The sequence below is a fragment of the Scyliorhinus torazame genome, chromosome 22, assembly GCF_047496885.1.
Source record: "Scyliorhinus torazame isolate Kashiwa2021f chromosome 22, sScyTor2.1, whole genome shotgun sequence".
NCBI classification, from domain to species: domain Eukaryota; kingdom Metazoa; phylum Chordata; class Chondrichthyes; order Carcharhiniformes; family Scyliorhinidae; genus Scyliorhinus; species Scyliorhinus torazame.
Window position 1 is genome coordinate 37,230,452 of NC_092728.1, and position 50,982 is coordinate 37,281,433.

General features: G+C 55.1%; 1 protein-coding gene across 1 annotated transcript; it reads right to left on the minus strand.

Annotated features, from left to right (window-relative positions):
• Positions 1 to 9,798: 9,798 nt before the first annotated feature.
• On the minus strand, positions 9,799 to 39,736 carry LOC140399014 (microphthalmia-associated transcription factor-like). Its single transcript, XM_072488063.1, has 4 exons — positions 39,682 to 39,736; positions 36,981 to 37,056; positions 12,769 to 12,916; positions 9,799 to 12,132 (listed from the first exon to the last, which is right to left on the minus strand). The coding sequence occupies exons 2-4, from the start codon at positions 37,001 to 37,003 to the stop codon at positions 11,737 to 11,739; spliced, it is 567 nt and encodes a 188-aa protein (XP_072344164.1). The 5' UTR covers positions 37,004 to 37,056; positions 39,682 to 39,736; the 3' UTR covers positions 9,799 to 11,736.
• Positions 39,737 to 50,982: the final 11,246 nt, after the last annotated feature.

Sequence of the window (50,982 nt, forward strand, 5' to 3'; positions counted from 1 at the left end):
TGAGCTGTGGAAAGGAGTTTTGTGTAAATTGTGGGGCTTATTGGGTGGGTGGATTGGGGCAGGTTACAACGGGGGAGGGGAGATGGTGAGGGTGCCTTCAGTTTCTCTTTGCTGTCGGTTTGTAGGGGTAGATTGGGGGATAAGGGATAGTCAGGGTGGGGCCACCATGATAGCTGGGTCGGAGAGAAGTGGGGGGGTTGGCAGGAGGAAGGAATAGAGGAGGGGGGCGTGGGCTAGTTCTTTGGGAGTGGAGGAGAGGGAGGGTGTGGTTGGTGTGGCGTACTGGGGAGAGATGGCGGCGGCCATCTTAGGGCGGGTCTGGAAGAGTGTGTGATGTGGGCCGGGGTGCTGGTTAAAAGAGGGGTATGGCTCATCAGCAGGCGAGGGGGCAGGCAGCCCGGACCAGGCTGGTTACCTGGCATTCAATAGGCCGGTTAAGTGGCCGCGTGTTTTCGTGCACTTGAGGAGTTTGAAGGTGGACGTTGTGTTTTTGCAGGAGACGCACCTAAAGGTGAGGGATCAGGCAAGGCCAAGGAAGGGATGGATGGGGCACGTGTTCCACTCAGAGTTGGACAGGATGGAAGGGAGGTGGTGATAATGGTCAATAAGAATGTTGCTTTCGAGGAAGGTGGTATTGTGGGTGATCCGGGGGGTGAGGAGGGGGGGGGGGGGGGGTATGTGATGGTCGGTAGGAAGCTGGAGGGGACGCCAGTGGTCCTGGCAAATTTTTATGCCCCAAACTGGGACTATATGGACTTTATGAAGTGGGTGTTAGGGAAGATCCCGGTCCCAGACAAGCACCGGCTTATGATGGGAGGCAATTTTAATCTGGATCCGAGGATGGACCAATCGAGTCCCAAGTCATCGAAGGTGGCGGCAGAGGTGAGAGAGTGGAGGAGTTTATGAATCGTATGGGGACTGGAGGTTTGAGAGACTGAGGATGAAGGAGTTCTTGTACTTCTCACATGTGCACCGGATATACTCCCGGATCATAGAACATAGAACATAGAACAATACAGCGCAGTACAGGCCCTTCGGCCCACGATGTTGCACCGAAACAAAAGCCATCTAACCTACACTATGCCATTATCATCCATATGTTTATCCAATAAACTTTTAAATGCCCTCAATGTTGGCGAGTTCACTACTGTAGCAGGTAGGGCATTCCACGGCCTCACTACTCTTTGCGTAAAGAACCTACCTCTGACCTCTGTCCTATATCTATTACCCCTCAGTTTAAAGTTATGTCCCCTCGTGCCAGCCATATCCATCCGCGGGAGAAGGCTCTCACTGTCCACCCTATCCAACCCCCTGATCATTTTGTATGCCTCTATTAAGTCTCCTCTTAACCTTCTTCTCTCCAACGAAAACAACCTCAAGTCCATCAGCCTTTCCTCATAAGATTTTCCCTCCATACCAGGCAACATCCTGATAAATCTCCTCTGCACCCGCTCCAAAGCCTCCACGTCCTTCCTATAATGCGGTGACCAGAACTGTACGCAATACTCCAAATGCGGCCGTACCAGAGTTCTGTACAGCTGCAACATGACCTCCCGACTCCGGAACTCAATCCCTCTACCAATAAAGGCCAACACTCCATAGGCCTTCTTCACAACCCTAACAACCTGGGTGGCAACTTTCAGGGATGTATGTACATGGACACCTAGATCCTTCTGCTCATCCACACTTTCAAGAACTTTACCATTAGCCAAATATTCCGCATTCCTGTTATTCCTTCCAAAGTGAATCGCCTCACACTTCTCTACATTAAACTCCATTTGCCACCTCTCAGCCCAGCTCTGCAGCTTATCTATATCCCTCTGTAACCTGCTACATCCTTCCACACTATCGACAACACCACCGACTTTAGTATCGTCTGCAAATTTACTCACCCACCCTTCTGCGCCTTCCTCTAGGTCATTGATAAAAATGACAAACAGCAACTGCCCCAGAACAGATCCTTGTGGTACTCCACTTGTGACTGTACTCCATTCTGAACATTTCCCATCAACCACCACCCTCTGTCTTCTTTCAGCTAGCCAATTTCTGATCCACATCTCTAAATCACCCTCAATCCCCAGCCTCCGTATTTTTTGCAATAGCCTACCGTGGGGAACCTTATCAAACGCTTTGCTGAAATCCATATACACCACATCAACTGCTCTACCCTCGTCTACCTGTTCAGTCACCTTCTCAAAGAACTCAATAAGGTTTGTGAGGCATGACCTACCCTTCACAAAGCCATGCTGACTATCCCTGATCATATTATTCCTATCTAGATGATTATAAATCTTGTCTCTTATAATCCCCTCCAAGACTTTACCCACTACAGACGTGAGGCTCACCTGTCTATAGTTGCCGGGGTAGTCTCTGCTCCCCTTTTTGAACAAAGGGACCACATTTGCTGTCCTCCAGTCCTCTGGCACTATTCCTGTAGCCAATGATGACATAAAAATCAAAGCCAAAGGTCCAGCAATCTCTTCCCTGGCCTCCCAGAGGATCCTAGGATAAATCCCATCAGGTCCCGGGGACTTATCTATTTTCAGCCTGTCCAGAATTGCCAACACCTCTTCCCTACGTACCTCAATGCCATCTATTCTATTAGCCTGGGGCTCAGCATTCTCCTCCACAACATTATCTTTTTCCTGAGTGAATACTGACGAAAAATATTCATTTAGTATCTCGCCTATCTCTTCAGACTCCACACACAATTTCCCATCCCTGTCCTTGACTGGTCTTACTCTTTCCCTAGTCATTCGCTTATTCCTGACATACCTATAGAAAGCTTTTGGGTTTTCCTTGATCCTTCCTGCCAAATACTTCTCATGTCCTCTCCTTGCTCGTCTTAGCTGTCTCTTTAGATCCTTCCTCGCTACCTTGTAACTATCCATCGCCCCAACCGAAACTTCATACTTCATCTTCACATAGGCCTCAAAGAACAAAGAAATGTACAGCACAGGAACCTTCGGCCCTCCAAGCCCGTGCCGACCATACTGCCCGACTAAACTACAATCTTCTACACTTCCTGGGTCCGTATCCTTCTATTCCCATCCTATTCATATATTTGTCAAGATGCCCCTTAAATGTCCCTATCGTCCCTGCTTCCACTACCTCCTCCGGTAGCGAGTTCCAGGTACCCACTACCCTCTGCGTAAAAAACTTGCCTCGTACATCTACTCTAAACCTTGCCCCTCTCACCTTAAACCTATGCCCCCTAGTAATTGACCCCTCTACCCTGGGGAAAAGCCTCTGACTATCCACTCTATCTATGCCCCTCATAATTTTGTATACCTCTATCAGGTCGCCCCTCAACCTCCTTCGTTCCAGTGAGAACAAACCGAGTTTATTCAATCGCTCCTCATAGCTTATGCCCTCCATACCAGGCAACATTCTGGTAAATCTCTTCTGCACCCTCTCTAAAGCCTCCACATCCTTCTGGTAGTGTGGCGACCAGAATTGAACACTATACTCCAAGTGTGGCCTAACTAAGGTTCTATACAGCTGCAACATGACTTGCCAATTCTTATACTCAATGCCCCGGCCAATGAAGGCAAGCATGCCGTATGCCTTCTTGACTACCTTCTCCACCTGTGTTGCCCCTTTCAATGACCTGTGGACCTGTACTCCTAGATCTCTTTGACTTTCAATACTCTTGAGGGTTCTACCATTCACTGTATATTCCCTACCTGCATTAGACCTTCCAAAATGCATTACCTCACATTTGTCCGAATTAAACTCCATCTGCCATCTCTCCGCCCAAGTCTCCAGACAATCTAAATCCTGCTGTATCCTCAGACAGTCCTCATCGCTATCCGCAATTCCACCAACCTTTGTGTCGTCTGCAAACTTACTAATCAGACCAGTTACATTTTCCTCCAAATCATTTATATATACTACAAAGAGCAAAGGTCCCAGCACTGATCCCTGTGGAACACCACTGGTCACAGCCCTCCAATTAGAAAAGCATCCCTCCATTGCTACCCTCTGCCTTCTATGGCCTCGCCAGTTCTGTATCCACCTTGCCAGTTCACCCCTGATCCCGTGTGACTTCACCTTTTGTACTAGTCTACCATGAGGGACCTTGTCAAAGGCCTTACTGAAGTCCATATAGACAACATCTACTGCCCTACCTGCATCAATCATCTTAGTGACCTCCTCGAAAAACTCTATCAAGTTAGTGAGACACGACCTCCCCTTCACAAAACCGTGCTGCCTCTCACTAACTGCCTCCTTCTTCCTCTTAACAAGAGATTCCACTTCCTTGGTAAACCACGGTTTCCTCGCTCGACGCCTTCCTCCCTGTCTGACCGGTACATACTTATCAAGAACACGCAGTAGCTGATCCTTGAACAAGCCCCACTTATCCAGTGTGCCCAACACTTGCAGCCTACGTCTCCACCTTATCCCCCCCAAGTCACATCTAATGGCATCATAATTGCCCTTCCCCCAGCTATAACTCTTGCCCTGCGGTGTATACTTATCCCTTTCCATCATTAACGTAAACGTCACCGAATTGTGGTCACTGTCCCCAAAGTGCTCTCCTACCTCCAAATCCAACACCTGGCCTGGTTCATTACCCAAAACCAAATCTCTTGTTGGCCTGTCAACATATTGTTTCAGGAAACCCTCCTGCACACACTGTACAAAAAACGACCCATCTATTGTACTCGAACTATATCTTTTCCAGTCAATATTTGGAAAGTTAAAGTCTCCCATAATAACTACCCTGTTACTTTCGCTCATATCCAGAATCATCTTCGCCATCCTTTCCTCTACATCCCTAGAACTATTAGGAGGCCTATAAAAAACTCCCAACAGGGTGACCTCTCCTTTCCTGTTTCTAACTTCAGCCCAGACTACCTCGGAAGAAGAGTCCCCATCTAGCATCCTCTCCGCCACCGTAATACTGCTCTTGACTAGCAGCGCCACACCTCCCCCTCTTTTGCCTCCTTCTCTGAGCTTACTAAAACACCTAAACCCCGGAACCTGCAACATCCATTCCTGTCCCTGCTCTATCCATGTCTCCGAAATGGCCACAACATCGAAGTCCCAGGTACCAACCCATGCTGCCAGTTCCCCTACCTTGTTTCGTATACTCCTGGCATTGAAGTAGACAAACCACCTACCTGAACACTGGCCCCCTCCTGCGACGTCAAATCTGTGCTCCTGACCTCTATACTCTCATTCTCCCTTACCCTAAAACTACAATCCAGGTTCCCATGCCCCTGCTGCATTAGTTTAAACCCCCCCAAAGAGCACTAACAAATCTCCCCCCCAGGATATTTGTGCCCCTCAGGTTCAGATGTAGACCATCCTGTCTGTAGAGGTCCCACCTTCCCCAGAAAGAGCCCCAGTTATCCAAAAATCTGAATCCCTCCCGCCTGCACCATCCCTGTAGCCACGTGTTTAAATGCTCTCTCTCCCTATTCCTCATCTCACTATCACGTGGCACGGGCAACAACCCAGAGATAACAACTCTGTTTGTTCTAGTTCTGAGCTTCCATCCTAGCTCCCTGAAAGCCTGCCTGACATCCTTGTCCCCTTTCCTACCTATGTCATTAGTGCCAATGTGGACCACGACTTGGGGCTGCTCCCCCTCCCCCCTAAGGACCCGGAAAACACGATCCGAGACATCACGTACCCTTGCACCTGGGAGGCAACATACCAAACGTGAGTCTCTCACGCTCCCACAAAATCTCCTATCTGTGCCCTTGACTATCGAGTCCCCAATTACTAATGCTCTGCTCCTCTCCCCCCTTCCCTTCTGAGCAACAGGGACAGACTCCGTGCCAGAGGCCCGTACCCCATGGCTTACCCCTGGTAAGTCCCCCCCCCCACAAGTATCCAAAGCGGTATACTTGTTTCTCAGTGGAACGACCGCAAGGGATCCCTGCACTGACTGCTTTTTCCCAGTTCCTGTTACAGTTACCCACCTATCTCCAATCTTTGGTGTAACTAATTCCCTGAAGCTGCTATCTATGACCCCTTCTGCCTCCCGAATGATCCGAAGTTCTTCCAACTCCAGCTCCAGTTCCCTAACTCGGTCTTGGAGGAGCTGGAGATGGCAGCACTTCCTGCAGGTAAAATCAGCAGGGACACTAACTGCATCCCTCACCTCAAACATCCTGCAGGAGGAACATTGCACTCCCTTCCCTGCCATCCCTCTAACTTTCTACCAAGATCTAGAAACAACTAAATTAAATTTTTATAAAAAATAATAATAATATAATAAAATATGGTACTTACCTCACTCAGACCAATGGGTTTTATTATTAGGTTAGAGGAGGAGGGCGGGTGGGAGACACTACACGTGTAGTGTCTCGGGTTTCCTCTCCACCAGAATTTATTGGTGCGGGTCTTCCCAGATGTCCGCGGGTCGACTTCCTGTTCCCGCCTAAAAAACTAATTTAAAAAAAAAAGAAAAATTCTCTGCTCCTGCTGAAATTGACTAACCAGCCAGCTCCACTCCCGCCGAAATCGACTTGCCTGCCCCTGCAAAGGCAAGTGCTTTTAAAGGTTGACTTACCTCCCAGCAACCTCCTTCCGCAATGCTCCCGCTGAAACTGACTCACCAGCTGTTCTCCCGCCGAAATCGACTGGCCTGCCCCTGCAAAGACAAGTGCTTTTAAAGGTTGACTTACCTCCCCGCAACCTCCTTCCGCAATGCTCCCGCTGAAACTGACTCACCAGCTGTTCTCACGCCGAAATCGACTGGCCTGCCCCTGCAAAGGCAAGTGCTTTTAAAGGTTGACTTACCTCCCAGCAACCTCCTTCCGCAATGCTCCCGCTGAAACTGACTCACCAGCTGTTCTCCCGCCGAAATCGACTGGCCTGCCCCTGCAAAGACAAGTGCTTTTAAAGGTTGACTTACCTCCCCGCAACCTCCTTCCGCAATGCTCCCGCTGAAACTGACTCACCAGCTGTTCTCACGCCGAAATCGACTGGCCTGCCCCTGCAAAGACAAGTGCTATTAAAGGTTGACTTACCTCCCAGCAACCTCCTTCCGCAATGCTCCCGCTGAAACGGACTCACCAGCTGTTCTCACGCCGAAATCGACTTCTTTCTGATGGATAAGGTGCTGAAGGCGGGGTGGATGACTTGGCGAATGTGACGATCGTGGCTTCTGACCACGCGTCACACCAGATGGAGTTGCGGGTGGCATGGGGAGATCCAACTGCTGCAGTGGATGTTGGATTGTTGGCAGATAAGTGGGTGTGTGAGAGGGTGAGGGCCGTTATTCGAGGTTACGTGGAATGGAATAACACGAGGAAGGTCAAGGCCTCCAGGTTGTGAGAGGCACTTAAGGCGGTAGTTAGGAGCAAATTTATTTTGATCCAGGCGCATAGGGAGAGGGTAGGAGAGGAGAGAGCAAGGCTGGTGGAGGAGATTTTAAGCGCAGATCGGAGGTACTCGGTGGCGCCAGAGGAAGGGTTGTTGAAGGAGACAGATGGAGTTTGGGTTAGTGTCCACGCGGAAGGTGGTGGGGAAATTGCAGAGGGCCAATGTCTGAGTACTTGGAAAAGGCGAGTAGGATGTGAGCCCACCAGTTGAGGAAGCTGGCAGCAGCAAGGAAGATTGGTAAGGATTCGGAGCCGCAGTCTGGGGGTGAGGATGAGGTGGGTCCTGGTTGGAAAAGGAGGGGGCAGGAATTTGGGGCCCCGATCGGGCTGAGGGAAGTGATTGAAGGCGTTGTGGCAATACAAGGCAGGGAAGGCCCCAGAGCAGGACAGGTACCCAGTGGAGTTTTACCCCGTTACTGGGGATATACAATGAGGTGAGGAGTACGGGGGAGCTCCCCCCACCGCGACACACCCTCCCCCCCCACATTGTCACAGGTGGCCATTTTGCTGCTTTTGAAGTGAATAAGGACCTGGAGCAGTGTGGGTCGCACCGCCTAATAGCGTTGCTCAATGTTGATGCAAAGCTGTTAGCGAAGTGTAGGCATCGCGGATAGAGGATTGCGTTCCAGGGCGATAGGGGAGGATCAGACGGGATTTGTGAATGGATGGCAGTTGTCAAAGAATGTGCGCAGGCTGCTTAATATTATGATGCCCTCGGAGAGGCAGGAGGTAGCAATAGTGGTGGAAATGTATGCGGAGAAGCCCTTTGATTGGGTAGAGTGTGTATTTGTTGGAGGTGCTGGGGGGTCGGTTCAGATTTGGCCAGGATTTTGTGGATTGGGTTTGGCTGATGTGCAGGGTGCCAATGATGAGTGTCCAAACGAACAGGGCGAGCTTGGGGTACTTTGGGCTGCATTGGGGGATGAGGCAGTGGTGCCCAATCTCCCTGTTGCTTTTCGCCTTAGCAATAGCGGTGCTGAAAATGGCACTTTGGGCATCGAGGGGTTGGAGAGGGATCGAGCGGGATGGGGGGGGTGCCCAGTCTAACTATATGTAGACGATCTTTTGTTACATATCTCGGACCAGGTGAGCAGCTTTGAAAGTATCATGGTGATCCTGAGGGAATTTAGCCTGTCTTCAGGATATAAATTGAACATGGGGAAGAGTGAGGAGTTCCCAGTTAATGCTGGAGGGCAGGGGAGGAGATAAATGGAAATTCTGGTCCGGGTTTTGTGGGCAAGTCTTCGGCATCGAGGAATCCAGGTGGCGAGGACTTGGGCACGGCTGCATAATTTGTACTTGGCACAGCTGGTGGAGGGAATGAAGGTGGATTTTAAGAGGTGTTGCCGCTGTCACTTGCTGGGCGCGTGCAGACGGTTAAAATGACATTGCCACCCAGGTTATTGATCGTGTTCCAGAGCTTCCGCATCTCCCCCCCCCCCCAAAGTCCTTTTTCAGAAAGGTGAACACGATAATTTGGGGGTTTGTCTGGGTGGGGAAGATCCTGTGGGGGAGGAGGGTGTTTTTGGAGAGGGGGGAGGTGGGTTGCTGGCATTGCCAATTTTAATGAATTATTATTGGGTGAAGAACATAGCAATGATGACGAAATGGGCAGTGGAGGAAGGGTTGCTGCAGGGGCGGTTGGGGGTGGTATCATGTAGGGGAAGAGTTTGAGGGCATTGTTCCTGTACTCTGTGAGCCCAGTGGTGGTTTCAGCAGTGCGGGTGTGGAGCCAATGCAGGTAGCATTCCGGGTTAAAGGGCATGTGGCTGGTTTAGCTCAGTGGGCTAGACAGCTGGTTTGTGACGCGGAACAAGGCCAGCAGCACTGGTTCAATTCCCGTACCAGCTGAGAATTCAGAATTCTCCCTCTGTGTACCCGAACAGACGCCGGAATGTGGCGACTAGGGGCTTTTCACAGTAACTTAATTGCAGTGTTAATGTAAACCTACTTGTGACAATAAAGATTATTATGTCAGTGACTGTGGCGGTGATATTTGACAATCACAGGTGCTGGATGCGAACTTCCAGGGTTGGTGACAGGTGGGGAGTACTTTAGGAACTTGTTTATAGGAGGGAGGTTTGCAGGTCTGGAGGAGTTGGAGCAAACGTATGAACTGCCCAAAGGGAATGGTTTCAGATACTTGCGGGTGAGGGACTTCGTGAGGAGGTGTCGTCCTTCATGGGGCTGCCGTCTCCGGTGTTGCAAGACAAGCTGTTGTCGGAGGATGATATTGGGGGGTGAAGGGTGTCGGACATCTCCAGTGAGTTGATGGAAGGGAGGGTGCTCCTGTGGAGGAGAGCAAGCGTAAATGGGAGGAGTTGGGTGGGGAGGTGAGGGCCGGGACACGGAAAGAGGTCCTGTGGTGGGTGAACACGTCCTCGTGGTGTGCGAGCACCACCTTGAAGAGCGGGTAAAATGAGGACCAGGAGGCACAAAGGATGAGCAAGACTACAGGTTACATTCAGAGTATAAAAGTTTATTGTACAGATCTCTTGCCGGAGTAACTGTTGTATTCAGACGTTAACATGATTCTTTGCTTAAAAAAGTAGCATTATTTTATTTCGCTCTGTCACTGCCTAATCCTACATCCCCCACACTGGAATAGCTGCAGTCCATTGGCCCTTTTTATTTCCTGAACACTGGAATGTGGATAGGGAGAGGGTCGCCCAGTTTCCCCTCTGCTCCTTCTCAAAGGTGCCAATCCCAATTTTAATCTTCCTTCCTTTTAATTAGAAGCAGCTCGGACAGGGGTCATTCAGATGACCCCCTGCATGAAGGGTTGGTCTGAGGAATAGCTTGAGCCTCCACCCATTGGAATATAGAATGGGAGATGATCTTATTGAATCATATGACATTCTCTGGGGGGGGGGGGGCTTGACAGGTTAGATGCTGATAGGATGTTTCCCTTTGTGGAGAAATATGGAACCGGCCTCAGTTTCACATCTCCAATCAAAACGCAGAAGAGGAATTCCATCTCTCAGAGGGTCAGTTAGTGTTTAGAATGCTCTCCCCCAGTGAGCAGTGGGAGCTTCGAAGTTGAATACATTCAAGGTGGACTTTGACATATTTCTGATCAACAAAGGAGTCAAAGGTTATGGAGGCAGAGGCAACAGGAAAGTAGGGTTGGGACCACAGGCCACGTCCTTACTGAATGGTGGTGTAGACTCGAAGGGCTGAATGGCCTAATCCTTACATTCTAATTAATGACTTTAAGAGAAAGCACAGCCCCGGATAAGGAGCAAGGGTCAGCTACGTCAAGGAGCAGCTACGTCAAGGAGCTTGGGGTGGGTGGGGGTTAGAAGAGGTCAGCTAACATCGCACCCTCGGCCTTTCTGCTTCAGGATGGGTGATGAGGGATGTGGGCAGCTGGCAAGTTGCAGGGTCGAGAGAGAGCCAGGCAGCCATCAGCGTGGAAACAGTGAGAGTGACCGTAGCAATGGCATCAGTACAGAATCACCCTTCCACCATCACTCTACCCTCCCCTAACACCTTAAAATTATATTAATAATCAAAGAAGCCTTCCCTTTGACACACACTGGGGATCCTCTTAACGAGATCCTCGGTTTGTTTAATTTCGGGTACGGCTGACCGCCTGTCCACACATTCAAGTCCATTCAAATAAAAATTAAGAAAAAAAACCTAAAAAAATTAGAACTTAAAAAACAAAATAAAAACATTGATTTTTTTTTTTAATTGAACGGTCAATGGCTCGATAAGTTTCCAGAGGGTTGCTGACGTGTCTGGAAGTTTCCAGAGGGTTGCTGACGTGTCTGGAAGTTTCCAGAGGGTTACTGGTGTGTCTGGAAGTTTCCAGAGGGTTGCTGACGTGTCTGGAAGTTTCCAGAGGGTTGCTGACGTGTCTGGAAGTTTCCAGAGGGTTACTGGTGTGTCTGGAAGTTTCCAGAGGGTTGCTGACGTGTCTGGAAGTTTCCAGAGGGTTGCTGACGTGTCTGGAAGTTTCCAGAGGGTTACTGGTGTGTCTGGAAGTTTCCAGAGGGTTGCTGACGTGTCTGGAAGTTTCCAGAGGGTTGCTGACGTGTCTGGAAGTTTCCAGAGGGTTGCTGACGTGTCTGGAAGTTTCCAGAGGGTTACTGACGTGTCTGGAAGTTTCCAGAGGGTTGCTGACGTGTCTGGAAGTTTCCAGAGGGTTGCTGACGTGTCTGGAAGTTTCCAGAGGGTTACTGACGTGTCTGGAAGTTTCCAGAGGGTTGCTGACGTGTCTGGAAGTTTCCAGAGGGTTACTGGTGTGTCTGGAAGTTTCCAGAGGGTTACTGGTGTGTCTTGAAGTTTCTCGATGTTTTTTGACATGTCTGGAAGTTTCTAGGTTATTCACGCGTCCGGATGTTTCTCAAGGGTTCTGCACCATGTTCTGTAAGGCCAGTGGGAGATCTCGTTAACATCCCAGCTCCTCCTCCATGCTAAAACTGCTGCGACGGCTGCTGCCCTTTGACGCACCAGGTGAGACTGAGGAGAGTAATGGGTCAGCGGCTGCCACAGGAGACAGCGAGTCGTCCATCAGGACGTCCCCGAGGCCAGAATCCAGCTTCAAGGGGAAGGGGAAGTCGCTCAAGGAGTCAAAGGCGAGTGGCTGGTCAAGCAACCCCAGGTCAAGGCCGAGGCCAAAGCTGGGACCTGCTGCTTGGGTGAGGCTGGGAAGCTGCAAGCATTCACCGCCATGCTGGCTGGGTTGGGACTCCTGTTTGATGACCTGGGCAGCGAGCTGGGCAGTGTTGAGGCCCGAGGGAGAGCTCAGCGACAGACCGTGAACCCGGGCCTGGATCTCCAATTCCTGCCAAGAAGGTGAAAAAGGAAATGATTACTACCTGTGCCACAACTGCAGAGAAATAGACAGAGCACTTCCTGAGACAGCGAGGTGTGGAGGGCACACAAACAGTTTCTCTATTGGCCAATCAAGCAGATAATGAAAGAACAGTTTCAGGTCATGTGCTGAAAACGTCTAAATTATTTCCTTCTCTCAGGAGATGTGGGCATTACTGAGTCGGCCAGCATTTAATGCCCATTCCTAATTGCCCCCGAGAGGATTCTGACCCTGTGACAGCGAAGAAACAGCAATATACGGGAACTTCCAGGTGGTGGAGTTCCCAGGTGTCTGCTGCCCTTGTCCATCTAGATGGCAGTGGTTGTGGGTTTGGAAGGTGCTGCCTGAGCAGCCTTGGTGAGTTCCTGCACTGCACCTTGGGACACACGGCCGCCACTGCAGTGGAGCGAGTTAACACTTTTGGCGCTGAATGGGGTGCCAATCAAGAGGACTTTGCCTTGGGTGTCTTTGGGTTTCTGACACTCATCGAGGCAAGTGGAAGAGTAAACGCAGGCACAGAGAAAGTTGCCAGTCCCCCCAGCCAGAGGCAGTAATGTGAAGGGGGCACTCTGCACGGATCCTGGAATCGGGACTACGGGTTCACACCTGTATCCGCAGCAGCAAGTTCTGGTTCGCATGCTCCAATTTCTTCTGCCGGACTTCAAGCTCCTTCGAACGGTTGCTCTCCTTCTGCAGCTTCCGAATATAGTCCACAGATGCCTTTAATATTGTGCCCTTATTCCAGCGAGCTTCACTGGGAAAGGAAGAAACAGCAGGTCAGCAAGAAGCTCACATCCGGTGGCGAGATCAGACTCCACAAAAATACCCAGACAGAGTGGAAGTGTTGAGGGAAGTCCAGTCCCCAGTCGTGACAACATGAATGAGGCTCTTTCAGCCCAACTTGGATAGAGCAGTACCTGTCCCAGAAGTGCAAGAGGTAAGTGTAAGGGGAGGACCCTGGGACAGACAGTCAGCAACATCTAGAGGAGTGTGTGAGGGGAGCACCCTGCGAAAGGCAGTCAGCAGCATCTAGATAGTGCAAGGGGAGGACCCTGGGATAGAAGTCAGCAGCAACTACAGGAGAGTGCGAGGGGAGGACCCCAGGAAAGGTAGACAGCAGCATCTATTGGAGAGTGCGAGGGTCGGGCCCTAGGATTCGCAATCAGCAACATCTACAGGAGAACGCGAGGAGTGGACGATGGGAAAGGCAGTCGGCAGCATCTAGTGGAGAGTGTGAGGGGAGGACCCTGGGACAGATGGTTAGCAGCACCGAGGTGAGAGTGCGAGGGGAGAGTGCGAGGGGAGAGTGCAAGGGAACATCCTAGGACAGGCAGTCAGCAGGAGCTACAGGAGTGTGCAAGGGGAGGACCAGGGGACAGGCACAGCAGCACGTACAGGAGAGTGCATGGGAAGGACCCAAGGACAGGCAGTCAGCATCTAGAGGGGCATGCGATGGGAGGATACTGGCAATCAGCAGCATCAAGAGGAGGACACTATGACAGGGAGTCAGCAACATCAAGTGGAGAGTGCAAGAGGGTCCTGAGACAGGCAGAAGGCAGCCGAGAAGAGAGTTTGAGAGGAGGTTGCAGTGACAGGCAGTGATAAGCACCCAGAGTAGAGTACGAAAGCAGGAATGTGGGGAAAGCAGTCAGCAGCACCGAGAGGAAAGTGAGAGAGGAGGATCCCGGCTCAGGCAGACAGCAGCACTGAGAGGAGAGTGAGAGAGGAGGACGCGGGCTCAGGGAGGCAACTGTATCGAGAGGAGAGGGAGAGAGGAGGACCCTGGCTCAGACAGACAGCAGCACCGAGAGGAGAGTGAGAGAGGAGGATCCCGGCTCAGGCAGACAGCAGCACCGAGAGGAGAGTGAGAGAGGAGGATCCCGGTTAAGGCAGACAGCAGCACCGAGAGGAGAGTGAGAGAGGAGGACCCCGGTTAAGGCAGACAGCAGCACAGAGAGGAGAGTGAGAGAGGAGGACCCCGGCTCAGACAGACAGCAGCACCGAGAGGAGAGTGAGAGAGGAGGATCCCGGCTCAGACAGACAGCAGCACCGAGAGGAGAGTGAGAGAGGAGGATCCCGGCTCAGACAGACAGCAGCACCGAGAGGAGAGTGAGAGAGGAGGATCCCGGCTCAGGCAGACAGCAGCACCGAGAGGAGAGTGAGAGAGGAGGATCCCGGCTCAGGCAGACAGCAGCACCGAGAGGAGAGTGAGAGAGGAGGACCCCGGCTCAGACAGACAGCAGCACCGAGAGGAGAGTGAGAGAGGAGGATCCCGGCTCAGGCAGACAACAACACCGAGTGGAGAGTGAGAGAGGAGGACGCGGGCTCAGGGAGGCAACTGTATCGAGAGGAGAGGGAGAGAGGAGGACCCTGGCTCAGACAGACAGCAGCACCGAGAGGAGAGTGAGAGAGGAGGATCCCGGTTAAGGCAGACAGCAGCACCGAGAGGAGAGTGAGAGAGGAGGACCCCGGTTAAGGCAGACAGCAGCACAGAGAGGAGAGTGAGAGAGGAGGACCCCGGCTCAGACAGACAGCAGCACCGAGAAGAGAGTGAGAGAGGAGGATCCCGGCTCAGACAGACAGCAGCATCGAGAGGAGAGTGAGAGAGGAGGACCCCGGCTCAGACAGACAGCAGCACCGAGTGGAGAGTGAGAGAGGAGGATCCCGGCTCAGACAGACAGCAGCACCGAGAGGAGAGTGAGAGAGGAGGACCCCGGCTCAGACAGACAGCAGCATCGAGAGGACAGTGCGAGAGGAGGACCCTGGCTCAGACAGACAGCAGCACCGAGAGGAGAGTGAGAGAGGAGGACCCCGGCTCAGACAGACAGCAGCACCGAGAGGAGAGTGAGAGAGGAGGACCCCGGCTCAGACAGACAGCAGCACCGAGAGGAGAGTGAGAGAGGAGGATCCCGGCTCAGACAGACAGCAGCACCGAGAGGAGAGTGAGAGAGGAGGACCCCGGCTCAGACAGACAGCAGCACCGAGAGGAGAGTGAGAGAGGAGGATCCCGGCTCAGGGAGACAGCAGCACTGAGAGGAGAGTGAGAGAGGAGGATCCCGGCTCAGACAGACAGCAGCACCGAGAGGAGAGTGAGAGAGGAGGATCCTGGCTCAGACAGACAGCAGCACCGAGAGGAGAGTGAGAGAGGAGGATCCTGGCTCAGACAGACAGCAGCACCGAGTGGAGAGTGAGAGAGGAGGATCCCGGCTCAGACAGACAGCAGCACCGAGAGGAGAGTGAGAGAGGAGGATCCCGGCTCAGACAGACAGCAGCACCGAGAGGAGAGTGAGAGAGGAGGATCCCGGCTCAGGCAGACAGCAGCACCGAGAGGAGAGTGAGAGAGGAGGACCCCGGCTCAGACAGACAGCAGCACCGAGAGGAGAGTGAGAGAGGAGGATCCCGGCTCAGGCAGACAACAGCACCGAGTGGAGAGTGAGAGAGGAGGATCCCGGCTCAGGGAGGCAACTGCATCGAGAGGAGAGTGAGAGAGGAGGACCCCGGCTCAGGCAGACAACAGCACCGAGTGGAGAGTGAGAGAGGAGGATCCTGGCTCAGACAGACAGCAGCACCGAGAGGAGAGTGAGAGAGGGGGACCCCGGCTCAGACAGACAGCAGCACCGAGAGGAGAGTGAGAGAGGAGGACCCCGGCTCAGACAGACAGCAGCACCGAGAGGAGAGTGAGAGAGGAGGACCCCGGCTCAGACAGACAGCAGCACCGAGTGGAGAGTGAGAGAGGAGGATCCCGGCTCAGACAGACAGCAGCACCGAGAGGAGAGTGAGAGAGGAGGATCCCGGCTCAGGCAGACAGCAGCACCGAGAGGAGAGTGAGAGAGGAGGACCCCGGCTCAGACAGACAGCAGCACCGAGAGGAGAGTGAGAGAGGAGGATCCCGGCTCAGGCAGACAACAGCACCGAGTGGAGAGTGAGAGAGGAGGATCCCGGCTCAGACAGACAGCAGCACCGAGAGGAGAGTGAGAGAGGAGGATCCCGGCTCAGGCAGACAGCAGCACCGAGAGGAGAGTGAGAGAGGAGGACGCGGGCTCAGGGAGGCAACTGCATCGAGAGGAGAGTGAGAGAGGAGGACCCCGGCTCAGACAGACAGCAGCACCGAGAGGAGAGTGAGAGAGGAGGATCCTGGCTCAGACAGACAGCAGCACCGAGAGGAGAGTGAGAGAGGAGGATCCTGGCTCAGACAGACAGCAGCACCGAGAGGAGAGTGAGAGAGGAGGACCCCGGCTCAGACAGACAGCAGCACCGAGAGGAGAGTGAGAGAGGAGGATCCTGGCTCAGACAGACAGCAGCACCGAGAGGAGAGTGAGAGAGGAGGATCCCGGCTCAGACAGACAGCAGCACCGAGAGGAGAGTGAGAGAGGAGGATCCTGGCTCAGACAGACAGCAGCACCGAGAGGAGAGTGAGAGAGGAGGATCCTGGCTCAGACAGACAGCAGCACCGAGAGGAGAGTGAGAGAGGAGGACCCCGGCTCAGACAGCAGCACCGAGAGGAGAGTGAGGGAGGAGGATCCCGGCTCAGACAGGCAGCAGCACCGAGAGGAGAGTGAGAGAGGAGGATCCTGGCTCAGACAGACAGCAGCACCGAGAGGAGAGTGAGAGAGGAGGACCCCGGCTCAGACAGACAGCAGCACCGAGAGGAGAGTGAGAGAGGAGGATCCCGGCTCAGACAGGCAGCAGCACCGAGAGGAGAGTGAGAGAGGGGGATCCTGGCTCAGACAGGCAGCAGCACCGAGAGGAGAGTGAGAGAGAGGGACCCCGGCTCAGACAGACAGCAGCACCGAGAGGAGAGTGAGAGAGGAGGATCCTGGCTCAGACAGACAGCAGCACCGAGAGGAGAGTGAGAGAGGAGGACCCCGGCTCAGACAGCAGCACCGAGAGGAGAGTGCGAGAGGAGGACCCCGGCTCAGACAGACAGCAGCACCGAGAGGAGAGTGAGAGAGGAGGACCCCAGCTCAGACAGACAGCAGCATCGAGAGGACAGTGCGAGAGGAGGATCCTGGCTCAGACAGACAGCAGCACCGAGAGGAGAGTGAGAGAGGAGGATCCTGGCTCAGACAGACAGCAGCATCGAGAGGAGAGTGAGAGAGGGGGACCCCGGCTCAGACAGACAGCAGCACCGAGAGGAGAGTGAGAGAGGAGGACCCCGGCTCAGGGAGACAGCAGCACCGAGAGGAGAGTGAGAGAGGAGGACCCCGGCTCAGACAGACAGCAGCGCCGAGAGGAGAGTGAGAGAGGAGGACGCAGGCTCAGACAGACAGCAGCATCGAGAGGAGAGTGAGAGAGGAGGACCCCGGTTCAGACAGACAGCAGCACCGAGAGGAGAGTGAGAGAGGAGGACCCCGGTTCAGACAGACAGCAGCATCGAGAGGAGAGTGAGAGAGGAGGACCCTGCTCAGACAGACAGCAGCACCGAGTGCTCATCACACGAGAAATATAAGTTCATCGGTTAGTGAGAAACTGTTGTTTGGGAGTGATATCAAGTATGAGAATTAGAAAAAAAACTTTTTTTTTTTTAAGTGCCTGTGTATAGGCAATAGGTAAAAAACTAAGGTAAGATTAGGGCCTAACAGAGATGTACATGGTAGTGGTGTCCCTCAGGGATCAGTGTTGGGCCCACAATTGACATAGATGATTTGGAGTTGGGGACCAAGGGCAATGTGTCCAAGTTTGCAGACGACACTAAGGTGAGTGGTAAAGCAAAAAGTGCAGAGGATACCGGAAGTCTGCAGAGGGATTTGGATAGGCTAAGTGAATGGGCTAGGGTCTGGCAGATGGAATACAATGTTGACAAATGTGAGGTTATCCATTTTGGTAGGAATAACAGCAAAAGGGATTATTATTTAAATGATAAAATGTTAAAACATGCTGCTGTGCAGAGAGACCTGGGTGTGCTAGTGCATGAGTCGCAAAATGTAGGTTTACAGGTGCAACAGGTGATTAAGAAGGCAAATGGAGTTTTGTCCTTCATTGCGAGAGGGATGGAGTTAAAGACTAGGGAGGTTATGCTGCAATTGTATAAGGTGTCAGTGAGGCCACACCTGGAGTATTCAGTTTTGATCTCCTTACTTGATAAAGGACATACTGGTGCTGGAGGGTGGGCACAGGAGATTCATTAGGTTAATCCCAGAGCTGAAGGGGTTGGATTACGAGGAGTGGTTGAGTAGACTGGGACTGTACTCGTTGGAATTTAGAAGGATGAGGGGGGATCTTATAGAAACATATAAAATTATGAAGGGAATAGATAGGATAGATGCGGGCAGGTTGTTTCCACTGGCGGGTGAAAGCAGAACTAGGGGGCATAGCCTCAAAATAAAGGGAAGTAGATTTAGGACTGAGTTTAGGAGGAACTCCTTCACCCAAAGGGTTGTGAATCTATGGAATTCCTTGCCCAGTGAAGCAGTAGAGGCTCCTTCATTAAATGTATTTAAGATAAAGATAGATAGTTTTTTGAAGAATAAAGGGATTAAGGGGTATGGTGTTCGGGCTGGAAAGTGGAGCTGAGTCCACAAAAGATCAGCCATGATCTCATTGAATGGCGGAGCAGGCTCGAGGGGCCAGATGGCCTACTCCTGCTCCTAGTTCTTATGTTCTTGTGAGTTGATTCAGATGATGTGGCAGCATTCCCAATGAGTACTTCTGTATCTGTCTTCACTAAGCAGGAGGCTAATCCAAATATTTTCATAAAAGAGGAATGTGAAATATTCACTGCAGCAAGCATAGTGGGAGAGAAGTACTGCTGGGACTGGCACCCTTGAAGGTGGATAAATCATCAGGGCCAGAGGAACGGTACTCCGGGCTGTTAAAGCCTGGGAGAAATAGCAAATGCTCAGCGGATCATTTTCCAATCCTCACGAGATACAGTTGAGGTTCCAGAGCATTGGAAGTTTATCGTTGTTGCAGTATTTTAAAACAAAGAAAGAATTAGGCCAGATTATAGGCCGGCCAGTCGGACTACAACAGTGGAACAATTATTGTAAACAATCCTGAGAGACAGGATAAAATGTCACTTGGAAAGGCACGGATTGATCAGGGATAGTCAGCATGGTTTTGTTAGGGGAAGATCGTGTCTTACAAACTTAATAGGTTTATTTGAGGACGTAAGAAGGAGGATTGCTGAGGGTAGTACAGTGAATATTGTCTACATTTTCTATTGTCTATCTTTTCTTTGTTCTTTAAATAGGCGACAGTTTTAGATAGAGGATCAGGATCGGCGCAGGCTTGGAAGGCCGAAGGTCCTGTTCCTGTGCTGTAATTTTTCTTTGTTCTTTGTACATGGATTTCAGTAAGGCATTTGACAAGATCCCACATGCCAGACGAGTCAGGAAAGTGAGATTTCCAGTGGCATTCCACAGGGCTCCGTGTCGGGCCCTTAACGTGGGACGCACGATTGGGAAATTTGCAAAAGACACAAACGCTGACTGCGTAGTTGATTGTGAAGCGATACCTGTCGGAGCCAGAATGTTAGCAATAGTTTAGTTGAGTGGGTGTGGAACTGGCAAATGGAATTCAATCGGGAAAGTGTGAGGTAATGCATTTGGGGAAGACAAAGCAAGGGAATGCTCAATAATCAGGACGATTTGAGGGAGTTGACGAAGTGAGGCGCCTTGGAGAGAATGTTCAAAGGTCCTCCAAGGGGGCGGAAAAAGTAGACAATGTGGTGAATAAAACATTTAACATGCTTTCCTTTATAGGGCGAGGTACTGAATGTGAAAGCAGGGGAATAACAATGGAACTGTATCAAACGCTGGTTAGGCCACAGCTGGAGATCTGTCTTCAGTTCTGGTCACCACATTAAGAAAGGAAATATTGGGATTCTCTGTTCCCGCTGGCAGTGCACCCCCGTTTGCGAGTTTCCCGGTATTGTGGGGTGGTTTCAATGGGAAATTCCATTGTCAAGCAGTGAATCTCGCCTCCAGCGAACGGTGCACCTCCGAGAAACGCGCGGCTGGGGTACCCAAGAATGCAGCCTGATGGCTCATGGAGAGTGTACAGGGGTGGTTTACAAGAATGTTGCCAGGATTAGAAAATTGCAGCTTGGAGTTGAGATTGGATAGTCTTTGGTTGCTTTTCTTAGAGGAGGCTAAGGGGTGACCTAATTGAGCTGTACAGAATTATGAGGTGCCCAGACAAGGTAGACAGGAAAGATTTGTTCCCCCTAGCTGAGGGGTCAATGACCAGGGGGAATAGGTTGAAGTAGAAGGAGTAGAGGGGACACGCGGGTGGTCTGTGTCAATTCCTGCGGAAGGTGGTGGTTGAAGCTGAAACGCTCAATTCATTTAAAAGGTACCTGGATCTGAATGGGAAAAGGTACCTGGTTCTGAATGGGAAAAGGTACCTGGATCGGAATGGGAAAAGGTACCTGGATCTGAATGGGAAAAGGTACCTGGATCGGAATGGGAAAAGGTACCTGGATCGGAATGGGAAAAGGTACCTGGATCGGAATGGGAAAAAGTACCTGGATCTGAATGGGAAAAGGTACCTGGTTCAGAATGGGAAAAGGTACCTGGATCGGAATGGGAAAAGGTACCTGGTTCTGAATGGGAAAAGGTACCTGGATCGGAATGGGAAAAGGTACCTGGATCTGAATGGGAAAAAGTACCTGGATCTGAATGGGAAAAGGTACCTGGTTCTGAATGGGAAAAGGTACCTGGATCGGAATGGGAAAAGGTACCTGGATCGGAATGGGAAAAGGTAACTGGTTCTGAATGGGAAAAGGTACCTGGATCGGAATGGGAAAAGGTACCTGGATCTGAATGGGAAATGCCGAGACGGACCAGGTGCTGGAAAGTGGATAAGAATCAGCGGCTGGATTCTTTTTTCTCTTTTTGGTCGGAACAGATGTAATCGGGTGAATGGCCCCTTTTTTTTTTTGCACTGTAACCTTTCTACGAGTGTTCAATGCAGTCAGAGCTTTACACCATCTAACCCCGTGCTGTACCTGTCCTGGGAGTGTTTGATGGGTACAGTGTAGAGGAGCTTTACTCTGTATCTAACCCCGTGCTGTACCTGTCCTGGGAGTGTTTGATGAGGACAGTGTAGAGGGAGCTTTACTCTGTATCTAACCCCGTGCTGTACCTGTCCTGGGAGTGTTTGATGGGGACAGTGTAGAGGGAGCTTTACTCTGTATCTAACCCCGTGCTGTACCTGTCCTGGGAGTGTTTGATGGGGACAGTGTAGAGGGAGCTTTACTCTGTATCTAACCCTGTGCTGTACCTGTCCTGGGAGTGTTTCATGCGGACAGCTTAGAACATAGAACATAGAACGATACAGCACAGTACAGGCCGTTCGGCCCACGATGTTGCACCGAAACAAAAGCCATCTAACCTACACTATGCCATTATCATCCATATGTTTATCCAATAAACTTTTAAATGCCCTCAATGTTGGCGAGTTCACTACTGTTGCAGGTAGGGCATTCCACGGCCTCACTACTCTGCGTAAAGAACCTACCTCTGACCTCCATCCTATATCTATTACCCCTCAGTTTAAAGCTATGTCCCCTCGTGCAAGCCATTTCCATCCGCGGGAGAAGGCTCTCACTGTCCACCCTATCTAACCCCCTGATCATTTTGTATGCCTCTATTAAGTCTCCTCAACCTTCTTCTCTCCAACGAAAACAACCTCAAGTCCATCAGCCTTTCCTCATAAGATTTTCCCTGCATACCAGGCAACATCCTGGTAAATCTCCTCTGCACCCGCTCCAAAGCCTCCACGTCCTTCCTATAATGCGGTGACCAGAACTGTACGCAATACTCGAAATGCGGCCGTACCAAAGTTTTGTACAGCTGCAACATGACCTCCTGGCTCCGGAACTCAATCCCTCTACCAATAAAGGCCAACACTCCATAGGCCTTCTTCACAACCCTATCAACCTGGGTGGCAACTTTCAGGGATCTATGTACATGGACACCTAGATCCTTCTGCTCATCCACACTTTCAAGAACTTTACCATTAGCCAAATATTCCGCATTCCTGTTATTCCTTCCAAAGTGAATCTCCTCACACTTCTCTACATTAAACTCCATTTGCCACCTCTCAGCCCAGCTCTGCAGCTTATCTATATCCCTCTGTAACCTGCTACATCCTTCCACACTATCGACAACACCACCGACTTTAGTATCGTCTGCAAATTTACTCACCCACCCTTCTGCGCCTTCCTCTAGGTCATTTATAAAAATGGCAAACAGCAACGGCCCCAGAACAGTTCCTTGTGGCACGCCACTTGTAACTGAACTCCATTCTGAACATTTCCCATCAACCACCACCCTCTGTCTTCTTTCAGCTAGCCAATTTCTGATCCACATCTCTAAATCTCCCTCAATCCCCAGCCTCCGTATTTTCTGCAATTGCCTACCGTGCGGAACCTTATCAAACGTTTTACTGAAATCCATATACACCACATCAACTGCTCTACCCTCGTCTACCTGTTCAGTCACCTTCTCAAAGAACTCGATAAGGTTTGTGAGGCATGACCTACCCTTCACAAAGCCATACTGACTATCCCTGATCATATTATTCCTATCTAGATGATTATAAATCTTGTCTCTTATAATCCCCTCCAAGACTTTACCCACTACAGACGGAAGGCTCACCGGTCTATAGTTGCCGGGGTTGTCTCTGCTCCCCTTTTTGAACAAAGGGACCACATTTGCTATCCTCCAGTCCTCTGGCACTATTCCTGTAGCCAATGATGACATAAAAATCAAAACCAAAGGTCCAGCAATCTCTTCCCTGGCTTTACTCAGTATCTAACCCCGTGCTGTACCTGTCCTGGGAGTGTTTAATGCAGACAGCGTAGAGGGAGCTTTACTCTGTATCTAACACCGTGCTGTACCTGTCCTGGGAGTGTTTAATGGGGACAGTGTAGAGGGAGCTTTACTCTGTATCTAACCCCGTGCTGTACCTGTCCTGGGAGTGTTTCATATGGACAGTGTCGAGGGAGCTTTACTCTGTATCTAACCCTGTGCTGTTCCTGTCCTGGGAGTGTTTGATGGGGACAGTGTGGAAGGAGCTTTGCTCTGTATCTAACCCCGTGCTGTTCCTGTACTGGGAGTCTTTAATGGGGACAGTGTAGAGGGTGCTTTACTCTTTATCTAACCCCGTGCTGTACCCGTTCTGGGAGTGTTTGATGAGGGCAGCGTAGAGGGAGCTTTACTCTGTATCTAACCCTGTGCTGTTCCTGTCCTCGGAGTGTTTGATGGGGACAGTGCAGAGGCAGCTTTACTCTGTATCCAACCCCATGCTGTACCTGTCCTGGGAGTGTTTGATGGGGACAGTGCAGAGGCAGCTTTACTCTGTATCTAACACCGTGCTGTATGTGTCCTGGGAGTGTTTGATGGGGACAGTGTCGAGGGAGCTTTACTTTGTATCTAACCCCGTGCTGTAACTGTCCTGGGAGTGTTTGATGGGGACACTGTAGAGGGAGCTTTACTCTGTATCTAACCCCGTGCCGTAACTGTTCTGGTAGTGTTTGGTGGGGACAGTGTAGAGGGAGCTTTACTCTGTATCTAACCCCGTGCTGTTCCTGTCCTGGGAGTGTTTGATGGCGACAGTGTAGAGGGTGCTTTACTCTGTATCTAACCCCGTGCTGTACCTGTCCCGGGTGTGTTTGATGGGGACAGTGTCGAGGGAGCTTTACTCTGTATCTAATTCCGTGCTGTAACTGTCCTGGGAGTGTTTGATGGGGACAGTGTAGAGGGAGCTTTACTCTGTATCTAACTCCGTGCAGTATCTGTCTAGGGAGTGTTTGATGGGGACAGTGTAGAGGGTGCTTTACTCTGTATCTAACCCCGTGCTGTTCCTGTCCTGGGAGTGTTTGATGGGGACAGTGTAGAGGGAGCTTTACTCTGTATCTAAACCCGTGCTGTACATGTCCTGGGAGTGTTTGATGGGGACAGTGCAGAGGCAGCTTTACTCTGTATCTAACACCGTGCTGTATGTGTCCCGGGAGTGTTTGATGGGGACAGTGTGGAGGGAGCTTTACTCTGTATCTCAACCCGTGCTGTACCTGTCCTGAGAGTGTTTGATGGGGACAGTGTCGGGGGAGCTTAACTCTGTATCTAACCCCGTGCTGTAACTGTCCTGGGAGTGTTTGATGGGGACAGTGTAGAGGGAGCTTTACCCTGTATCTAACCCCGTGATGTACCTGTCCCGGGTGTGTTTGATGGGGACAGTGTCGAGGGAGCTTTACTCTGTATCTAACCCCGTGCTGTACCTGTCCCGGGAGTGTTTGATGGGGACAGTGTGGAGGGAGCTTTACTCTGTATCTAAACCCGTGCTGTATCTGTCCCGGGAGTGTTTGATGGGGACAGTGTGGAGGGAGCCTTACTCAGTATCTATCCCCGTGCTGTACCTGTCCTGGGAGTGTTTGATGGGGACAGTGTCGAGGGAGCTTTACTCTGTATCTAACCCCGTGCTGTCCCTGTCCTGGGAGTGTTTAATGGGGACAGTGTAGAGGGAGCTTTACTCTGTATCTAAACCCGTGCTGTACCTCTCCTGGGAGTGTTTGATGGGGACAGTGTCGAGGGAGCTTTACTCTGTATCTAACCCCGTGCTGTAACTGTCCTGGGAGTGTTTAATGGGGACAGTGTAAAGGGTGCTTGACTCTGTATCTAGCCCCGTGCTGTATGTTTCCTGGGAGTGTTTGATGGGGACAGTGTCGAGGGGGCTTTACTCTGTATCTAACCCCGTGCTGTATGTGTCCTGGGAGTGTTTGATGGGGACAGTGTCGAGGGAGCTTTACTCTGTATCTAACCCCGTGCTGTACCTGTCCCGGGAGTGTTTGATGGGGACAGTGTGGAGGGAGCTTTACTCTGTATCTAAACCCGTGCTGTATCTGTCCCGGGATTGTTTGATGGGGACAGTCTGGAGGGAGCTTTACTCTGTATCTAAACCCGTGCTGTACCTGTCCTGAGAGTGTTTGGTCGGGACAGTGTAGAGGGAGCTTTACTCTGTATCTAACCCCGTGCTGTACCTGTCCTGGGAGTGTTTGATGGGGACAGTGTGGAGGAAGCTTTACTCTGTATCTAAACCCGTGCTGTAACTGTCCTGAGAGTGTTTGATGGGGACAGTGTCGAGGGAGCTTTACTCTGTATCTAACCCCATGCTGTAACTGTCCTGGGAGTGTTTAATGGGGACAGTGTAAAGGGTGCTTTACTCTGTATCTAACCCCGTGCTGTATGTTTCCTGGGAGCGTTTGATGGGGACAGTATTGAGGGAGCTTTACTCTGTATCTAACCCCGTGCTGTACCTGTCCCGGGAGTGTTTGATGGGGACAGTGTGGAGGGAGATTTACTCTGTATCTAAACCTGTGCTGTACCTGTCCTGTGAGTGTTTGATGGGGACAGTGTCGAGGGAGCTTTACTCTGTATCTAACCCCGTGCTGTAACTGTCATGGGAGTGTTTGATGGGGACAGTGTAGAGGGAGCTTTACTCTGTATCTAACCCCGTGCTGTCCCTGTCCTGGGAGTGTTTGATGGGGACAGTGTCGAGGGAGCTTTACTCTGTATCAAACCCCGTGCTGTAACTGTCCTGGGAGTGTTTAATGGGGACAGTGTAAAGGGTGCTTTACTCTGTATCTAACCCCGTGCTGTACCTGTCCCGGGTGTGTTTGATGGGGACAGTGTCGAGGGAGCATTACTCTGTATCTAACTCCGTGCTGTAACTGTCCTGGGAGTGTTTGAGGGGGACAGTGTAGAGGGAGCTTTACTCTGTATCTAACTCCGTGCAGTATCTGTCCTGGGAATGTTTGATGGGGACAGTGTAGAGGGTGCTTTACTCTGTATCTAACCCCGTGCAGTACCCGTTCTGGGAGTGTTTGATGGGGACAGTGTGGAGGGAGATTTACTCTGTATCTCAACCCGTGCTGTACCTGTCCTGAGAGTGTTTGATGGGGACAGTGTCGAGGGAGCTTAACTCTGTATCTAACCCCGTGCTGTAACTGTCCTGGGAGTGTTTGATGGGGACAGTGTAGGGGGAGCTTGACTCTGTATCTAGCCCCGTGCTGTATGTTTCCTGGGAGTGTTTGATGGGGACAGTGTCGAGGGAGCTTTACTCTGTATCTAACTCCGTGCTGTACCTGTCCCGGGAGTGTTTGATGGGGACAGTGTGGAGGGAGATTTACTCTGTATCTAAACCCGTGCTGTACCTGTCCTGGGAGTGTTTGATGGGGACAGTGTCGAGGGAGCTTTACTCTGTATCCAACCCAATGCTGTAACTGTCCTGGGAGTGTTTAATGGGGACAGTGTAAAGGGTGCTTTACTCTGTATCTAACCCCGTGCTGTACCTGTCCCGGGTGTGTTTGATGGGGACAGTGTAGAGGGAGCTTTACTCTGTATCTAACCCCGTGCTGTACCTGTCCTGGGAGTGTTTGATGGGGACAGTGTCGAGGGAGCTTTACTCTGTATCCAACCCCATGCTGTAACTGTCCTGGGAGTGTTTAATGGGGACAGTGTAAAGGGTGCTTTACTCTGTATCTAACCCCGTGCTGTACCTGTCCCGGGTGTGTTTGATGGGGACAGTGTCGAGGGAGCTTTACTCTGTATCTAACTCCGTGTTGTAACTATCATGGGAGTGTTTGAGGGGGACAGTGTAGAGGGAGCTTTACTCTGTATCTAACTCCGTGCAGTATCTGTCCTGGGAGTGTTTGATGGGGACAGTGTAGAGGGTGCTTTACTCTGTATCTAACCCCGTGCTGTACCCGTTCTGGGAGTGTTTGATGAGGGCAGCGTAGAGGGAGCTTTACTCTGTATCTAACCCTGTGCTGTTCCTGTCCTGGGAGTGTTTGATGGGGACAGTGCAGAGGCAGCTTTACTCTGTATCTAACACTGTGCTGTATGTGTCCTGGGAGTGTTTGATGGGGACAGTGTCGAGGGAGCACTACTCTGTATCTAAACCCGTGCTGTACCTGTCCCGGGTGTGTTTGATGGGGACAGTGTGGAGGGAGCTTTACTCTGTATCTAACCCTGTGCTGTTCCTGTCCTCGGAGTGTTTGATGGGGACAGTGCAGTGGCAGCTTTACTCTGTATCTAACACCGTGCTGTATGTGTCCTGGGAGTGTTTGATGGGAACAGTGTCGAGGGAGCTTTACTTTGTATCTAACCCCGTGCTGTAACTGTCCTGGGAGTGTTTGATGGGGACACTGTAGAGGGAGCTTTACTCTGTATCTAACCCGTGCTGTAACTGTCCTGGGAGTGTTTGATGGCGACAGTGTAGAGGGAGCTTTACTCTGTATCTAACCCCGTGCTGTTCCTGTCCTGGGAGTGTTTGATGGCGACAGTGTAGAGGGTGCTTTACTCTGTATCTAACCCCGTGCTGTACCTGTCCCGGGTGTGTTTGATGGGGACAGTGTCGAGGGAGCTTTACTCTGTATCTAATTCCGTGCTGCAACTGTCCTGGGAGTGTTTGATGGGGACAGTGTAGAGGGAGCTTTACTCTGTATCTAACTCCGTGCAGTATCTGTCTAGGGAGTGTTTGATGGGGACAGTGCAGAGGGTGCTTTACTCTGTATCTAACCCCGTGCTGTTCCTGTCCTGGGAGTGTTTGATGGGGACAGTGTAGAGGGAGCTTTACTCTGTATCTAAACCCGTGCTGTACATGTCCTGGGAGTGTTTGATGGGGACAGTGCAGAGGCAGCTTTACTCTGTATCTAACCCCGTGCTGTATGTGTCCCGGGAGTGTTTGATGGGGACAGTGTGGAGGGAGCTTTACTCTGTATCTCAACCCGTGCTGTACCTGTCCTGAGAGTGTTTGATGGGGACAGTGTCGGGGGAGCTTAACTCTGTATCTAACCCCGTGCTGTAACTGTCCTGGGAGTGTTTGATGGGGACAGTGTAGAGGGAGCTTTACCCTGTATCTAACCCCGTGATGTACCTGTCCCGGGTGTGTTTGATGGGGACAGTGTCGAGGGAGCTTTACTCTGTATCTAACCCCGTGCTGTCCCTGTCCTGGGAGTGTTTAATGGGGACAGTGTAGAGGGAGCTTTACTCTGTATCTAAACCCGTGCTGTACCTCTCCTGGGAGTGTTTGATGGGGACAGTGTCGAGGGAGCTTTACTCTGTATCTAACCCCGTGCTGTAACTGTCCTGGGAGTGTTTAATGGGGACAGTGTAAAGGGTGCTTGACTCTGTATCTAGCCCCGTGCTGTATGTTTCCTGGGAGTGTTTGATGGGGACAGTGTCGAGGGAGCTTTACTCTGTATCTAACCCCGTGCTGTATGTGTCCTGGGAGTGTTTGATGGGGACAGTGTGGAGGGAGCCTTACTCAGTATCTATCCCCGTGCTGTACCTGTCCTGGGAGTGTTTGATGGGGACAGTGTCGAGGGAGCTTTACTCTGTATCTAACCCCGTGCTGTCCCTGTCCTGGGAGTGTTTAATGGGGACAGTGTAGAGGGAGCTTTACTCTGTATCTAAACCCGTGCTGTACCTCTCCTGGGAGTGTTTGATGGGGACAGTGTCGAGGGAGCTTTACTCTGTATCTAACCCCGTGCTGTAACTGTCCTGGGAGTGTTTAATGGGGACAGTGTAAAGGGTGCTTGACTCTGTATCTAGCCCCGTGCTGTATGTTTCCTGGGAGTGTTTGATGGGGACAGTGTCGAGGGAGCTTTACTCTGTATCTAACCCCGTGCTGTATGTGTCCTGGGAGTGTTTGATGGGGACAGTGTCGAGGGAGCTTTACTCTGTATCTAACCCCGTGCTGTACCTGTCCCGGGAGTGTTTGATGGGGACAGTGTGGAGGGAGCTTTACTCTGTATCTAAACCCGTGCTGTATCTGTCCCGGGATTGTTTGATGGGGACAGTCTGGAGGGAGCTTTACTCTGTATCTAAACCCGTGCTGTACCTGTCCTGAGAGTGTTTGGTCGGGACAGTGTAGAGGGAGCTTTACTCTGTATCTAACCCCGTGCTGTACCTGTCCTGGGAGTGTTTGATGGGGACAGTGTGGAGGAAGCTTTACTCTGTATCTAATCCCGTGCTGTAACTGTCCTGAGAGTGTTTGATGGGGACAGTGTCGAGGGAGCTTTACTCTGTATCTAACCCCATGCTGTAACTGTCCTGGGAGTGTTTAATGGGGACAGTGTAAAGGGTGCTTTACTCTGTATCTAACCCCGTGCTGTATGTTTCCTGGGAGCGTTTGATGGGGACAGTATTGAGGGAGCTTTACTCTGTATCTAACCCCGTGCTGTACCTGTCCCGGGAGTGTTTGATGGGGACAGTGTGGAGGGAGATTTACTCTGTATCTAAACCTGTGCTGTACCTGTCCTGTGAGTGTTTGATGGGGACAGTGTCGAGGGAGCTTTACTCTGTATCTAACCCCGTGCTGTAACTGTCATGGGAGTGTTTGATGGGGACAGTGTAGAGGGAGCTTTACTCTGTATCTAACCCCGTGCTGTCCCTGTCCTGGGAGTGTTTGATGGGGACAGTGTCGAGGGAGCTTTACTCTGTATCAAACCCCGTGCTGTAACTGTCCTGGGAGTGTTTAATGGGGACAGTGTAAAGGGTGCTTTACTCTGTATCTAACCCCGTGCTGTACCTGTCCCGGGTGTGTTTGATGGGGACAGTGTCGAGGGAGCATTACTCTGTATCTAACTCCGTGCTGTAACTGTCCTGGGAGTGTTTGAGGGGGACAGTGTAGAGGGAGCTTTACTCTGTATCTAACTCCGTGCAGTATCTGTCCTGGGAATGTTTGATGGGGACAGTGTAGAGGGTGCTTTACTCTGAATCTAACCCCGTGCAGTACCCGTTCTGGGAGTGTTTGATGGGGACAGTGTGGAGGGAGATTTACTCTGTATCTCAACCCGTGCTGTACCTGTCCTGAGAGTGTTTGATGGGGACAGTGTCGAGGGAGCTTAACTCTGTATCTAACCCCGTGCTGTAACTGTCCTGGGAGTGTTTGATGGGGACAGTGTAGGGGGAGCTTGACTCTGTATCTAAACCCGTGCTGTATCTGTCCCGGGATTGTTTGATGGGGACAGTCTGGAGGGAGCTTTACTCTGTATCTAAACCCGTGCTGTACCTGTCCTGAGAGTGTTTGGTGGGGACAGTGTAGAGGGAGCTTTACTCTGTATCTAGCCCCGTGCTGTATGTTTCCTGGGAGTGTTTGATGGGGACAGTGTCGAGGGAGCTTTACTCTGTATCTAACCCCGTGCTGTACCTGTCCCGGGAGTGTTTGATGGGGACAGTGTGGAGGGAGATGTACTCTGTATCTAAACCCGTGCTGTACCTGTCCTGGGAGTGTTTGATGGGGACAGTGTCGAGGGAGCTTTACTCTGTATCCAACCCCATGCTGTAACTGTCCTGGGAGTGTTTAATGGGGACAGTGTAAAGGGTGCTTTACTCTGTATCTAACCCCGTGCTGTACCTGTCCCGGGTGTGTTTGATGGGGACAGTGTAGAGGGAGCTTTACTCTGTATCTAACCACGTGCTGTACCTGTCCTGGGAGTGTTTGATGGGGACAGTGTCGAGGGAGCGTTACTCTGTATCAAACCCCTTGCTGTAACTGTCCTGGGAGTGTTTAATGGGGACAGTGTAAAGGGTGCTTTACTCTGTATCTAACCCCGTGCTGTACCTGTCCCGGGTGTGTTTGATGGGGACAGTGTCGAGGGAGCTTTACTCTGTATCTAACTCCGTGTTGTAACTATCATGGGAGTGTTTGAGGGGGACAGTGTAGAGGGAGCTTTACTCTGTATCTAACTCCGTGCAGTATCTGTCCTGGGAGTGTTTGATGGGGACAGTGTAGAGGGTGCTTTACTCTGTATCTAACCCCGTGCTGTACCCGTTCTGGGAGTGTTTGATGAGGGCAGCGTAGAGGGAGCTTTACTCTGTATCTAACCCTGTGCTGTTCCTGTCCTGGGAGTGTTTGATGGGGACAGTGCAGAGGCAGCTTTACTCTGTATCTAACACCGTGCTGTACCTGTCCTGGGAGTGTTTGATGGGGACAGTGCAGAGGCAGCTTTACTCTGTATCTAACACCGTGCTGTATGTGTCCTGGGAGTGTTTGATGGGGACAGTGTCGAGGGAGCACTACTCTGTATCTAAACCCGTGCTGTACCTGTCCCGGGTGTGTTTGATGGGGACAGTGTGGAGGGAGCTTTACTCTGTATCTCAACCCGTGCTGTACCTGTCCTGAGAATGTTTGATGGGGACAGTGTCGAGGGAGCTTAACTCTGTATCTAACCCCGTGCTGTAACTGTCCTGGGAGTGTTTGATGGGGACAGTGTAGAGGGAGCTTTACTCTGTATCTAAACCCGTGCTGTATCTGTCCCGGGATTGTTTGATGGGGACAGTCTGGAGGGAGCTTTACTCTGTCTCTAAACCCGTGCTGTACCTGTCCTGAGATTATTTGATGGGGACAGTGTCGAGGGAGCTTTACTCTGTATCTCACCCCGTGCTGTAACTGTCCTGGGAGTGTTTGATGGGGACAGTTTAGAGGGAGCTTTGCTCTGTTTCTAAACCCGTGCTGTACCTGTCCCGGGAGTGTTTGATGGGGACAGTGTGGAGGGAGCTTTACTCTGTATCTAACCCCGTGCTGTACCTGTCCCGGGAGTGTTTGATGGGGACAGTGTGGAGGGAGCTTTACTCTGTCTCTAAACCCGTGCTGTACCTGTCCTGGGAGTGTTTGATGGGGACAGTGTCGACGGAGCTTTACTCTGTATCCAACCCCATGCTGTAACTGTCCTGGGAGTGTTTAATGGGGACAGTGTAAAGGGTGCTTTACTCTGTATCTAACCCCGTGCTGTACCTGTCCCGGGTGTGTTTGATGGGGACAGTGTCGAGGGAGCTTTACTCTGTATCTAACCCCGTGCTGTAATTGTCCTGGGAGTGTTTGATGCGGACAGTGTAGAGGGAGCTTTACTCATATTCTAAACTCGTACTGTACCTGTCCCGCGAGTGTTTGATGGGGACAGTGTGGAGGGAGCTTTACTCTGTATCTAAACCCGTGCTGTACCTGTCCTGAGAGTGTTTGATGGGTAGAGTGTAGAGGGAGCTTTACTCTGTATCTAACCCCGTGCTGTAAATGTCTTGGGAGTGTTTAATGGGGATAGTGTAAAGGGTGCTTTACTCTGTATCTAAACCCGTGCTGTATGTTTCCTGGGAGTGTTTGATGGGGACAGTGTTGAGGGAGCTTTACTCTGTATCTAACCCCGTGCTGTACCTGTCCCGGGAGTGTTTGATGGGGACAGTGTGGAGGGAGCTTTACTCTGTATCTAAACCGTGCTGTACCTGTCCTGAGAGTGTTTAATGGGGACAGTGTAAAGGGTGCTTTACTCTGTATCTAGCCCCGTGCTGTATGTTTCCTGGGAGTGTTTGATGGGGACAGTGTCGAGGGAGCTTTACTCTGTATCTAACCCCGTGCTGTACCTGTCCTGGGAGTGTTTGATGGGGACAGTGTAGAGGGAGCTTTACTCTGTATCTAACCCCGTGCTGTAACTGTCCTGGGAGTGTTTGATGGGGACAGTGTAGAGGGAGCTTTACTCTGTATCTAAACCCGTGCTGTATCTGTCCCGGGATTGTTTGATGGGGACAGTCTGGAGGGAGCTTTACTCTGTATCTAAACCCGTGCTGTACCTGTCCTGAGAGTGTTTGGTGGGGACAGTGTAGAGGGAGCTTTACTCTGTATCTAACCCCGTGCTGTACCTGTCCCGGGAGTGTTTGATGGGGACAGTGTAGAGGGAGCTTTGCTCTGTTTCTAAACCCGTGCTGTACCTGTCCCGGGAGTGTTTGATGGGGACAGTGTGGAGGGAGCTTTACTCTGTATCTAACCCCGTGCTGTACCTGTCCCGGGAGTGTTTGATGGGGACAGTGTGGAGGGAGCTTTACTCTGTCTCTAAACCCGTGCTGTACCTGTCCTGAGAGTGTTTGATGGGGACAGTGTCGAGGGAGCTTTACTCTGTTTCTAAACCCCGTGCTGTACCTGTCCCGGGAGTGTTTGATGGGGACAGTGTGGAGGGAGCTTTACTCTGTCTCTAAACCCGTGCTGTACCTGTCCTGAGAGTGTTTGATGGGGACAGTGTCGAGGGAGCTTTACTCTGTATCTAAACCCGTGCTGTCTCTGTCCTGAGAGTGTTTAATGGGGAGAGTGTGGAGGGAGGTTTACTCTGTATCTAAACCCGTGCTGTACCTGTCCTGGGAGTGTTTAATGGGGACAGTGTAAAGGGTGCTTTACTCTGTATCTAACCCCGTGCTGTACCTGTCCCGGGTGTGTTTGATGGGGACAGTGTCGAGGGAGCTTTACTCTGTATCTAACCCCGTGCTGTAATTGTCCTGGGAGTGTTTGATGCGGACAGTGTAGAGGGAGCTTTACTCTATATCTAAACTCGTGCTGTACCTGTCCCGGGAGTGTTTGATGGGGACAGTGTGGAGGGAGCTTTACTCTGTATCTAAACCCGTGCTGTACCTGTCCTGAGAGTGTTTGATGGGTAGAGTGTAGAGGGAGCTTTACTCTGTATCTAACCCCGTGCTGTATGTTTCCTGGGAGTGTTTGATGGGGACAGTGTTGAGGGAGCTTTACTCTGTATCTAACCCCGTGCTGTACCTGTCCCGGGAGTGTTTCATGGGGACAGTGTGGAGGGAGCCTTACTCAGTGTCTAACCCCGTGCTGTACCTGTCCTGGGAGTGTTTGATGGGGACAGTGTCGAGGGAGCTTTACTCTGTATCTAACCCCGTGCTGTCCCTGTCCTGGGAGTGTTTAATGGGGACAGTGTAGAGGGAGCTTTACTCTGTATCTAACCCCGTGCTGTACCTGTCCTGGGAGTGTTTGATGGGGACAGTGTCGAGGGAGCTTTACTCTGTATCTAACCCCATGCTGTAACTGTCCTGGGAGTGTTTAATGGGGACAGTATAAAGGATGCTTTACTCTGTATCTAACCCCGTGCTGTATGTGTCCTGGGAGTGTTTGATGGGGACAGTGTCGAGGGAGCTTTACTCTGTATCTAACCCCGTGCTGTACCTGTCCCGGGAGTGTTTGATGGGGACAGTGTGGAGGGAGCTTTACTCTGTATCTAAACCGTGCTGTACATCTCCTGAGAGTGTTTGATGGGGAGAGTGTAGAGGGAGCTTTACTCTGTATCTAACCCCGTGCTGTAACTGTCCTGGGAGTGTTTAATGGGGACAGTGTAAAGGGTGCTTTACTCTGTATCTAGCCCCGTGCTGTATGTTTCCTGGGAGTGTTTGATGGGGACAGTGTCGAGGGAGCTTTACTCTGTATCTAACCCCGTGCTGTACCTGTCCTGGGAGTGATTGATGGGGACAGTGTCGAGGGAGCTTTACTCTGTATCTAACCCCGTGCTGTCCCTGTCCTGGGAGTGTTTAATGGGGACAGTGTAGAGGGAGCTTTACTCTGTATCTAACCCCGTGCTGTACCTGTCCTGGGAGTGTTTGATGGGGACAGTGTCGAGGGAGCTTTACTCTGTATCTAACCCCATGCTGTAACTGTCCTGGGAGTGTTTAATGGGGACAGTGTAAAGGATGCTTTACTCTGTATCTAACCCCGTGCTGTACCTGTCCCGGGAGTGTTTGATGGGGACAGTGTGGAGGGAGATTTACTCTTTATCTAAACCCGTGCTGCACCTGTCCTGAGAGTGTTTGATGGGGACATTGTCGAGGGAGCTTTACTCTGTATCTAAACCCGTGCTGTACCTGTCCTGGGAGTGTTTCATGGGGACAGTGTAGAGGGAGCTTTACTCTGTATCTAAACCCGTGCTGTACCTGTCCTGAGAGTGTTTGATGGGGACAGTGTCGAGGGAGCTTTACTCTGTATCTAACCCCGTGCTGTAACTGTCCTGGGAGTGTTTGATGGGGACAGTGTAAAAGGTGCTTTACTCTGTATCTAACCCTGTGCTGTATGTTTCCTGGGAGTGTTTGATGGGGACAGTATTGAGGGAGCTTTACTCTGTATCTAACCCTGTGCTGTATGTTTCCTGGGAGTGTTTGATGGGGACAGTGTAGAGGGAGCTTTACTCTGTATCTAACCCCGTGCTGTACCTGTCCTGGGAGTGTTTGATGGGGACAGTGTAGAGGGAACTTTACTCTGTATCTAACCCCGTGCTGTCCCTGTCCTGGGAGTGTTTAATGGGGACAGTGTTGAGGGAGCTTTACTCTGTATCTAACCCCGTGCTGTACCTGTCCTGGGAGTGTTTGATGGGGACAGTGTCGAGGGAGCTTTACTCTGTATCCAACCCCGTGCTGTAACTGTCCTGGGAGTGTTTAATGGGGACAGTGTAAAGGGTGCTTTACTCTGTATCTAACCCCGTGCTGTACCTGTCCCGGGTGTGTTTGATGGGGACAGTGTCGAGGGAGCTTTACTCTGTATCTAACCCCGTGCTGTAATTGTCCTGGGAGTGTTTGATAAGGACAGTGTAGAGGGAGGTTTACTCTGTATCTAAACTCGTGCTGTACCTGTCCCGGGAGTGTTTGATGGGGACAGTGTGGAGGGAGCTTTACTCTGTATCTAAACCCGTGCTGTACCTGTCCTGGGAGTGTTTGATGGAGACAGTGTAGAGGGAGCTTTACTCTGTATCTAACCCCGTGCTGTAACTGTCCTGGGAGTGTTTGATGGGGACAGTGTAAAGGGTGCTTTACTCTGTATCTAACCCCGTGCTGTACGTTTCCTGGGAGTGTTTGATGGGGACAGTGTTGAGGGAGCTTTACTCTGTATCTAACCCCGTGCTGTACCTGTCCTGGGAGTGTTTGATGGGGACAGTGTAGAGGGAACTTTACTCTGTATCTAACCCCGTGCTGTCCCTGTCCTGGGAGTGTTTAATGGGGACAGTGTTGAGGGAGCTTTACTCTGTATCTAACCCCGTGCTGTACCTGTCCTGGGAGTGTTTGATGGGGACAGTGTCGAGGGAGCTTTACTCTGTATCCAACCCCGTGCTGTAACTGTCCTGGGAGTGTTTAATGGGGACAGTGTAAAGGGTGCTTTACTCTGTATCTAACCCCGTGCTGTACCTGTCCCGGGTGTGTTTGATGGGGACAGTGTCGAGGGAGCTTTACTCTGTATCTAACCCCGTGCTGTAATTGTCCTGGGAGTGTTTGATGCGGACAGTGTAGAGGGAGGTTTACTCTGTATCTAAACCCGTGCTGTACCTGTGCTGAGAGTGTTTGATGGGGAGAGTGTAGAGGCAGCTTTACTCTGTAACTAACCCCGTGCTGTACCTGTCCTGGGAGTGTTTGATGGAGACAGTGTAGAGGGAGCTTTACTCTGTATCTAACCCCGTGCTGTAACTGTCCTGGGAGTGTTTGATGGGGACAGTGTAAAGGGTGCTTTACTCTGTATCTAACCCCGTGCTGTACGTTTCCTGGGAGTGTTTGATGGGGACAGTGTTGAGGGAGCTTTACTCTGTATCTAACCCCATGCTGTACCTGTCCCGGGAGTGTTTGATGGGGACAGTGTGGAGGGAGCTTTACTCTGTATCTAACCCTGTGCTGTACCCGTTCTGGGAGTGTTTGATGGGGACAGTGTAGAGGGAGCTTTGCTCTGTATCTAACACGTGCTGTTCCTGTCCTGGGAGTGTTTGATGGGGACAGTGTGGAGGGAGCTTTGCTCTGTATCTAAACCCGTGCTGTACCTGTCCTGGGAGTGTTTGATGGGGACAGTGTAGATGGAGCTCTGTATCTAACCACATGTTAAACCTGTCCTGAGAGTGTTTGATGGGGAGAGTTTTGAGCGAGTCTGGGTATTTAACTGTGGAACTGCCTGGCTAGGATCAGCGAACTGACCCTGCAAATGAACAGCTCAATAACAAACCACATCACCCCAATTTATCATCTGAGGAGTAACTTGGCAGCTTCAGTTATTGAGAAAAAACTTACGGGTCGTTGGATTTTGGTATCATGGCACCCAGCTCTTTGATCCGATCATTGATATTGAACCTTCGTCTCCTCTCAACTGTAAGAGGGAAACAGAGAGAGGCAGTGAGCACCAGGCAGTCAACAGTGATTTAAGCTGCACAGGAAATAGACAGATCTCTCTTAGTGACAGGAAATTGAGAATTATAACATATTATTCTTTTGAAATAACACATCCTCATAGACTGGAGAAGAAGCATGTGATGCATGACTGATTTAATCGGAGTGAATGGAAAAGGACCCGAAAAGTCCTAACATCAGTAAGGAAAGTGTGAAAGACATTGATGAGCAAAGGACACAGAAATAAAAATTAACATCAGGCAGTAAAAGAAGTGGCATTGAAGCGGGTGGTTCAGTACAAAAGGGAAGTGTACAATTTGGAAGGTGGGGCAGAGATTAGTATAATTTTCAACTGGAGCACCCACAAAGAACAAACAAAGAACAAAGAAATGTACAGCACAGGAACAGGCCCTTCGGCCCTCCAAGCCCGTGCCGACCATGCTGCCCGTCTAAACTAAAATCTTCTACATTTCCTGGGTCCGTATCCCTCTATTCCCATCCTATTTATGTATTTGTCAAGATGCCCCATAAATGTCACTATCGTCCCTGCTTCCACCACCTCCTCCGGCAGCGAGTTCCAGGCACCCACTATCCTCTGTGTAAAAAACATGCATCGTACATCTACTCTAAACATTGCCCCTCGCACTTTAAACCTATGCCCCATAGTAATTGACCCCTCTACCCTGGAAAAAAGCCTCTGACTATCCTCTCTGTCTATGCCCCTCATAATTTTGTCGCCTCTCAACCTCAGTCGTTACAGTGAGAACAAACCGAGTTTATTCAACCTCTCCTCATAGCTGATGCCGTCCATACCTAGGCAACATCCCAGTAAATCTCTTCTGCACCCTCTCTAAAGCCTCCACATCCTTCTGGTAGTGTGGCAACCAGAATTGAACGCTATACTACAAGTGTGGCCTAACTAAGGTTCTATACAGCTGCAACATGACTTGCCAATTTTTATACTCAATGCCCCGGCCAATGAAGGCAAGCAGGCCGTATGCCTTCTTGACTACCTTCTCCACCTGCGTTGCCCCTTTCAGTGACCTGTGGGCCTGTACACCTAGATCTCTCGGACTGTCAATACTTTGAGGGTTCTACCATTCACTGTATATTCCCTACCTGCATTAGACCTTCCAAAATGCATTACCTCACATTTGTCCGGATTAAACTCCATCTGCCATCTCTCCGCCCAAGTCTCCAAACGATCTAAATCTTGCTGTATCCTCTGACAGTCCTCATCGCTATCCGCAATTCCACCAACCTTTGTGTCTTCCGCAAACTTACTAATCAGACCAGTTACATTTTCCTCCAAATCATTTCTATATACTACGAACAGCAAAGGTCCCAGCACTGATCCCTGCGGAACACCACTAGTCACAGCCCTCCAATTAGAAAAGCATCCTTCCATTGCTACTCTCTGCCTTCTATGACTTCGCCAGTTCTGCATCCATCTTGCCAGCTCACCTCTGATCCCGTGTGACTTCACCTTTTGTACCAGTCTGCCATGAGGGACCTTGTCAAAGGCCTTACTGAAGTCTATATAGAAAACATCCACTGCCCTACCTGCATCAATCATCTCTGTGACCTCCTTGAAAAACTCTATCAAGTTAATGAGACACGACCTCCCCTTCACAAAACCGTGCTGCCTCTTGCTATTACGTCCATTTGCTTCCAAATGGGAGTAGATCCTGTCTCGAAGAATTCTCTACAATAATTTCCCTACCACTGACGTAAGGCTCACCGGCCTGTAGTTCCCTGGATTATCCTTGCTACCCTTCGTAAACAAAGGAACAACATTGGCTCTTCTCCAGTCTTCCGGGACATCACCTGAAGACAGTGAAGAGACAAAGATTTCTGTCAAAGCCTCAGCAATTTCCTCTCTTGCCTCCTTCAGTATTCTGGGGTAGATCCCATCAGGCCCTGGGACTTATCCAACTTAATATTTTTCAAGTTTCAAGTTAACAAAAAAGATGTTTGATCAGGACAGTTCTGGGGAAAGCGAATCTGAATGATGGTCTGGTAGATAATGGGATCAGGGGTTATGGGGAGAGGCAGGAGAATGGGGATGAGGAACATACCAGCTATGATTGAATGGTGGAGCAGACCTGATGGGTTGAATGGCCTAATTCTGCCCTAGATTTTATAGTTTTGTGGAAACTATGGAAGACAAGAGAGCAAAGGGAAGAATGCAAATTTCAGAAAACAGTGAAGCTTGTGTGGACGTGGTAGATGGTCAGGTCTCCCCAGAAGAAAGCATGGAAGCTGGTAGTATCTACCTGACCACAGCACACACTGTGTTCTCAGAGCCAGTTCTCTTCATTCCTCTGCACCCTTCCAACACCCTGCCACCCCCCCCCCCCCCCTCACCCCCTCAAATCAATAAGTTGGAACTCAATACTCAACAGCCCCAAAATCCAAAACCATTTTCCTCAACTTTCCAAAATGGCTGGAAAAGGACTCTTCACATTTGGACTCCGACCCTCTTGGGGTTAGGCCACCCTGGTGCTGGTCGAATCCTAGCAACTGGGCGTGTGGTAGGGAAGAGCTCACACTTAAACGTGGACAGAAGGCTGAAAGAGGATCGGCAGCCTCGTTCACTACGTACTGAGATTGTGACTGTCCTTCTTCTGCCGTTCTTTAATTAAAGCTTTAACATCAACTTCTGTAAGGAAGCAAGAAGGAGAAAGAATGTGAGTAACAGGTGATCAGTTTCTCCATATCCTCTTCCCTAATCCACCAATGCACAATGTCCAAAAAGATCCAGCAAGGCAGCTATGTTCATGAAGAAACAGGCCCACCGGAAACTAGAATCGTGAACCGACGGGAGGGCAGGAAATAACTCCGCACAGCCGGCGACAGGATGGTCAGTTAAAAAATTCCACAGAGTTTCCGGTAAAAACTGACAACAGCTTAACTTCATTGCAGCCAGAATGTTTCATGTAAGGAAGCAATCACCGTCAGACTGAGTACGTACTGGGGACAATTCACAGTCAAACTGTGTCAGTACAGGAGACAATTCACATTCAGACCGAGTCAGCACGGGGGACAATTCACAGTCAGACTGAGTCAGTATGGGGGACAATTCACAGTCGGACTATGTCAGTACGGTGACAATTCACAGTCAGGCTGAGTCAGTACGGGTGACAATTCTCAGTCAGACTGAGTAAATATGGGGGACAATTCACAGTCAGACTGTGTCAGTACGGGGGCCAAATCACAATCAGACTGTGTCAGTACGGGGACAATTCACAGTCAGGCTGTGTCAGTACGGGGACAATTCACAGTCAGACCGAGTCCGCACGGGGGACAATTCAGTCAGACTGAGTAAGTAAGGGGGACAATTCACAGTCAAATTGTATCAGTACAGGGGACAATTCAGTCAAACTGAGTCAGTACGGGGACAATTCACAGTCAGACTGAGTCAGTACGTGAGACATTACACAGACAAACTGAGTCAGTATCGGTACAATTCACAGTCAGACTGTGTCAGTACAAGGGACCAAGGGACAATTCACAATCAGACTGAGTCAGTACGGGGAACAATTCACAGGCAGACTGAATCAGGATGGGGACAATCCACAGTCAGACTGAGTCAGTACGGAGACAATTCACAGTCAGACTATGTCAGTACAGGGGACAATTCACAGTCAGGCTGTGTCAGTACCGGGGAGAATTCACAGTCAGACTATGCCAGTACGGAGACAATTCACAGTCAGACTGAGTCAATACGGGGGAAAATTCTCAGTCAGACTGAGTAAGTACAGGGGACAATTCACAGTCAAACTGTGTCAGTACAGGGGACAATTCACAGTCAGACCGAGTCAGTACGGGGGACAATTCACAGTCAGACTGAGTCAGTATGGGGGACAATTCACAGTCGGACTATGTCAGTACGGTGACAATTCAAAGTCAGGCTGAGTCAGTACGGGTGACAATTCACAGTCAGACTGAGTAAATACGGGGGACAATTCAGTCAGACTGTGTCACTACGGGGGCCAAATCACAATCAGACTGTGTCAGTACGGTGACAATTCACAGTCAGACTGTGTCAGTAAGGGGACAATTCACAGTCAGATCGAGCCACCACGTGGGACAATTCACAGGGACAATTAACAATCAGACTGTGTCAGTAGAGGAGACAATTCACAGTCAGACAGAGTAAGGGGGACAATTCACAGTCAGACTGTGTCAGTACAGAGGACAATTCACAGGCAGTCCGAGTCAGCACGGGGGACAATTCAGTCAGACTGAGTCAGGATGGGGGACAAGGAGGTGGGCGGTAGAGGGGGTGGTGCAGAACGGGGGGAGGAGGGCACAGAGAGGAGGTTGTGCAGCGAGGAGGGGGTGGAGCGAGGAGGGGGTGGAGCGAGGAGGGGGTGGAGCGAGGAGGGGGTGGAGCGAGGAGGGGGTGGAGCGAGGAGGGGGTGCAGCGAGGAGGGGGTGCAGCGAGGAGGGGGTGCAGCGAGGAGGGGGTGCAGCGAGGAGGGGGTGCAGCGAGGAGGGGGTGCAGCGAGGAGGGGGTGCAGCGAGGAGGGGTGCAGCGAGGAGGGGGTGCAGCGAGGAGGGGGTGCAGCGAGGAGGGGGTGCAGCGAGGAGGGGGTGCAGCGAGGAGGGGGTGCAGCGAGGAGGGGGTGCAGCGAGGAGGGGGTGCAGCGAGGAGGGGGTGCAGCGAGGAGGGGGTGCAGCGAGGAGGGGGTGCAGCGAGGAGGGGGTGCAGCGAGGAGGGGGTGCAGCGAGGAGGGGGTGCAGCGAGGAGGGGGTGCAGCGAGGAGGGGGTGCAGCGAGGAGGGGGTGCAGCGAGGAGGGGGTGCAGCGAGGAGGGGGTGCAGCGAGGAGGGGGTGCAGCGAGGAGGGGGTGCAGCGAGGAGGGGGTGCAGCGAGGAGGGGGTGCAGCGAGGAGGGGGTGCAGCGAGGAGGGGGTGCAGCGAGGAGGGGGTGCAGCGAGGAGGGGGTGCAGCGAGGAGGGGGTGCAGAGAGGAGAGGGTGCAGAGAGGAGAGGGTGCAGAGAGGAGGGTGCAGAGAGGAGGGGGTGCAGAGAGGAGGGGGTGCAGAGAGGAGGGGGTGCAGAGAGGAGGGGGTGCAGAGAGGAGGGGGTGCAGAGAGGAGGGGGTGCAGAGAGGAGGGGGTGCAGAGAGGAGGGGGTGCAGAGAGGAGGGGGTGCAGAGAGGAGGGGGTGCAGAGAGGAGGGGGTGCAGAGAGGAGGGGGTGCAGAGAGGAGGGGGTGCAGAGAGGAGGGGGTGCAGAGAGGAGGGGGTGCAGAGAGGAGGGGGTGCAGAGAGGAAGGGGTGCAGAGAGGAAGGGGTGCAGAGAGGAGGGGGTGCAGAGAGGAGGGGGCAGAGAGGAGGGTGGAAGAGAGGAGGGGGGCAGAGAGGAGGGGGGCAGAGAGGGGGTGCAGGGAAGAGGGGGCAGAGAGGGGGCGGAGAGAGGGGAAGAGGGGGTGCAAAGAGGAGGGGGTGCAGAGAGGAGGGGGTGCAGAGAGGAGGGGGTGCAGAGAGGAGGGGGTGCAGAGAGGAGGGGGTGCAGAGAGGAGGGGGTGCAGAGAGGAGGGGGTGCAGAGAGGAGGGGGTGCAGAGAGGAGGGGGTGCAGAGAGGAGGGGGTGCAGAGAGGAGGGGGTGCAGAGAGGAGGGGGTGCAGAGAGGAGGGGGTGCAGAGAGGAGGGGGTGCAGAGAGGAGGGGGTGCAGAGAGGAGGGGGTGCAGAGAGGAGGGGGTGCAGAGAGGAGGGGGTGCAGAGAGGAGGGGGTGCAGAGAGGAGGGGGTGCAGAGAGGAGGGGGTGCAGAGAGGAGGGGGTGCAGAGAGGAGGGGGTGCAGAGAGGAGGGGGTGCAGAGAGGAGGGGGTGCAGAGAGGAGGGGGTGCAGAGAGGAGGGGGTGCAGAGAGGAGGGGGTGCAGAGAGGAGGGGGTGCAGAGAGGAGGGGGTGCAGAGAGGAGGGGGTGCAGAGAGGAGGGGGTGCAGAGAGGAGAGGGTGCAGAGAGTAGGGGGTGCAGAGAGGAGGAGGGGTAGAGAGGAGGAGGGGTAGAGAGGAGGAGGGGTAGAGGAGGAGGGGTAGAGGAGGAGGGGTAGAGAGGAGGAGGGGCAGAGAGGAGGAGGGGCAGAGAGGAGGAGGGGCAGAGAGGAGGGGGGCAGAGAGAGGGGGCAGAGAGAAGGGCAGAGAGAGGGGGGCAGAGAGAGGGGGGCAGAGAGGAGGAGGTGCAGAGTGGAGCGGGTGCAGAGAGGTGGGGTGCAGAGAGGGGTGGGCCGGAGAGGGGTGGGCCGGAGAGGGGTGGGCCGGAGAGGGGGGGGGCGGAGAGGGGGGGGCCGGAGAGGGGGGGGCCGAAGAGGGGGGCCGGAGAGGGGCGGGGGGGCCGGAGATGGGGGAGCGGGGCTGGAGAGGGGGGGGCTGGAGAGGGGGGGCCCGGAGAGGGGGGGTGCAGAGAGGGGGGGTGCAGAGAGGTGGGGGCCGGAGGGGTGGGGCAGAGAGGGGGGCAGAGAGGGGGGTGGCAGAGAGGGGGGGGCAGAGAGGAGGAGGTGCAGAGAGGGGGGCAGAGGGGGTGAAGGGAGGAGGGGGTGCAGAGAGGAGGTGCAGGGAGGAGGGCGTGCAGAGAGGGGTGCAGGGAGGAGGGGGTGCAGACAAGAGGGGGGCAGAGAGAGGGGGCAGAGTGGGGCAGAGAGAGGGGGGCAGAGAGGAGGAGGTGCAGAGTGGAGCGGGTGCAGAGAGGGGGGTGCAGGAAGGCGGGGGTGCAGAGGGAGGGTGCAGAGAGGGGGGTGCAGAGAGGGGGGTGCAGAGAGGGGGGTGCAGAGAGGGGGGTGCAGAGAGGAGGGTGCAGAGAGGAGGGTGCAGAGAGGAGGGTGCAGAGAGGGGGGATGCAGAGAGGGGGGATGCAGAGAGGGGGGATGCAGAGAGGGGGGCCGGAGAGGGGGGGCCGGAGAGGGGGGGGCCGGAGAGGGGGGGGCCGGAGAGGGGGGGGCCGGAGAGGGGGGGGCCGGAGGGGGGGGGCCGGAGGGGGGGGGGGCGGAGAGGGGGGGGGGCGGAGAGGGGGGGGCGGAGATGGGGGGGGGCGGAGAGGGGCGGGCCGGAGAGGGGGGCCGAGGACAGGGGGGGCCGGAGACGGGGGGGGGCCGGAGACGGGGGGGCCGGAGACGGGGGGGGGCCGGAGACGGGGGGGGCCGGAGACGGGGGGGGCCGGAGACGGGGGGGGCCGGAGACGGGGGGGGCCGGAGACGGGGGGGGCCGGAGACGGGGGGGGGGCCAGAGACGGGAGGGGGGGGCGGAGAGGGGGTGGGCCGGAGAGGGGGGGGGCCGGAGAGGGGGGGGCCGGAGAGGGGGAGTGCAGAGAGGGGGGTGCGGAGAGGGGGGGCGGAGAGGGGGGTGCGGAGAGGGGGGGCGGAGAGGGGGGGGCGGAGAGGGGGGGCCGGAGGGGGAGGGCCGGAGGGGGGGGCAAATGGGGGGGGCAGAGAGGGGGGTCAGAGAGCGGGGGATGCAGCAAGGGGGCAGAGAGGGGGGTACAGAGGGGGGGCAGAGAGGGGGGTAGAGAGGGGGGTACAGAGGGGGTGCAAAGAGGAGGGGGTGCAGAGAGGAGGGGGTGCAGAGAGGAGGGGGTGCAGAGAGGAGGGGGTGCAGAGAGGAGGGGGTGCAGAGAGGAGGGGGTGCAGAGAGGAGGGGGTGCAGAGAGGAGGGGGTGCAGAGAGGAGGGGGTGCAGAGAGGAGGGGGTGCAGAGAGGAGGGGGTGCAGAGAGGAGGGGGTGCAGAGAGGAGGGGGTGCAGAGAGGAGGGGGTGCAGAGAGGAGGGGGTGCAGAGAGGAGGGGGTGCAGAGAGGAGGGGGTGCAGAGAGGAGGGGGTGCAGAGAGGAGGGGGTGCAGAGAGGAGGGGGTGCAGAGAGGAGGGGGTGCAGAGAGGAGGGGGTGCAGAGAGGAGGGGGTGCAGTGAGGAGGGGGTGCAGAGAGGAGGGGGTGCAGAGAGGAGGGGGTGCAGAGAGGAGGGGGTGCAGAGAGGAGGGGGTGCAGAGAGGAGAGGGTGCAGAGAGTAGGGGGTGCAGAGAGGAGGAGGGGTAGAGAGGAGGAGGGGTAGAGAGGAGGAGGGGTAGAGGAGGAGGGGTAGAGGAGGAGGGGTAGAGAGGAGGAGGGGCAGAGAGGAGGAGGGGCAGAGAGGAGGAGGGGCAGAGAGGAGGGGGGCAGAGAGAGGGGGCAGAGAGAAGGGCAGAGAGAGGGGGGCAGAGAGAGGGGGGCAGAGAGGAGGAGGTGCAGAGTGGAGCGGGTGCAGAGAGGTGGGGTGCAGAGAGGGGTGGGCCGGAGAGGGGTGGGCCGGAGAGGGGTGGGCCGGAGAGGGGTGGGCCGGAGAGGGGTGGGCCGGAGAGGGGGGGGGGCGGAGAGGGGGGGGCCGGAGAGGGGGGGCCGGAGAGGGGGGCCGGAGAGGGGGGCCGGAGAGGGGCGGGGGGGCCGGAGATGGGGGAGGGGGGCTGGAGAGGGGGGGGCTGGAGAGGGGGGGCCCGGAGAGGGGGGGTGCAGAGAGGGGGGGTGCAGAGAGGTGGGGGCCGGAGGGGTGGGGCAGAGAGGGGGGCAGAGAGGGGGGTGGCAGAGAGGGGGGGCAGAGAGGAGGAGGTGCAGAGAGGGGGGCAGAGGGGGTGAAGGGAGGAGGGGGTGCAGAGAGGAGGTGCAGGGAGGAGGGCGTGCAGAGAGGGGTGCAGGGAGGAGGGGGTGCAGACAAGAGGGGGGCAGAGAGAGGGGGCAGAGTGGGGCAGAGAGAGGGGGCAGAGAGGAGGAGGTGCAGAGTGGAGCGGGTGCAGAGAGGGGGGTGCAGGAAGGCGGGGGTGCAGAGGGAGGGTGCAGAGAGGGGGGTGCAGAGAGGGAGGTGCAGAGAGGGGGGTGCAGAGAGGGGGGTGCAGAGAGGAGGGTGCAGAGAGGAGGGTGCAGAGAGGAGGGTGCAGAGAGGGGGATGCAGAGAGGGGGGATGCAGAGAGGGGGGATGCAGAGAGGGGGGGCCGGAGAGGGGGGCCGGAGAGGGGGGGCCGGAGAGGGGGGGGCCGGAGAGGGGGGGGCCGGAGAGGGGGGGCCGGAGGGGGGGGGCCGGAGGGGGGGGGGGGCGGAGGGGGGGGGGCGGAGAGGGGGGGGCGGAGATGGGGGGGGGGGCGGAGAGGGGCGGGCCGGAGAGGGGGGCCAAGGACAGGGGGGGCCGGAGACGGGGGGGGCCGGAGACGGGGGGGGCCGGAGACGGGGGGGGGGCCGGAGACGGGGGGGGCCGGAGACGGGGGGGGGCCGGAGACGGGGGGGGCGGAGACGGGGGGGGGCCGGAGACGGGGGGGGGGCCGGAGACGGGAGGGGGGGGCGGAGAGGGGGTGGGCCGGAGAGGGGGGGGCCGGAGAGGGGGGGGGCCGGAGAGGGTGGGGCCGGAGAGGGGGGGGCCGGAGAGGGGGAGTGCAGAGAGGGGGGTGCGGAGAGGGGGGGCGGAGAGGGGGGTGCGGAGAGGGGGGGCGGAGAGGGGGGGCCGAGAGGGGGGGCCGGAGGGGGGGGGCCGGAGGGGGGGGCAAATGGGGGGGGGGCAGAGAGGGGGTCAGAGAGCGGGGGATGCAGCAAGGGGGCAGAGAGGGGGGTACAGAGGGGGGGCAGAGAGGGGGGTAGAGAGGGGGGTACAGAGGGGGTGCAGAGAGGGGGGGCAGAGAGGAGAAGGTGCAGAGAGGGGGGCAGAGAGGGGAAGGTGCAGAGAGGGGGGTGCAGAGAGGGTGGGTGCAGAGAGGGTGGGTGCAGAGAGGGTGGGTGCAGAGAGGGTGGGTGCAGAGAGGGTGGGTGCAGAGAGGGTGGGTGCAGAGAGGGTGGGTGCAGAGAGGGTGGGTGCAGAGAGGGTGGGTGCAGAGAGGGTGGGTGCAGAGAGGGTGGGTGCAGAGAGGGGGGATGCAGAGAGGGGGGATGCAGAGAGGCGGGATGCAGAGAGGGGGGTGCAGAGAGGGGCGGGCCGGAGAGGGGCGGGCCGGAGAGGGGGGGGCCGGAGAGGGGGGGGCCGGAGAGGGGGGGGCCGGAGAGGGGGGGGCCGGAGAGGGGGGGGCCGGAGAGGGGGGGGCCGGAGAGGGGGGGGCCGGAGAGGGGGGGGCCGGAGAGGGGGGGGCCGGAGAGGGGGGGGCCGGAGAGGGGGGGGGCCGGAGAGGGGGGCCGGAGAGGAGGGGCCGGAGACGGGGGGGCCGGAGACGGGGGGGGGGGGGGGCCGGAGACGGGGGGGCCGGAGACGGGGGGGGGGCCGGAGAGGGGGGGTGCAGAGAGGGGGGGTGCAGAGAGGGGGGGTGCGGAGAGGGGGGTGGTGCGGAGAGGGGGGGTGCGGAGAGGGGGGTGGTGCGGAGAGGGGGGGTGTGGAGAGGGGGGGGGGTGGAGAGGTGGGGGGGGCGGAGAGGGGGGGGCCGGAGAGGGGGGGAAATGGGGGGGGGGCAGAGGGCGGGGGATGCAGCAAGGGGGCAGAGAGGGAGGTACAGAGGGGGGGCAGAGAGGGGGTGCAGAGTGGGAGAGTGCAGATTGGTAGGGTGCAGAGAGGGGGAGGGGAGTGAGGAGGGGGTGCAGAGAGGAGGGGGTGAACAGAGGGGGGTTGCAGAGAGGGGGGTGCAGAGAGGAGGAGGTGCAGAGTGGGGACGGTGCAGAGAGGGGGGCAGGGGGGTGCAGGGAGGAGGGGGTGCAGGGAGTAGGGTTGCAGGGAGGAGGGGGTGCACGGAGGAAGGGGTGCAGGGAGGGGGTGCAGGGAGGAGGGCGTGCAGAGAGGGGGTGCAGGGAGGATGGGGTGCAGAGAGGGGGTGCAGAGAGGAGGGGGTTCAGAGAGGAGAGGGTGCAGAGTGGAGGGGGTGCCGAGAGGAAGGGATGCCGAGAGGAAGGGATGCAGAGAGGAGGTGCAGAGAGGAGGTGCAGAGAGGGGGTGCAGGGAGGAGGGGGTGCAGGGAGGAGGGGGTGCAGAGAGGAGGGGGTGCAGGGAGGAGGGGGTGCAGGGAGGAGGGGGTGCAGAGAGGAGGGGGTGCAGAGAGGAGGGGGAAGAGAGGAGGGGGTGCAGAGAGGAGGGGGTGCAGAGAGGAGGGGGTGCAGAGAGGAGGGGGTGCAGAGAGGAGGGGGTGCAGAGAGGAGGGGGTGCAGAGAGGAGGGGGTGCAGAGAGGAGGGGGTGCAGAGAGGAGGGGGTGCAGAGAGGAGGGGGTGCAGAGAGGAGGGGATGCAAAGAGGAGGAGGTGCAGAGAGGGGGTGCAGGGAGGAGGGCGTGCAGAGAGGAGGGGGTGCAGAGAGGAGGGGGTGCAGAGAGGAGGGGGTGCAGAGAGGAGGAGGGGCAGAGAGGAGGAGGGGCAGAGAGGAGGAGGGGCAGAGAGGAGGAGGGGCAGAGAGGAGGAGGGGCAGAGAGGAGGAGGGGCACAGAGGAGGAGGGGCAGAGAGGAGGGGGGCAGAGAGGAGGGGGGCAGAGAGGAGGGGGGCAGAGAGGAGGGGGGCAGAGAGAGGGGGCAGAGAGAGGGGGGCAGAGAGAGGGGGTGCAGAGAAGGGGGTGCAGAGAGGGGGGGGGCCGGAGAGGGGGGGCCGGAGAGGGAGGGGACCGGAGAGGGGGGGGGGACCGGAGGGGGGGGGGGGACCGGAGGGGGGGGGGCCGGAGAGGGAGGGTGCCGGAGAGGGGGGGGGGGCCGGAGACGGGGGTGCCGGAGAGGGGGGTGCCGGAGAGGGGGGGGCGGAGAGGTGGGGGTGCAGAGAGGGGAGGGTGCAGAGAGGGGGGGGTGCAGAGAGGGGGGGGTGCAGAGAGGGGGGGTGCAGAGAGGGGTGTGTGGAGAGGGGGGGGCCGCAGGGGGGGGGCAGAGAGGGGGGCAGAGAGCGGGGGATGCAGCGAAGTGGCAGAGAGGGGGGTACAGAGGGGGTGCAGAGAGGGGGGGCAGGGTGGGAGGGTGCAGAGAGGGGGAGGGCAGTGAGGAGGGAACAGAGAGGGGGGTGCAGAGAGGGGGGTGCAGAGAGGGGGGTGCAGCGAGGGGGGTGCAGAGAGGGGGTGCAGAGAGGGGGGTGCAGAGAGGGGGGTGCAGTGAGGGGGGTGCAGTGAGGGGGGTGCAGAGAGGGGGGTGCAGAGAGGGGGGTGCAGAGAGGGGGGTGCAGAGAGGGGGGTGCAGAGAGGGGGGTGCAGAGAGGGGGTGCAGAGAGGGGGGTGCAGAGAGGGGGGTGCAGAGAGGGGGGTGCAGAGAGGGGGTGCAGAGAGGGGGTGCAGAGAGGGGGGTGCAGAGAGGGGGGTGCAGAGAGGGGGGTGCAGAGAGGGGGGTGCAGAGAGGGGGGTGCAGAGAGGGGGGTGCAGAGAGGGGGGTGCAGAGAGGGGGTGCAGAGAGGGGGGTGCAGAGAGGGGGGGGCCGGAGAGGGGGGGGGCCGGAGAGGGGGGCCGGAGAGGGGGGCCGGAGAGGGGCGGGGGGGCCGGAGATGGGGGAGGGGGGCTGGAGAGGGGGGGGCCGGAGAGGGGGGGCCCGGAGAGGGGGGGTGCAGAGAGGGGGGGTGCAGAGAGGTGGGGGCCGGAGGGGTGGGGCAGAGAGGGGGGCAGAGAGGGGGGGTGGCAGAGAGGGGGGGGCAGAGAGGAGGAGGTGCAGAGAGGGGGGCAGAGGGGGTGAAGGGAGGAGGGGGTGCAGAGAGGAGGTGCAGGGAGGAGGGCGTGCAGAGAGGGGTGCAGGGAGGAGGGGGTGCAGACAAGAGGGGGGGCAGAGAGAGGGGGCAGAGTGGGGCAGAGAGAGGGGGGCAGAGAGGAGGAGGTGCAGAGTGGAGCGGGTGCAGAGAGGGGGGTGCAGGAAGGCGGGGGTGCAGAGGGAGGGTGCAGAGAGGGGGGTGCAGAGAGGGGGGTGCAGAGAGGGGGGTGCAGAGAGGGGGGTGCAGAGAGGGGGGTGCAGAGAGGAGGGTGCAGAGAGGAGGGTGCAGAGAGGAGGGTGCAGAGAGGAGGGTGCAGAGAGGGGGGATGCAGAGAGAGGGGATGCAGAGAGAGGGGATGCAGAGAGGGGGGATGCAGAGAGGGGGGCCGGAGAGGGGGGGCCGGAGAGGGGGGGCCCGGAGAGGGGGGGGGCCGGAGAGGGGGGGGCCGGAGAGGGGGGGCCGGAGGGGGGGGCCGGAGGGGGGGGGCAGAGAGGGGGGGGGCGGAGATGGGGGGGGGCGGAGAGGGGCGGGCCGGAGAGGGGGGCCGAGGACAGGGGGGCCGGAGACGGGGGGGGCCGGAGACGGGGGGGGCCGGAGACGGGGGGGGGCCGGAGACGGGGGGGGCCAGAGACGGGGGGGCCGGAGACGGGGGGGGCCGGAGACGGGGGGGGGCCGGAGACGGGGGGGGGGCGGAGACGGGAGGGGGGGGCGGAGAGGGGGTGGGCCGGAGAGGGGGGGGCCGGAGAGGGGGGGGCCGGAGAGGGGGGGGCCGGAGAGGGGGAGTGCAGAGAGGGGGGTGCGGAGAGGGGGGGCGGAGAGGGGGGTGCGGAGAGGGGGGGCGGAGAGGGGGGGGCGGAGAGGGGGGGCCGGAGGGGGGGGGCCGGAGGGGGGGGCAAATGGGGGGGGGCAGAGAGGGGGTCAGAGAGCGGTGGATGCAGCAAGGGGGCAGAGAGGGGAGTACAGAGGGGGGGCAGAGAGGGGGGTAGAGAGGGGGGTACAGAGGGGGTGCAGAGAGGGGGGGCAGAGAGGAGAAGGTGCAGAGAGGGGTGGCAGAGAGGGGAAGGTGCAGAGAGGGGGGTGCAGAGAGGGTGGGTGCAGAGAGGGTGGGTGCAGAGAGGGTGGGTGCAGAGAGGGTGGGTGCAGAGAGGGTGGGTGCAGAGAGGGTGGGTGCAGAGAGGGTGGGTGCAGAGAGGGTGGGTGCAGAGAGGGTGGGTGCAGAGAGGGTGGGTGCAGAGAGGGTGGGTGCAGAGAGGGTGGGTGCAGAGAGGGGGGATGCAGAGAGGGGGGATGCAGAGAGGCGGGATGCAGAGAGGGGGGTGCAGAGAGGGGGGTGC

Excerpts from the sequence above, each read along its gene's own strand:
- LOC140399014 (XM_072488063.1), bottom strand. The coding sequence starts at position 37,003 with ATGATACCAAAATCCAACGACCC. Across the intron at positions 12,917-36,980 it reads ATACCAAAATCCAACGACCC|TGAAGCTCGCTGGAATAAGG; the intron begins GTAAGTTTTTTC and ends TTCCTTTCCCAG. Across the intron at positions 12,133-12,768 it reads ACTTGCTGCTGCGGATACAG|GAATTGGAGATCCAGGCCCG; the intron begins GTGTGAACCCGT and ends CCTTCTTGGCAG.